The sequence below is a fragment of the Zingiber officinale genome, chromosome 6B (genome assembly GCF_018446385.1).
Source record: "Zingiber officinale cultivar Zhangliang chromosome 6B, Zo_v1.1, whole genome shotgun sequence".
NCBI lineage: Eukaryota > Viridiplantae > Streptophyta > Magnoliopsida > Zingiberales > Zingiberaceae > Zingiber > Zingiber officinale.
Genome location: NC_055996.1, coordinates 89978916 through 90051004, shown reverse-complemented (window position 1 = coordinate 90051004; position 72089 = coordinate 89978916). Strand labels below are relative to the sequence as shown.

Below are 72089 nucleotides of genomic sequence, written 5' to 3'. Positions count from 1 at the left end.
TTCGGCACTGTGTCGTGCGGGTGAGAAGGAGGAGTTCTTAACGGGTTTGGATTTTGGATTTCGGGTTGAAATGTTTTAGTGAGATCCGGATCCAATAAGAATTGAAATTGGGTTTTGACACTGGGCTTCAAGTTTGGGCTTTAAAAGTGGGTTTTGAATTGGATTTGAATTGGAGGTTTTACTTCTTTGGATCTCCTTGATGCCTTGATCATGAATCTTGATCAACGGTCCATATTACTTCCCTACAAAACAAGATGCATATTTTAAATAAAATATCAGAAAGATATAGGAAAAATTAGATCAACGCTCCAAATAAATCTCAACTCATAAAACATGATATAAATACAGAATTAAGCATATGAGTGGATAAAAATATTAAGTTCAAGAGCCAAAATAACATATAAAAATGCTAGTTATCACTCCCCCACTCAGCTTCCCTAACCTCCAAAATTTGATTCCCAGTTGATTCAAGGTAGTTTTACCTAGCTTAATGGTTATCAAGCAGATAGCCTTAGATATAGTTTCAGCTACAAAGAGAAACAAAAGGTTTTATTTATACTTAACATAAAGAGAGAAGTGGGAGTTTCTTACCGAAGGAGCATTCCAATCCCATCGGGGTGGGGCTCAATCCAAAGATATATACCAAATCCTCTTGGAGTAATCCAAGAATGTCAAAGTTCAAGCTAGCTAGTTTTGTGGTAGTTGTGCTAAAGGTTTGATAATTGTTGAGATCACTTAGCTCAAGTGCAGAGGGAAGGGACAACTGGCACTCGGTCGGCCAGAACACGGGTGTGGGGAGTCTAATAAAGAAGTATTTGCCCCTCTACTCTGTGTTTTGAGAGGGGATTTTGTCAAAGAATTTAGTCTTTGGTCGGGTATGGAAACGAAAGAGATTGTTGGTTATTTGTTGAGGGTAAAAAAAATAATAAAACACTTGGAGAGTCAAAAGAACTCTGAACAATTGAAATATAATGGTCACTCAACACAAGAGGCGAATAGAGTTGGGGACCAATTATTGAAGAGGAAGTCAAAAATACTAGCTACTTCAATAAAAAAAGGTGGAATGAGGAATCGTAGGCCGGCTAAGACTTGTTCCTTAAAAATAGTTACATAACCAGCAAGGGAAAGATTGAGACAATCATGTTCCGTAGGTATGATTATATGCATAGAGTTGGAGACCTCGTAAGTAAATTGAAAGTCATCCAAATCTACCCCACTGAAGCTCGAAGTGAGAAAAGTGCACCACACACTGGGGGTGTCCAAGGTGAGGCTCGAAAGGCATGGTTAAAGGAAAACAAAGAAGAAAAAAATTCACTAGAACCTATAAAAATAGTGAATTGGTTAGCCTCGGGGGGAGAAAGAAGATGAAGAGACAAAGTTGCTAAGGTTTTTTAAGAAGTCTAGCAAACCCCTTCTCAATGGTAGTCATTGGATCAAATGTTGAAAAAAGTGGGCTAATTATAGTAATCGTTAGATTGGAAGAAAGGTAAACCATCTTACGTTTGAGAAATTGTGCACTATCAAAGTTGTTAAACACGTGTCAGAGGTGGAGGAGGCACATTTATCACAGACACAATGGGAAAATCATTATTCCAAAATGTCATCACTTATACCAATAAGAATCTATCCCCTCATTTTTAGCAATCGGTACTTATTTAAAAGTCGATCAGCTTTAACTTCATTTGGATCTTGGGGGCTTCACCCCCATTTAATCACGGTCCTTACCATGTGTCCGATCGACTCAAAGTCGGTCGGACCTTCATGATTTTGTTACTTGGTTAAGTACCCAGAATTGAGGTCCTTATTAGATATCTGATAGACCCAAAGCTGATTTAACCTTAGATGATTGTTGCTTAAATACTTAAGAATGTGCACGGTCTTCTAAGTTACCTAATATATAAAGTAAGACTAAGATACCATTTGAATGCATGGAATACTTTAAATTACCAAGAAAAATTAGCAACAAGAAGTGACTAAATATGGAACAAGGTCAAGCAAACAATAATAAAAGTCTGATTACGAAAATTTTCTTGACCCATGAAAGGGGATAATATAGCAGATAGGTTATACAAGCTTGGGGAAGACACTGGGCCAAAGATCCTTCAAACTCCTCTGGCGGTCTAGAAATCGGGCGAGAGGTTTGGATGTAAGGTAGCCCCCCTCACAAAGTTGTGTAATCGCCCCTTCCGCTCCAATGAGAAACACTTTGTTAATAGAAGTGACGATGGGAATGTTAAAATCTCGTGATTGAAGGAAGGTTATTTTCTTCGTCTCAAAGTACTCGTTCTCCTCTGCCTGATAGCTTGTCAACTCCGCCTACGAGACTAATCAGCTCAGAGGTAAGTTTCGCTAGCTCGGACTTAGAGGCAATTAGTGTAGACTTGGTTGCTCGGAAGCTAGATGAGTTTCAGCCATCAGCTCAGCATCTTTGACCTCCATCTTTGAGGCGTGAGCAACTGTCAATTCCTCTAACCGGACAAAGGGGTTATGACTTCAATAATCTTCCCATTTAAATCAACCACCACTTTGATTTGCCTGACTGTCTTAGATTGGAACTTATCTTCAATTATTTTAAGAGTAACCTCTGATGTATTTGCCCTCTCTGCCTCAGCATTCGTTGATACTTGAGATTCTTAGAGCTGTCATTTTAACTTGATCAGTTGATTGAGAGGAGCCTAGTTTCCTTGTGGGGATTGGGTGGGGGCATACATAGAGTATGCCTCTGATAGACACTTCTTTATTGTTGGGACCGAAAAGTAGCTAGAGGGGGGGTGAATAGCTCGTCGCGTGCTTCGTGGTTGGCGTTGCTTGTTTCTTCAAAGATGTGCAGCGGAAATGTACAAGAAACAAAATACAACGCTAACAAATAGATTTTACTTGGTATCCACCTCACAAGAGGTGACTAATCCAAGGATCCACACACTTACGCACCCTCCACTATGAAACACACTCCTCTACGGTAACTATCGAAGGCGGAGAAGCCTTTACAAACTCTCAATACAAGAAGAAAGGAAAGGATATGAAATACAAGCAAAAGCTTACAATAAACCCTAACCCTAACTTCTCTTCTTGCTTTTGATCCGCCTCTTGACTTGGAAGAACCTCCAAGAATCTTCAAGAACTGGCGATCTGAACTTGAAAGAGAGCTGTGGAGTCGCTGGTGAAGATCGGAGATGAATCGTGTGTATGTATGCTGAAGGAAATGCTCGCCTGCAGCTAAATACGACGCCAACGGTCGGATCCCGATCGATTGGATTGCTCCCAATCGATCGGGGAGGCTTTGGATCGATCAACCGATCGATCCAGAGTGCCTCTGTGCTCTCTGGAATAGCCTGGATCGATCCAGGGCTTATCGCGCACAAACAGCAGCTCCCAATCGATCCACTGATCGATTGGGGCCTCTGGATCGATCCACGGATCGATCCAAAGGGGTTCTGTTCGTGGGGACTCACCCGATCGATCAGCTGATCAATTGGTCATGATCCAATCGATCGGCTGATCGATCCAGATCTGCTGGATCAATCGGCTGATCAATCCAGATCTTGGTTTTTGCCCAAAAGCAAGTCCAAAGCCCCCTAAACCAACATCCAATCAACCATGACTTGTTAGTACATAAAACCTAGCATCCCGTCACCCTTGACCAGCTAGGACTCTCTCATCAAGTGTCTGGTCAATCCCTTTGACCCACTTGGACTTTCCTCCTAGTGCCAAGTATCCGATCAATTCCTTTGACCTACTTGGACTTTCACCAGATGTCTGGTCAACCTTGACCCATATGAATTTCCCCGTGTCTGGCTTCACTCACCAGGACTTCCCTTCTGCCTAGCTTCACTCACTAGGACTTTCCTTCTGCCTAGCTTCACTCACTAGGACTTCTCTTATGCCTGGCTTCACTCACCAGGTCTTTCACTTAGCTTCACTCACTAGGATTTCTCTTCTACCTAGCTTCACTCACTAAGTCTTTCACCTGGCTTCACTCACTAGGATTTCCTTCTGCCTAACTTCACTCACCAGGACTTTCCAATCTGCCTAATCTCCAAGTTAGGACTTTCACCTGACTTCACTCACCAGGATTTCCCAGTCAAGTATCCGGTCAACCTTGACCTGCTTGACTCTCCATCACAATCTCCACACATGAACAATTGCACCTGCAATCTCCATGTGTTGTCTACATGTATCGTCAACATGTATTGTCAACATGTATTGTCAAACCATCAAAACATAAACACTAAGACTCGAGCTTGACCCAATTCAAGCTCATTCAAACTAGGTCAACCTTGACCTGGGGAATATTGCACCAACAATCTCTGAACAATCTCCCCTTTTTGATGTTTGACAATACCTTCTTTAAGTTAGGCTAATCTCATAGCCTCAACCTTCTTCATGTCACTAGGTAATGAAGACATAAGTTAAACCCTACATTCTCCCCCTGAGAGGGCAAACTCCCTCTTAGATAATGAATGTCTAACTTAAAACTCTTCATTCTCCCCCTATTGGCACACATCACAAACTTACCCCATCTTTGGGCACACATAAAAAAAAACACTCTCCCCCTGAAGAGTTGCTCATCGTTGTTCACAACTTCACTCGTTGTGATCAACCCGATAATGAAAGTCTCATACCTTTCATTTATCCTTAACCCTACATTCTCCCCCAATGTAGACAAATGTCCAACCTTGAGCATTTACAATTTAAATCGAATGCTCAACCTTGAGCATACACAACTTGAATAACCCAAATGAAGGTCCCATACTCTTCATTTGTATCGAATGCTCATCCATGAGCAAACACAACTTGAACCACTTGAACAATGAGGATATCCACTCCCCATTAAACGCTCAACCTTGAGCATGATCTTAAAAGAAGGTTAACCACCTTCCAAGGTTCATGAACAATAGTTTTCATGTCTTTAAAGAGTACCTACCCCTAAAGACATGGTGGTAACTTCTATCATTGCACCAACAATGACTTGAAATCCCTAAACCTTTAGGAAATCCAAATTTAGAAATTTTGAGGTTCAAATATTCAAAATTTGAAGCAAACCTCACCCTAAACTTCAATTTAGTCTTCCTCAACCAATCCATTCTTGTTTTCAACATGAAAATACCTTTTTTGTGTATACAAATATATTTTGAGGGTTTAGGAGTGGTTTCCTAGACTAAAATAGGTTCAAAATGCTGAAAATAAGCTTTCCCAGCTAAAATCAACATCTTCGATCGATTGGAGTTGGGTTCCAATCGATTGAACCTTCTTGAATCGATCCACTGATCGATTCAGAAGGGATGGATCGATCGGTGGATCGATCCAAACGGCTTCTGTTCACGAGAAGCCTGCCCTCAATCGATCACCCGATCGATTGAGACCCTTCAATCGATCGGGTGATCGATTGAAGTCTGATAGTTGCTGAAATTTCATTTCAGTCAACTTCAGAAATCCCTAGAAAATTCTACAAAATTCCAAAAATCGTGAAAATTTGTGTAGGAATTATTTAGGGCATATATTATCATGGAAAAATAGTTTTCTAAGAAAATAAATCATATTTTCAAAGATGAACATAAACTTGAAAACTTACAAAAATTTTAATGTTTTCTTCAAGTTTGTGTCTAACTATTCAATGGTGATTACTATCAAAGGATAACCTTCACCAAGGTTTTCCAAAAGCATTTTAAAATGATTTTCAAAACCAATATCCCACCATGTTCCTTGGGCTTAATGCACATGACTTGTACATTAGCTTTCCCAATGATGGGAAAACACATAACTATGTGTTTTGATGAACTTAAAACTCAAAAGAATGCACTATCTCAACATCTTGAGTTTTGTTCATCATCCTAACATCTCACTTGTATCTAATGTGCACTAAAACACATACAAGTCACCTTATGGGTCTTTGTGAGATGTAAGGTTTGGTTTTGCCCTAATCTAGGGATCATGCATATCTATCTAGGCATTTTTGAATTATAGACATCCACCAAGGATGTTACTGTTGGGATCCTTCGTACTCGGCTAGAGAGGGGGGTGTGAATAGCCGCCCCAAATTCTCGCGTTCTTCCTACAGTTAGGGTTAGTCGCAGCGGAAATACAAGGAAGAAACTAAGGAGAAGAAAAACAAACCGATGTAACGAGGTTCGGAGATGAACTCCTACTCCTCGGCGTGTCCGTAAGGTGGACGAAGCCTACCAATCCGTCGGTGGATGAGTCCCCGGAGAACCGGCTAAATATGAGCTCCTTATGGGTGGAGAAACCTCGCCACAACTACTTCTTGCAACAGCAAGATAAGGAGTACAAATACAAGAGAAACAAGAAGTAAATACACAGCAAATGTAAACAACCCTTGCCTTCTTGTCGACAGTTGAAGAAGCAACAACTCAGTCGGAGTCCCAGCCGAAGGAAGAAGCTCACGCGAAGCTTTCGAAGAAGAGCTCAACAAAGCTCAAGCACCAGCATCAGTAGCATAAGAGAAGAGGAAGAAGAAGAAGAACCCGCACGGAAGATGCCCTCGATCCTTTATACCTGCAAAAAAAGCGAAGAAACTAGCCGCTGCGTCGCAACGCTAGAACTCCGATCGGACCGATCGGCCCCAGCGCAAGAGCCCTCTGTTGACACCGATCGGTCCCGCATCGAGTGTCGCGATCAATCCACGATCGGTGCGGACCGATCGAGCTCATCTGATCGGTCCCGATCGATCCAGCCTCCCACGCATGAGAATCGATTCGTCTCCGATCGGTCGGGGACCGATCGATACACCGATCGGTCCTGGACCGATCAGAGCTTTTTCTCCGCTTCGATCGTTGCTCGATCGGCGTGGACCGATCAAGTAACTCCACAGATGGTGGAATCGATCGGTCACCGACCGATCAGAAACATCGAGATCCGATCGGTCTCGAGACCGATCCGAGCTTGGTTTTGCCCAAACCAAGTCCAAACCAATATCCGTCAACCTTGACCTATTGGTTCATCATGCTTAGCATCGGTCACTTCCACCTGCTAAGACTCCCACCAAGTGTCCGGTCAATCCCTTTGACCTACTTGGACTTTTCAACACCAGAAGTCCGATCATCCCCGATCCATCTGGATTTTCCAACACCAGAAGTCCGATCATCCCTGATCCATCTGGATTTTCCCACACCAGAAGTCCGATCATCCCTGATCCATCTGGATTTTCCCTTGCCTCGTTTCATTCACCGGGACTTTCACCTGCCTTCACTCACCAGGACTTTCCCACTGCCTCACTCCCAGGGACTTTCCCACTGCCTAACATTCCAGTTAGGACTTTCCCATTGCCTAACATCCCAGTTAGGACTTTCCCACTGCCTGGCTTCACTCACCAGGACTTTCCACACTGCCTAACATCCCAGTTAGGACTTTTCCTCGTGCCAAGCTCCCTGCTTGGACTTCTCCGTGCCAAGTCTCCATACTTGGACTTTTCCAGTGCCAAGTCTCCATACTTGGACTTTTCCCGTGCCAAGTCTCCATACTTGGACTTTTCGCGTGCCAAGCTCCCTGCTTGGACTTTTCCAGTGCCAAGTCTCCATACTTGGACTTTTTCCCGAATCAGGTCAACCAGGTCAACCTTGACCTACGGTTGCACCAATAATCTCCCAAACATCTATTCTTGTCCCATATCAAGAATAGAATTCTCTCACTAGTGTCAAACATCAACATGCAACTTAACTAGGTCAACCTTGACCTAAGGTTGCACCGACAATCTTCCCAAGTCAAACATCAAAATACAACTCGAGTCAAGTCACCTCGAGTCGGGTCAACCAGGTCAACCTTGACCTAAGGTTGCACCAACAGTTACTTGTTGATAAATGTCATTAGTCCTTAATAAACAAGGAATTAAACTGATGCATGATGATGTTATGGCATACATAAAAAAGAAATCATTTTCAAAAGAAAATTTCCTATAACTATATGATGTATGTATGACATGACATGGTGTTTTTACATTTTTCATAATAAGTCATGAATGCAAAATACAAAACTAAATATGATGTCATGGCATATAGTGAGCAAACAAAGCATGACAAGTTAGCATAGATAAAATATCTAGATTACCTACCTAAGTATTCTTAACCCCATAGCTAATTTTAAATCTAACCTAGATTGCCCAAAGTGCTTCAAGACAATGCCAAAGTCTAAATTGGCATTTCTAATTCTCTTGATCAATTTATGCCAATTAAAATTAATCATATTCCTCGAGTGTTGGCATATTTCATTTTTCCACAAGAGTAGCACTTTAAATTAAGGTCTGGATTGCCATTAATCTCTTAAGAACATACCAAACTCCCAACTTGGTAGTTCTTATGATTTTCCTAAATTGTGCCAATTAAGATTAAAATCACTATTTCCAAAATTTGGCACATTTTACTCTTCCAAGGAGTAAATGATATATCTATTTCATTTTCAAAGGTTAATAATAACCTTGAAAATGCTCCTTGAGTGTCAACTTCAACATGATTAGGTTAACTACCCTTTCACTTAGAGTTGACACTCTCTAACCCATCTATGGGGTAGAGAAGATGCTCCTAGGAACCCAAAACCTATTGGTGCTCCTTGGATGCTCTAGGTACTCACTAGGGATAACCTCCCTAGATACCTTCCTAGTGATCGTGTTTGGCTTCTTAGAAGCCTTTGTCACATTTTCTAGGTCAACCCTAGGAATTACTTCCCTTGTGACCTTCTTTATGACTTTTTTGGACTTCTTAGAAGTCTTAGTCACATTTGTTGTAAAAATACTCTTAGGGATGACCTCCCTAGTATTCTTTACTTGACCACTAGACCTAGGGTTTGTTCCATAACTATATGGAACTCTATGATAAGTAGGTACATCCTTTTTTGTTTTAGGTTTGTATCCCAAACCTCTATGACCCTTGGATGACCCTTGTTGTCCTAAACCTAGATTTTGACTCTTGGACCCTTGTGTCATATTTGTTATTTTTCGAAGAGTCTTCTCTAATTTGTCAAGTCTTGACCTCAAGACTTGATTTTTCTTCCATATTTCTTCACCCTTAGGTTTTTCACTAAAACCTTGATTTTTCTTCTTCTTAGGCAAATACCTAGAATCCTTAGGGTTCTTGCCTAAATTCCTATCTACCTTTCTAGGCCTAGGTTGAAAGGTTTTAGCATGATAAGCTACATGATTTTCCTTAATCTTATCATGTCTTCTATTTTCATGGTAAATAGCATTAAAATGATATAGATTAGAACTATCATGCTTTTTACCATTATTAAAGGGGGTAGGTTCAATGAACGATACCTTCCTTTTTACCTTGGAGGCTCCCCCTTGAATTGTGCTTCCTCCTTGAGCCTTGACCACCTTCTTCCCCTTAGGGCATTGACTTCGGTAATGCCCCTTTTGATTGCAAGAGAAGCACACAATGTGCTCCTTGCTCTTCTTTGTTTTGGGAGTGGTCTCCTTAGGCTTCTCTTTGCCCTTTTGTGCCACTTGACCCTTCTTCTTGACCAATTTAGGGCATTTTCTCTTGTAATACCCATGTTCCCTACATTTAAAGCATATGATATGATTTTTATTATTAAATGAACTATTTGTACCTTCTTGTGTAGGGGTGACTTCTTCTCCTTTGGATCCGGATGCGGAGGCTTCCTCTTGATCCGATGATGATTCTCCTCCAATAGATATGTCTTGATTTGTGGAGGTGGAAGCTTCTTCATCCTCTTCTCTTCTTGACCCGGATGTGGAGTCTTCTCCTTCTACTTGATCCGGTGTCACCAAAAGTTGCTCCCCCTCAATCCTAGAGGTGGAGATTTCTTCATCTTCATCTTGTACATGGAACAAGGAGTATGCTCCCTCCTTGCCCTCTTCATTGCATCCCTTTGAAGATGAAGCTTCTTCTTGGACTTCTTCTTCGGAAGTTGAGCATCTCTCAACTTCGGAGTCCTCCTCTTGGTCTTGATCCAATGAGTCGCCCTCTTTGGATTCCTCTTGATTCAGTACAGTGGAGGGGATCTCATGGATTGATGCCAATTTGCTCCAAAGCTTCTTGGCATCCTTGAACTCTCCAATTTTTCCAAGAATGTGGCTAGGCAATAGATTGACCAAAAGCTTGGTCACTTTATCATTGGCCTCACATCTTTGGATTTGCTCTTGGCTCCAATTGCTTTTCTTGAGGACTTTGCCCTTTGAATTTCTTGGAGCCTCGAAACCTTCCATTAGAGCAAACCATTGCTCTATCTCCACCATTAAGAAGTTTCAATCCTTGATTTCCAAAGATCGAAGCTAGTAGATGTGTACGGTGGAGCCACCCTTGTGTCAAATCCAAGTCCATCTTGGAATTGCATCTTGAAGTTGAGCTTCTTGAATTCTTTGACTTTGATGAATTTGCTCCAACTTCTTCACCCTCTAGCTTTGCTTGTTTTGTTTGCCCCTTCCGACGATGATTTCGGTGAAGAGCAACCTTGCTCTAATACCACTTGTTGGGACCGAAAAGTAGCTAGAGGGGGGGGGGGTGAATAGCTCGTCGCGTGCTTCGTGGTTGGCGTTGCTTGTTTCTTCAAAGATGTGCAGCGGAAATGTACAAGAAACAAAATACAACGCTAACAAATAGATTTTACTTGGTATCCACCTCACAAGAGGTGATTAATCCAAGGATCCACACACTCACGCACCCTCCACTATGAAACACACTCTTCTACGGTAACTATCGAAGGCGGAGAAGCCTTTACAAACTCTCAATACAAGAAGAAAGGAAAGGATATGAAATACAAGCAAAAACTTACAATAAACCCTAACCCTAACTTCTCTTCTTGCTTTTGATCCGTCTCTTGACTTGGAAGAACCTCCAAGAATCTTCAAGAACTGGCGATCTGAACTTGAAAGAGAGCTGTGGAGTCGCTGGTGAAGATCGGAGATGAATCGTGTGTATGTATGCTGAAGGAAATACTCGCCTGCAGCTAAATACGACGCCAACGGTCGGATCCCGATCGATTGGATTGCTCCCAATCGATCGGGGAGGCTTTGGATCGATCAACCAATCGATCCAGAGTGCCTATGTGCTCTCTGGAATAGCTTGGATCGATCGGCTGATCGATCCAGGGCTTATCGCGCACAAACAGCAGCTTCCAATCGATCCACTAATCGATTGGGACCTCTGGATCGATCCACGGATCGATCCAAAGGGGTTCTGTTCGTGGGGACTCACCCGATCGATCAGCTGATCAATTGGTCATGATCCAATCGATCGGCTGATCGATCCAGATCTGCTGGATCAATCGGCTGATCAATCCAAATCTTGATTTTTGCCCAAAAGCAAGTCCAAAGCCCCCTAAACCAACATCCAGTCAACCATGACTTGTTGGTACATAAAACCTAGCATCCGGTCACCCTTGACCAGCTAGGACTCTCTCACCAAGTGTCTGGTCAATCCCTTTGACTCACTTGGAGTTTCCTCCTAGTGCCAAGTATCCGGTCAATTTCTTTGACCTACTTGGACTTTCACCAGATGTCTGGTCAACCTTGACCCATCTGAATTTCCCCGTGCCTGGCTTCACTCACTAGGACTTCCCTTCTGCCTAGCTTCACTCACTAGGACTTCTCTTATGCCTGGCTTCACTCACCAGGTCTTTCACCTAGCTTCACTCACTAGGATTTCTCTTCGCCTAGCTTCACTCACTAGGTCTTTCACCTGGCTTCACTCACCAGGATTTCCTTCTGCCTAGCTTCACTCACCAGGACTTTCCAATCTGCCTAACCTCCAAGTTAGGACTTTCACCTGGTTTAACTCACCAAGATTTCCCAGTCAAGTATCCGGTCAACCTTGACCTGCTTGACTCTCCATCACAATCTCCACACATGAACAATTGCACCCGCAATCTCCATGTGTTGTTTACATGTATCGTCAACATGTATTGTCAAACCATCAAAACATAAACACTAAGACTCGAGCTTGACCCAATTCAAGCTCAGTCAAACTAGGTCAACCTTGACCTGGGAAATATTGCACCAACAATTTTCCAATATTTATGACCTCATTCTCCTGGGCTAATTCTACTACAAATTGAGATAAGTGTATCTCGACTCCCTAAAGCTACAGAAAAGCATCATTAGCAATATTCTAAGTAAAAGATGGTAAGTGAGAGAAGGTGAGGAAAATAAGATTTGAAGGCTAAAATCGACCGTGGTCAAGTCGTAAGAATACCATTTGCCATCTCCGCTAGTGTGTGTTCATCCGTTTGACTCATGGCTAGTTGTCAGGCCTTGGTTAAGGGGCCCTTCAATAATATTCTATCCCAGACAGATGGGGGAGTCGATGAAGAAGATATTGCCTAGGTGGACAGTATGTCATAAACAATTGAAAATTGGTAGAGTTGTTTCAGCTCTCTCGGACAGGTCTCAGTCTGAACAAATATAGTAGGCTTTCATGCAACAATTTTGGACCTTGAACTTTAAGCCAACTAGCTTCCTCGAAGCAGAAACAAGGCCAAATCATGTTTATAGTTTCCTACGTTGGGAATGGGAGGGAGTTCGGACTGTCATTCTGTCGGCCAAGAAATTGATGCAGGCATCTGAATAAAAAAGAAATGAGATTTTTATCCCTTATTGGAGGAGAGCAGGTCCTTAAAGAACATTGCCTTGGGGCACGATTAAAATAAGAAGACCTCCGATTCTGATTTCTTAGAATAAAAGAAGTAATGGAAACCTTGTGGGGTCAAGAGGAAGTCATATAAGCGAAACAAGATGACCATGCCGCACTTTGAGTGGAAGGTAATCAGTGCAAGTTGGTGTAGTAGAATGCTAAAATAATAGCTTATTTCAGTTAAGAAGGGAGGGGGGATAGGAAAGTGTAAACCAACAGAAAGTTAATCTTTGAAAAAGTCAAAGAAACCATAAGGAGGACGACGAGGATCATCTTAGGCAGTCAGAATACTAATACGAAAGCTTTTAGAGATTTCTAAGGACAGACGAATCATTTCTAAGTTGCAATTGCCAAAATTCGAGCGAGTGGAAGTATACCAGGGAGTAAATGATTCTTGGGCCATAGATGAATGAAGGAAAAACACAAGAAGGTTGAAGGGAGAACTTACTACCATAGGTCACAAGAAGGAAGGACTCGTTGACAAAAATTGTCGGAAGAAGGGGTTGAATGAGACGAAACACAAATAATGTTCTTCTGTGACCCTTAGGGTTTATAAATAAAAGTAATAAGTAATTCTTCAATCTCAACCGTTCGACCAAAATGACTTAATCATTAATAATCATTGGATTAGAAAGGATAGAGCATTGTTGGTCCATATGAAAGTACATGTGTTAGCTGTCGTTTTAAAGAATACATTAATGAGATACGTGATGTTTACCCATAAATGGACATTTATGATGGAAGAGATAACCCAAATCATTTATCTAAAAAACATATCACCAACACCTTACTTAACGTAATAAGCATTTGACACACATCTTTTCAATAAAAATAAAGTTGGCTACTGCATTAATAGGCAAGCTTAAGCATAGCCATCCAGTCGGGCCCGTAAGAAGGGCAGATGGATGGAAATTAGAGTGGTATTTAGTTAGTCGACAATGGACCTCCTTCGATTAGACTTGAAAGGGAGGTTAGTGCTACAGGATGTTACAAGTGTATTGGACCCAGAGATGACATGGCAGTCAAAGTCATGGTGAGGTGGCGGCCAAAGTCAAGGTGAGATGGCGGCTAAAGCGTCACTCTCATAAGGTCTTAGCTCCTCACTCAGCGCCAATGCCTTCGGTATAAGGACGACAAACCTAAAAGATGGTCGGACTTGAATGATCTAGTGCTCCACTTGTAAACAACCGACCGACACAAAGACTAGTTAAAATTATAACTCGCGCTATAGAACTTTGTTGTTTAGCCGACTGACTCAAAGACCGGCTAGGCGTATCTAAGCTTAGTATTCACTCTCTCAATATTTGGTTGAACGACCCTAGAGCTGGGCTGGCTTAATGGACCTATCTTTTCGTTTAGTGCCAAGATATACAGACTATCTGAACGGCCCCAGAGTCACTCGAGCATATGAGATACAACTCCTTATTACTGCAACGTATTCCCTTAGTATATAGTAGGATGAGTCTATGAGATTCAGTGTACTCCTCATATGCCAATCCTCATTCATACGACCAATCAGTAAAAAACTGGTTAACATCCCTATCTCCTACACAAGCTGGTCAGTTATAACGTCAGTCAGAATAAACTCATTTGGTCTTAATGCACTAGTTGAGCATATGAGGTTCAACTCTCCACTTCTGCAATATTAATTTCAGCTTACAAACTCAGTCTTATTAGTCTTATAATACAACTCTCAGTATAAAGATGACTGACCTAATGGACGATCGGACTTATAACACAACGCTCCCCGGTCTACAAGGGTATAGATCCCTTATCAGATAGCTAGCCGGAAGCAGGGCCGATCGAGTTTCTTTCAAGAGATAGCAGTGTCAAAGACTTACAACAACCCGTAAGAGAATAATGACTATTTACCCGAGAATATTCTTTTGTTATAATATATTCATTCAGTGAGCAGGGCAGATCAGGTTTCTTTCAAGGAGATAACAGTGCCAATGACTCACAACAACTTGTAAGAGAATAACGATTATTTACCAAGAATATTTTTCTATTACAATATATCCAAACCTTCCTCGAAGGTGACTCTACACCTTTCATTAGCTAACATGTTATGATAGCATATTCTTTCACCCACCTCATTATGACATAAGTTATAAAAGATGATTTAGACACTGTTAATGGAAGATTTATTGGATGATGATTGTACATCTTCCAAACTATATATCTTCCATTACTTGATAGTTTTTAATAGTAAATATTTTTTGTCACCTCATTATTACGGAGGTCATGATAGGTGAAATAAAAAGAAGAAGTATTCTCCGTTGGTCAAGTACACTCTCAGATGCACACATACACATTTGTTATAGAACCACTATTCATCTTCTTCACTTTGGCTAGTCTATTTAAGTTATGAACATCGCAGGACTTGTACCAAGAACTTTTTCCTTGGTTCTCGTCTTAACGTTATGTGGGATCTCTCTTTCGTGCGTGCAGAGAGGAAGAAGACACTCGGAGCCCCTTTTCGCTCTAGTTCGCAAGTCGCAACTTTTTCTCAAACTTTTCTCCAGGTTTACAGTAGTGCCACCTGTCTAATCTACCGTTTTCCGACCGGATATATTATATTATATTATATTATATTAAATCTTAGATATTGAATTAATACCTATATTTTAATCTTAAATTCAGAGAGAGAATTATAAAATGACATGGTTATCTCTGCAGCGCTACCAGACGTTGTCTTCATGACGTCTATTTAAGCTCTTGTAGGCCACACAAAGGCAATTATTATTTCAACTGATTGCCAACACTGCACAGCCCCAAAATCCCCCACTTCGTCCCGCGTCCAAGGTCCAGGGCGTCGCCCATCGGCCGCTCCGTCGCCGTCGCTTCCTCCTCTCGCACCCTCTCCGCTTCAATCCCTTCCTCTCCTCTCATTCCCTTATACGCGTCCCTGTTCCTCTTCCATCTTGCTTTCTCGCTCTATTCCTTCCCGAAGCCCTCTGGAAGACCGGACTGGAGCCACCGAGATCTCTGAGCTAGGGTTTTGCTTCTTTGTTTTTTGGTTCCGTGGGATTCGAAGATTGAATTGGCGGCAGGGTTTGCCGTTTAGAACCCTAGATCTGAGTGGTTGATTCCCATTAACTATCAAGATGTTCTGGCGCATGAGCTCGTTCTCTCAAGGGTCGCCTGTAAGTGTGGCGTCATTGCTATACGTGTTTTCTTGTTCCCGTTGCTTTTTTCCTAAGGTCTTTTCTGCGTGTTGTGTTTTGTTTCATGTAATCGTAATCGGTGCTAGCAGTGATAGCTATCTGGTCATTTTTCTTAATCAGATTTTAGTTTTACAAACTCTATCTTCAATTTGCTTATTCCCTTGTATTTGAAACGGAAAAAACAGAGCTACTTGGTGGCCAGGGCATTATGTTCCACTATTTTGGTTCTTTATTTCTTAGTTATCTTAAAATTCTTTAAGTTGGATATAATGCCTATATGCACAGATACACTCACAAGATTTCCTACAGGGATGAAGCATGGTATGTTCATTAATTTCCTTTTGTCAATAAAGATGATGAATAGTTATATAGTCATGCCTAAATTAATTGATAATTGAGTATTACCTCTTCGCCTAAAACTTTATTATGTGGCTGTGGGGATGGTATGGTCTCATCAACATTTTTCTGATTTAGCTATGTAAAGACTCTAGAGGAGTACTGAATTGTGTAGCAATAGACCTTGGCAGGCTTTGATTTCAAATAACCAGAGGGCATGTTGATCGGATTATGTTAAATGAATACGCTGCAGCTTTCCATTGCTTTTTGACCTAAAAAATGTTTTTTTATTGTAATAGGTTTCCGCGATTTTCTTATTCTTCTTTCACGGTGATGGATTTTTCAGGTGGATTGCATTGGGTGCACTTTGCTTTTGGATTGGCTTTCTTTTTTAATTCTTAGTTTTGTGTCTGGCGAAAAGCTTGGTCTTTGACTTTAGACTTTGATATAAGTATTGCCATCAATTTAGTTCTTCAATACCTCATAAGACCTCTGATTAATTCCTGATTCTATTTGTAATTTTTCTTCCAGAGAACTGGGAACCATGTTTGTTCCTTTTTTTTTTGCAATATTTTCCTTATTTGTTTGTGCCTCCTTGAAAATGCTCTTTTGATTTCACAGGCTCTATTTCCTGCATTAACCAGTGAAAATTTTATTATTCTGGTTTCTGTGTTGTTTCAGGTGGAATCTATTTTAGACAAGGAAAATTTTACTTTGGAAGATCTTCTGGACGAGGATGAAGTTATTCAAGAATGCAAAGCACAAAATAGTCGTCTTATAGATTTGTAATGATTTGTTTACTCTTTCTTTGCTTGTTTATTCTATATCCAGAACATGCATATTTAAATCTGATCCTTCTTTTTGCATATATTCATTCATGAAGAAATAATTTCCTTTATCAGTGTTTTTTCTATCCTGTCTACTACTTTTTTGGCAGTGTAAGTATGCTCTTTTTTTTGTGTTCCTATATCAGTAACCATTTATCGAGTATCTCATCTTGAAGTAGCAACACCTACTTGACACGAGAATGCAGAAAAATAATCTGGAATACATGTGACTGTGTGAATGACTAACCTAATTAAAGTGATGACATGCCTTCTCTTCTTCTTAGTAATTCATTAATATCTATCCTGTCTACTACTTTTTTGGCAGTGTAAGCATGCTCTTTTTTTTTGTGTTCCTATATCAGTAACCATTTATCGAGTATCTCATCTTGAAGTAGCAACACCTACTTGACACGAGAATGCAGAAAAATAATCTGGAATACATGTGACTGTGTGAATGACTAACCTAATTAAAGTGATGGCATGCCTTCTCTTCTTCTTAGTAATTCATTAATATAAGAAACTACGTAGATTGAGATTCTAAGGCTACAATTCCTTTTTCTTTTATTTTTAATAAAATAAAATTGCAGAGGAAAATGTTTATCAGATAGCTAGCCTAGGTAAATAGGTTATTTTCCTGTATTTCGTTCTGCATTTAAATTTATGCTGAAAACTATTTCTGTTGTTTGGTTACTGATTTGTAAATAAAATGACCTATGGACCAATAATGACACAGTATGCGAGTTAACTTTAAGCCCAACCCATCGTGATGGTAAATTATGACATGTTTGGTAGTCGTCAACCAAATCAGTATTTTATGTGGACCCATGATGATGTTATCTCAGGGATAAAGTTTTCAAACTAGTCATACTGACTAAAAAAATATTAAATAGCAAAATAGACTAATTTTTAATTCAATAAAGAATGGTGCCTGTTGGTTTAAGAAACTAATTTCAAGGGAGAAGTCATCTTCCCAAATTTTATGTATTTTTTTCATTCATTTCAGTAAAAGAAAGCATTTTTTCTATTTGGAAGCAATTTGCCATGAAATAAACATAGACTAAAAGAATGAAAAATATTGACAGTGACAAGTTGAAGTCATGGAAATGGTAGAACCAAACTAATGGATAAGACAGAATGTATTGAATATGGATATATATATCCTCACTTGAAAATTCTTATTCTACTAATTTGTTGAGTAAAGAAGTAAAATGTGACATGGCATCATCATCGAGCCATGTTTGTGCTAACTGGTGAGGATCAAATAAGTGGATCTTACCTGATTGCTGAGCTCTATTGCAAGATTAATAGTATTATTAATTTTTAAAAAAATCAATCAAATCAAATCAAACTGAAATTTGCTTTGGTCTTTCTCCTTCTTTTACACCTTTTACTCTAGTGGATTTTACTATAAGATACATTTGAACATCTCCATATATTACTCAAATTTATTCTCTCAAATTATCATATTTCCAAGCTAATAACTCTCAGATGTTGACATTTTTGTACATAACTTAATGAAATAAAAATTTGTTTTTGGTTTTCATCAAAATATGGGTTAAATTGTATCTCCAATGTAGGCATAAGATTCCACTGTCTCTCATATGATAAACTCCATTTTAGATGCTTACTGGGAATTTTTGGAATGTCATATAACACAATGCTCAAAGTATAGTTCTACCATTAGTGATTGAAAGTAGTTCATAAGGTGCTGTTCTCCATTGCCGATAGTCAGGAGTTGAATACCAATCTAGTGATGCATTTGTGGGCTGAAGGATATGTATTGTGCGAGAACTGGCTGACGAGATCATGTGTTAGCATGTATTGATGGTAGTTGTCACTGAAGAAGTAAAGCATATTAGAAAAAGGATCACTGGTGGCAGTCTATTTCTCCTGCCACCTCCATCTGTGTCTACTGTGAATGGATTACTGCAATTAAATGAGGATGCATTGGTGGGAGAAGATGAAAAGAGATGGGTATAGGAATCTTAAAAAAAGACATGATGCGTGTATTTCACTGCTCTGACATCGGTCCAAGAATTTTAATCGTTGCTTATAGTCTTATACTATTATTTTATGATCTTTAAACCCCCAACCGATCTTTTTTTTTACATGAAATGAACTCTTATCTATAACTTTCAAAAGAGAAGCAGTCTTGGTAATTCTCTATTCATTTTATATTTTTTTATTAGTCTTTGTGATTCATTGATGTATTTGATGTGAATGTCCTTTCTTTTGGTATATGACCCATGTATTTTAACTCTTTTTTCTAGTTATACAGTTTACTGAGTGTTTTAGATGTTTATAGTGTTGTTTTCCATTCTTATGCAGTTTGAAGGAAAAGTCTCAAGTGGAGAAATTGCTTCGTTACATTGTGGAGGAACCGTTAGAAGATGCTGATAAGAGACATGTATTCAAGTTAGTTTTTAGTTGTTTTCCCTTGGTTATTTCTTGAACACTGGACACATTTTATCATCTTCTGAATTTGGGGACTAAATGCAGGTTTCCATTTATTGCATGCGAGTTATTTACTTGTGAGGTTGATATCTTATTGAGGACCTTAGTTGAGGACGAAGAGGTTAATATCACTAACACGTTCTTAATAGATTGAGTTATTTCAAACACTACCAACCTTTAACTTTTTCTTCGATAATCCGAACCCTGTTTTTCCTTGTAGTTGATGGATACGTTGTTCTCATTTGTCAAGCCGGATCGTCCCCATAGTACATTGTTGGCTGGATATTTTAGTAAGGTAATGGATATTTTCCTATGTGTATGGGCTATTGGTTCATTCACAAAGTTATGGGAGCACCTTCAACAACTTCATCCTTTTCTTTCTTGCTTACATTTGTGAATGAATACTGCTTGTTGTTTTTGAGTAGGTTGTAATCTGTCTGATGATGCGGAAGGCAGGCCAATTTTTCATTTATATGCAGGTATGCTATGTTTCACATACTACAATAAGCATAATCCACACTTTGTTTGTTCTATTTGGATTGCTTTATCATTTAATCTTCTATATTTGTAAGAACTTACCTAGGTGAGAGAATTGATCAAATAACTATATTAGGCTCAACTATTATTTCAAAATGCATAATCTTAGGCGGCGTTTGGTTTAGGGGTTTGGGAATGAAGGAATGAATTCATTCTCAAATCTTGTGTTTGGTTGATGGGAATGAAATTGAAATTTAGGAATGAAACCTAAAAATTTAGGTATTGATGAAACCCACCACCTCCATTGGGTTTTGATGGGAATGGGAATGAGAATTAAGGTGGCGTTTGGTTTAAGGGTTTGGGAATGAGGGAATGGATTCATTCCCAAACCTTGTGTTTGGTTGATAGGAATAGAATCAAGATTTTGGAATGAAATTCAAAAACTTGGGTATGGATGAAACCCACCCCCTCCCTTAGGTTTTGATGGAATAGGAATGTGAATTAAGTTTTGGACGAAAATACCCTTAATATATTTGTTCAATTTTTCTTTCATTTCACTCTCTCCTTATTCTCTCTCATCATACTTTCTCTCTCCTCCTATCATCACATTTTCTCATTCAATATACTTTCTCTCTCCTCATTCTCTCTCATCACACATTCTCTATCATTTTATCTCTGTATTCTTTCTCATCACACACTCTCTCTTATCATTTTTTCTCTCTTCATTCTCTCCTCATTTTTTTCATCATACTTTCTCTCTCATTCTATCATTACATTTTCTCTCTCAATATATTTTTTCTCTCCTCATTCTCTCTCATCACACATTCTCTACCATTTTTTCTCTGTATTCTCTCTCATCACACACACTCTCTCATCATTTTCCCTCTCTTCATTCACTCCTCATTTTTTTCATCATACTTTCTCTCTCCTCATTCTATCATCACATTTTCTCTCTCAATATACTTTCTCTCTCCTCATTCTCTCTCATCACACATTCTCTATCATTTTCTCTCTGTATTCTCTCTCATCACACATTCTCTCTCATTATTTTCTCTCTCGTCATGCTCTCCTCATTTTTTCATACTTTCTCTCATCATACTTTCTTTCTCCTCAATCTCTCTTACCATACACTCTCTACATTTTCTCTCTCTTCATTTTCTTCCATCACACTCTCTCTCCTCATTTTCTCTCATCACACTTTCTCTCTCTTTATTTTTTCCCATCACACTTTCTTTCTCATCACATTTTCTCATCATACTTTCTCTCCTCAATCTCTCATTTTCTCTCATCACACTTTCTCTCTCTTCATTTCTTTCCCATCACTCTTTCTCTCTCACCACACTTTCTCTCTCATCATACTTTTTCTCTTTTCAATCTCTCCTATCACGTTCTCTTTCCTCATTTTCTCTTATCACACTTTCCCTCTCTTCATTTTTTCTCATCACACTTTCTCTCTCATCGTATGTTTCTCTCACATTCAACTTTCTCTTTCATCTAATTTTTTCTCTTATTTTCCTCTAAGGGTAAAAAAGAAAATTTAGGTTCATTCCGATTGAAAATATTCAACTAATCAAATATTATTTTTTAAGAATGATACCCAAGCTCATACCCATCTTCATTCCATAATACTATGATACCCATTCCGATTCCTAGGAAAGAACCAAACGCCACCTTAGTTAATAATAGTTTACTTGTCTTAGGATGTAAACTTCCTTCATCAGCCCACAATTGTCATGTAAGACTAAATTAGGATGTTACATTCTCCTTTAATTAACTCTTGATGTTTCCTTCAAGACCCGAAGGTCATCCATACAATCCATAACAATCGCTGCTAATATGTAGCATTAGAGGTTCAATGGTAGCTCTGCTTCGCCATATACAAAAGCAATCCTTTCCAAATGCCTCACCATGTTCAAGATTAGATAGATTCACTCTAAGACAAATTTAACAATTGACTAAATGAGAGAATTGACTCATTACTTTTGTTGGATTCAACCACTAACCCAATATATCTAAATGCTAATTAATATTAGATTTTGTTCGTCTAAGCTTACAGCCCTCATTGACTTACAACTTTCCATGTGGGATAAAGTAGGGTGTCATCATAAAAAGTATTGTGAAGGTGACACCCTTGTTTAGTTCCACATGGAGAGGGGAGTTGTGGGCTGATGAAGAAGTCTAGATGAGTGAAACATTATTAACTCGAGTTTAACAATTTTGCATCAGTGGTTATACCTCATAAAATAAATAGGTCAATTTTCTCACCTAGGCGAGTTGTTAACATTTGGATTGGATTTACCAATTCCTCGAAAGCATTCACAGAGTTGTTCTTCTGTTGAAAAGTAAATCCTGTTTGGAAGATATACCACGGGTAGTAGGCATCATTGTTTGCATTTTTGGTTGGTTTTGGCACTATCTTTTTATCTGCATGTTGTGGTGTCTCTGCTTAGCAAACTACATAATGCTGTTCAGGGATAGTAACTCATATTTGTATTTGCAAGGTATTAAAGAACGTTCATCCATATACCATTCTTATTTTATTTATCTTTACTTTTACTTTGGTAATGATTTTGTGATTATAATCTTTATTGTTATTGTCAAGGGCCATCTGGAGATAATTCATCAACTGGTTGATCTCATAGGGATAACATCTATCATGGAGGTTAGTGGATGGTGTTTGCGTAATCTAAAGACATAGTGTTCTTGTGTTTTCTATTTCTTTCTACATGTTCTGATTTGGGTATCTGAAACAGATTATCATCCGACTAATTGGCGCTGATGAAAATTTGCACCACAACTATGAGGAGACAATACAATGGTTGGAAGATATAGAAGTTCTTGAGATGATTGTGGATAAGTTTAGCTCATCAGTATGTGTATAATCGGAATTGTATTATCTTTTCATCCCAGAGATATGATACTGCTATTATTTAGAATATTTTTAGTATTTAAATCTGTAGTCATAGAAGCTGATTCAGTAGCCAAGCACATAAGTTGGCCAGTAGTTCACAAAATCATTGGATTGGATGAGAGATTCTACAAATTGCCTGATGAATTGTTGTAGCGATCTCATCTGCTAATTCTTATTGGTCTCTTTTTTTATGTAGCAAACCCTCACTTCAAATATATTGTATTAACAGGACAACATTGGATATCATATTATTTTAAATTGTTGATAGTTGGAGTCATGGCACTGACATGGTAGGATATACACTTTTATACTTGCAAAATAAGTTTGTTCTTGAAATTGAGCTGCAATTCCACTGTTTAGGTCACTGAGCTTCTGCAAAATGTTAGTGTAATTAATTTTTAAGTTTGATTAGTTGAAAAATACTTAAGCTTTCAGCCAAAGCCCTCTATACTTTCATACTCCTCACCTTACGCGTGTCCTTAAAGAATGTATCTACCTGCCTTTTTGTCCATTCTCTGGATTTGCTTGCGCTATTTTTATTAGCACTGCTAGGATTCAGACATTGAAACTTTGCTGTACTGCCATGTTGCATTTGATACACTCAACTTATTTGTAAAGGTCTCTATCTAAATATGCTACTTAGTATCTATTCTTTGCATCTTTAGGCATAAGGATCATATTGTTGCAGGTTCTTCAACTTTCTTGACCTTATAATAATATGTGATTACATTTTTTTAGTTTTTATTGACTTTCTATCTGTCACAAGGAGCAGCTGTGACCAACTTAAGCTTAATCACTCTGTATGCCATTCTTTAGCACAAAGGTCTTTAGCACTGAATATCTTGTCTAGAGCTGAATGTCTGAGAAAATCATGAAGCATTTGCCAACTAGTTCTCACTTCAGAGTTTTTCACCTTTTTGCTGTCACTGAGTGATTAGGCTTAGCGTCACCTTTATTTTGTTTCCCTTTTCTTTTGAGCTCAAATTTATTATTGTTTTTCTTTCTCCTTAATGCTCACAGTGAAAATTCAAATATTGTGTCCTATTAGGCGATATATCAATTATTTGTTCGCTGCACAAGTGATACTTGACATTTTGCCCATGCTACCTTAGATGGTGCAATGTGAACAATGTGTGCAACATGAAGCTCCATGTTATGGATTCTGAATTGGATATGAGTGATACAGAGTCTCATACAAACAATTAATATAATGCAAAATTCATCACAACATTCTGCCTAATGTGCATGCATGATAGAAGTAGAATACAAATGTAAGATTGGGAAGAAACAAAATTTACACATAAGCCCCATGCTATCAAATTAGTGAAATTATGACTTGAGGATATAGTGTGGTCTCACATTTCCAAGCTTCAATTTATATCCCTTCGAAGTTGTAAATTCATAATAAGAAATTTTCTAAAGATTTTTGGTAACAATTACTAATTGAATAAGTTAGTATTACCTTCCATTTGTGACTGTAGCAACTTCAGTAGCATCAATTTTGAAATGTTTGAGGTTTCAGACTTTTTATGGAAAAGGTAAGGAGACATCATATCTTACTGAAACATCATGACAATTTGCTAGGATAAACAAGAATATAAATCATGAAAATTTAATGAAGCAAAATATAGGGGAATGTATCTTTGTTTCTTGGTAGAGTCACACTCGTGCCGACTTGTATTGTGTTGATTTCAGTCGGCACTAAAACAATACTGATCCAGGTTGGGTCTGCGACTATTTCCTAAATTAAGATTTTAAACATTGTTTTAATATATAACTCAGAGGTTATTTCTTCTACTTGCATTCAGAAAATTTTAGAATTATTTTTCTTTTGGTATTGAAAATTTGGACCTTTATTAGTCATGTTGATTAGCAATATTATGGCTTTTAAGGCTTATAAAAATTTCCTCAGATTTTCTCTATATGGTGTTTGATGATTGTATGAAAGGGAGGCACACATAGCTATTCAGAGGGGACATTTCTTTTCATTTATTGTCTACATTTAAGCTCTTCTCATCATCATTTAAAGGACCTATTACATGCCACCTAGGCTGAGGTTTTAGATGCATATTATCCGCCCACATCATTGCAAACAGGCCTACCCTTCAATTTCTTTAATTTGTCATGAAACATATTTGAATTTTAGGTTATACACATGTGAATAGGATGTAAAGGTGAATCTTTCTCAACCATTATGTTTGAAGCTAGCCTTCAAGGATATTATCATTAGAAGTTTAGAACTCAAAGGAAATCATGCTTTTCTAGTTTGGGGCAATGTTATATCCAAGATTGAGGACATCTGTGGTTCCTTGTGTTGTTGGACTGATTTAAGTTTATATTCCTTGTGTTGTTGGACTGATTTAATTTTATTTTCATTTTGCAATATTCTTAGGACTCTTTTGAGGTCCATGCCAATGCAACAGAAATTCTTTGTTCGATTATTCGATGTGCTCCTCCTGTGCTTGCAGCCAAAATCTGCAGCCCAAGGTATGATTCCCTTAGATATACTGACAGTGAGTTTTAATAGTAGAAGTATTAGTTTTTGGTGATCGATCAACTCTTCTAATGTAAATATTTCTGTCAAAATGCAGTTATGTGCGGAGATTGTTTCAGCATGCTATGGAAGATTCCAGACCTAAATCTGTGCTGTTTCATGTCTTATCTTTCTGCGTATGTTTGTTAGATCCAAAGCGATTGGTACTATCTTCCTATCAAGCATTTAGAAGCCAGCTTAATCATGGATCGTTTATTACTCCTAGTGATGATGCTGTTGTGGGATTGCTGGAGAGACTAGGTATTTTGCCACTTTTGCTGGTGGATCTGGCAATATTACTATATTAAGATATAGTCATTTTTCTTCAAATGCTAGGTTTTTAACAAAGCTGGTATTCTACTTGATATCGTACCAATCACTTTTAAATCGTATCATCTCTCATTTTTACTTGAAATTTTTCTCATAGAAATGTATTTTGAATTTTCTAGTGTTCGGTGTGATAGGAAATCATGGTTATGCGTGGTTTAAATCTCAAGCGGTGTTAGAATTTCAACTTTTGATTAGAATAATATTAATACCATATCATGTTGTGCCAGTAGGGTTCCAATTCTTCTTTAATTGAATTATTAATTATGACATAATTAATTTTACATGGTTTAAGTTGTAAGCTTTAACTCACTATCTTATTGTAATTAATTATTCACAATAATTTTAATTTACTTATATTATAAGTATTTACTAAAAATTATAATTAATAATATTTGTTTTGTAATGATAATCAATAATTATAAATAAATATTTACTATAAGATACAAGAAAATAATTGCACTATTAATTATTATTTATTAGTAAATTAAGCTAGCTCTAATTATTATTTAGCTGATTCTTTCTACATATTTACTAACACTAATTAATTAAACTGCTATATAATTTGTAACAAATAAATTAATCTAATCCTAATTTATTTGTTATAAATTACACTGACCTAATTTATAATGAATAAATTAATCCAATCCTAATTTATAAATTATAAATTATATAACAAGTTTATTAACTAATCTATTACTTTCATATGTATCGATTTATTACCTCCATATTACTAATTTATATAACAAGATTGTTAGGGCCCATCACAAACAAGTTATTTTTCAACAAAACAATCAGAGGCTTTAGAGTTTGCATGACCAGTATATATATATATATATATATATATTCCATTATGACTGTCATCTGGTTGTATTTCCCTCCTGTTCCTATGTTTTTTTTTGCTGTTAAGATATTTGGTATTCCAAATATAATTGTTTAATGCATAGCTTGAATCTGTTGAGTAATTTCTAGAAGTACACAAGTAAAGAATGAACATGTAATGCAGCACTTTTGTTTTCAAGTTTAGAAATGATATTATAGTTTATCTTTAGCTATCTATGTTTACAGGGTTTCAAAGTACTTCAAAATTCACCGATCGTCTTAAACTTCATATTTTTATCAGGCTTGTTACTGAATAAATTTCTGCCATATGGCCAAACCAGTATGGCACACTGCAATGCATACTGTCTAGTACTGTTATAACAAAAATCATATGAATCATAAAACCGAAGAAAATATGAAGAGCTGCACCAAGCTGAAGGACCACTAGTTATTCTTTGTTTTACTAGCACAGTTAGTTTGCAATTTATGTTCATTTGGTATTTGCTAATCAAAACAAGACCTGTTCAAGGTTTAGACCCTTTCCTGACCAATTCAAGGTTTAGACTTCTTCTTTCCTTTTTTTATTACTAGTACCGACAAATCAAGCCGACCCCATCTAATGGGATAATATTTGGTTGTTGTTGCATTACCGACAAATCAAAACTTCTGCAGTTTTAAGCTCATTTTCCCTTTTTGCCTTATGTGGATTCTTATGGATCTCTTCAGGTTGACAAGGCTCAGTTTTCTTGTTCTTAGGGCGAATGGTAATTAATAATCATCGAGGTCTAAAAAAAGCCAACATCACAGTGTGCTGGAGATGTTTGAACGTACACAAATGGCATCATTACAAGTTTCTTAACTTAGAACACGTGACTAAGTTGAGCTAGAATGCTTGCATACTTGGTCCTGGAAAATCGGTAGAAAATGCACTAGGCCATCAGACTGAAGTGATTGGTCATGCATTGCATACTTGGTTGTTTCTAGAATGCTGTCATCTTCAAATACCACATAATTGTTAAAGCAATCTATATTCTATAGTTGCACTTGTGACTAGTCATTATTATTGTTTTTAGGCTCCTTGTTTTAATTGTTACAAATAATTTGTATGCCTTCACTAACCTTCTTCTCATTCAAACATGAAATAGGTGATTTATTGATATTGTTGGATGTTTCTTCTTTGGATAGTGCCTTGCCAACCACATATGGCAAACTGCAGCCTCCCCTTGGGAAACACCGTTTGAAGGTAGGACAGTGTCTCCTTGAGTTTTGTTTGTTCCTTTATCCTGTCAAGGTGAAGTATGCACCCCCTCTTTTTATTTAAAATGAATCATTGTATTTTCACGATAGACCTTGATTAATGTGTTCTATCACCTATTCTTCTGAAAAACCTATCCTACTGATTAATCATTTGTTAATGTCTTGAAGGTTTTTTTTTTTTTTTTTTTGCATAGAAGTTAAAACTTAGTCTCTGCAGAATCAATTCATTTCTACCACGTGAGATTGCTTCATATTCGAGCTACATGTACCAAGTACAGGGTTTTTTTTAATTTTAATATACTTTGACTGAGACATAAGCATTTGTGTTTAGTATTCTGTAATACAGTCTAGGCAATGTGTTGATGAAAGAAAGAAGGTAATGTGTCTTGTTTTTTTCCTTTCCAGATTGTGGAATTCATCTCTGTGTTATTGACCATTGGTAGTGAAGCTGTGGAGAAAGAACTGATCCAGCAGGGAGCGATAAAACTCGTTATAAACTTATTCTTTGAGTGAGTAATATGTTTCAGTGATTTTTGATAAGGTTGCTAACTTTGTATCTTGTCGTTAAAGGTGGATCCATATTGCAGGTACCCTTTCAACAATTTTTTGCATCATCATGTGGAGAATATCATTGGATCTTGCTTGGAGAGCAAGACAACTTTGCTACTGGAACACATTTTGCAGGAGTGTGACATTGTCAGGAAAATTCTTGCGGCTGAAAAAAATCCTTTGCTGTCAACAGATTCTACTAAGGTAAAACTTATAGCAGTCCTTAGGTATAATTTTGATGCATAGAATTCGTACATGAATGCTCATCTTTTTGCTTCCTCATGTGTTTAGGTACCTCCCAAATTTGGTCATGCTAACTTTTCTTTTTGTCCCGAAATTCATATTTTCAGGCTACAGTATCTGCAGAGGAGCGATCACCCCCAAGGATAGGTAGTATAGGTCACATAACACGGATTGCTAACAAGCTTACTCAGTTGGGTGATAGCAACATCACAATCCAGACACACTTACAGGTCAATCATCTCTTGTTGAAAAAGAATATAATTTGTTAAAATATTTAGCTCATTTGGTTTATGTTTTATAGGAAAGTAATGTTATACAGTTTGGAATTGTTTGGATGAAAACTGTAGACTTTATCCTTCATTTGTAAATACTTGGTCTAACTTTCTTACTTTTTGATGTATATTTGCGTCCATAGTATATTATGAAGCAAAAAAATTTAAAGCATATCATTTTTGGTCAAAAAGACAAACAATAAACATCCTTTTATTGGTTTTGTGTTAAATTGCTTCTCCTTGATGATTGCTTGTTTTTACTACCATGTGTTTCATAGAGTTGCTACTTCTGCTCATTTTCATATTATTGGTTATGGCTTTACTGCACCCTTGTTTGTTTTTTTTACTATTCAGATTATATTAGGTGTTGTCTGAAATATTATTCAATCTGCTGATTTTATTTTTTCACTTGCAGGAAAATAGTGATTGGGTCGATTGGCTTAACAATGTGTTGTTCAAGAGGAATGCTACTGAAAATGTTTTACAATGGTCTTGCGGGTATGGTTCTTAGTCGCTGTTGGATTCTTAATCATGATTATCATTACTAATTTTTCCAATGGCTCGCTCTCTTTAGTTTATTCAATCATTCACAACCTAATGGTGCGCAAGGTTTTATTGAAAATTAGTAAGGGTGAAATTAAACAAATATTTTGTTTGGGTGCGTGTTAGCCACAATAATCCTTCAACAACAACACCAAGCCTTATCCGACTAGGTGGGGTTAACTATGTGGATCCTTCTACGCCATTGAACTCTATCCTTTACTATATTCATCTATATTTAAATATTTTTTTTTCGTGTTTCATTGTTGTTAAGTCTTTTTTAACCTTTCTTGTTTGATGTCCATATTTGTCAGAGTTTCACATCGCCTAACTAGAGTATTTATTGGTTGTCAAAGTACAATAATCCTTCATTTGGTTAAATTATCATATACTGGATTTTCTTAGCAGGTTGTTGCTCATGAGTCCAACAACATGTGACTTGTAACCATATGTACATGTTGCAGGCCTAAATCACTGTGACTGTAAATGTATTTAATAGAAATTAGAATCCTCATGTCTCTAATCTGTATATTCCTTTTTGAATCAATTGGGTCAAAACAAATATATATTTTTTCATCTCTTTCAGGCGCCCGACTACATTACAAGACCATGTTAGAGATAGTGATGATGATGACTTCCGAGATAAGGATTTTGATGTGGCAGCATTGGCTAGTAGCTTGAGCCAGGCATTTCGGTTGGATATCTATGCTAATGATGACATTGAAGAGGTCTGCATCATGCTTTGTAACTGAGTTTTGTTTTTAAGCACTCTCTTTTGCATGTTTACTTTCTGGCAAGCTACTGGCATTTGCGATACATTTGGTTTGATGTGGATATGTCTTTGAACATACATTGTCCTTGATGTCTGTTGTGTTGTTCTGTTTGGCTATGAGGCTTGTTTCCTGACCTCTGGTAATTCCCCATGTTCTGGCAGTCGCTCACCTCTGACTTGCTATGTGCATATGTGGTGAGCTTGAATGACATATACTATGCAAACTGTTGTTATAATTGAATTGATGGGAAGAGTTCTTGCTTCATTGCCTTGATACAGCTTGAGTATAGCATAGACTAGTGGCAAGTTTTATGAGTTCCTTAGTATGTACGCCTATCTTTGCATATCAATCCCTGCTTGTCAATTCTTTTAAGTTAACATGTTAGAACTTAGAACATTGCATGGTTAATGTTTCCAGTGTTCTAGCATGATAAGGAACATCTACAACTTCAGTTTTTTTAAACATCATTCTTTAGATCAGAAAATATATCACTAGGGATTACTTTCATTCTTGTTTTCTTGGATTAATAATTTTAAATAATCTGTCTGCCTTTGTAAGCCACAATCAACCTTGGAAATATCTTAAATGTTTAAAATTGTTTCTTACCATTTTCAGAAGTCTAGTGAAGTAGGTTTACTTCCATCCATACTTTTTTTTTATTAGAGTATGTTATAAAAAATTCACTGCAAGGAACTAGCTAAGCTAAAGATCAGCCACTGCTGCAATATAAGACAGTGTAACAATCTGTTGTAGCATGGTATCTGGTCTAAGTGCTTTAATTCTTGATAGATAGATGGTGGGACAGCATGTGATCATTGGTTTGGGCCAGAAAAAAAACATTGAAGTCATTCAGTATATGTGTGATAAAGCAATTTAACTAGTAAAAAAAAAATCTAAAATGGCAAATTAAAATGTACTACTATATTATAAAAGCATGGTTGATTACAACTGTGAATAAAGTATGAGTTCAAAGTTTTATTTTAATAATTTCATTCTATTGTATCATTTCAATTTTTCGGTCACTCTACTCCCATTTTCATGACTCCCTTCTGATTAATGTAAAAAGTATGTATACTTATTTCAAAAATTGGTTTCATATTATTTCCTAGATAGGTTTTTTCTTGTGAGCGGAACTTAACATTGTGTAGCCCTGTAATGGACCAGTTTAAATGCAGAAAACTAAGATGATGCTGACGTTATAGAAGATAGAATAGCAAGGAAGAAATAATCATCCAAGGACACAAATTTCAATCAAAGATAGTTCTCCAAATAGATTGATAGTGAATTAAATTAAAATTTAGAAAAGTGCACTCTCTTCATGAGAAAGAAAATGGAAGAATTTAGAAGAATCACATTAAATTAACCAGCAGTAAAAGGTTTCTTTTTGTATTTCCACTATCCACAAGCTCTTAATATATGTGAGTTCCTTTCTATCCTGTAATCAATCCCAAGGTACTCGCAGGAAACCACATTAATCATTGTATATCAACAAGAAGGATAATAAATTTCATTTCACTATTTATATTATTGGTTTTTACATTCTAGACTGTCACTTATTTTATTTGTTTTGTTTTGCTGCTGAATGCAGGCTCAAGGATCTTTTGAGCGTGATGAGGTATGATACTCTGTCAAATATTTTCTTTAACCTGTTCCTGATTTCTTCTTTACTAATTTGGTACAGGTTAGTAAAATTATTTTATTGTTATTGTGTTATTGTTTTTTTATTAGGCACAGGTTAGGAAAGGTATTTTGTTGCTTAATTTTTGCTTGATAACTGATTGCATTTAGCTTTCATCTAATTTCCATGTTCCATTATCTTATTCTGGAATAGCTAGGTAGCTTATCAAGGTTCTTCATCAGCTAGTTGAATTCGTTTGATTGTTTTGGTGAATGATCACATGCCTGATAAGTGATTTTTGCAGGATGTTTACTTTGATGATGAATCTGCAGAAGTTGTTATTTCATCTTTACACCTGGGGGATGACCGTGGCAGGTAACTAACATAAACACATACTTTGTTCATAGTAATCAATGGGAGTTAGTATTATCTAGGCTAATGGATATCCCTTCTTGTGCAGTTCTTTCTTTACAAATTCAAACTGGTTTGCTTTTGATAATGATAGAGGGGTTAACAGATGTTTAACTGATTCCGTTGCTTCACCTTCACCAAATTCAGATGGAACGCTACCTGATGTGGATGAGGTGGATACTGTGGTACTTGATGATACGAATGATACAAGATCTATACACACAGCTGATCAAGGAGATACTATATTAGAAAATAAGGCTATGTTTGTAGGAAATGGTCCTGTTGATGGGTTCAAAGAAGACAGTGATGACTCTAACAAAGATGTCGATGAAAAGCCATTGGGGTGGGTTGAATGGAGGGAGACACCAGGACCTGAAGTGCCTGGTAAAATCACAAACGAAGATATTCCAAATGGTGATATTGTAAGGGGCAATGACAAGTGTATCTTGAAAGAAGTTATTGCTGATTCCACTAAGTGTGGATCTTCTGGTGATGAAGTGACAGATGATTGGGATACTGGAGGTCCAAGAACCACTAGTGAAGAAAGTCTATATGATTCTCAAGATTCTTGCAAGGTCATTTCGCATGGAAGTTTACCTGGATCTGAAATCATAGATACCAATTCAAGTTCTCAACAACTTGCAAATGAAGTTGCAGCCGAGGATTCAAAACACGAGAAAGATCACTGAGAATGTAGGGTTCTGAAATTACGTTAGATGGCACTAGTACAGAAGAAGTGGTCTAACTATGGTTGTTCGTCAAAGGATGGTAACCTGAGTCACACTTATTGTAATTCTCAGAACCTTGTATATATTGGAATGAAGTTTATTGATGAATGCTGATGTATTGTTTTGTTGCCATCCAATATTATCTAATCAGCCAGTTATTGTAAAAACAAGAAACTCTCCGACATAAGAAATCATTACCATTTGCTTTTGATCATATATTTTGCGTTTGTTTATTTATTGCAAATATCCTGGTCAAATTAGTGCCCTGCTCTGTTGTTATTCAGCTTGGATCTCATGTTGAAACATTATAAGCTCATTAGTTTATCGTTAGCTAAATGGTTGATTTTATTCTTGTAGATAAGTTTGAACCTCAGCTTATCCCTGTGATGCTCTGTTGAAAGTTGGTGCAAGGGAAACATAGAGGAAGAACATAAATTGGAAAGACTCCTTTATTTGTTCCACCGGGAAGAGTCAAGGTTTGCTTGCTAAAAAATATTTATTTACAGAAATGATTTTTTAGAAAAAATTTAGGATAAAAATGTGATTCTAAAATTTATTGGAAAATATTTTATGTGTTTTGGTGCACATAAAAATACGTATATCCTTTTCCAAGCTGGGTTAAGTGATCCAAGTGAGCAGATTGTGCTTCACTCAATTGGTTGACCTGACAAAAGATTAGATCAATTGATGCAGTCGACCTTAGTAGTCCATCTAGTTCAAAAGCCGAGAAACACTGCCAGTAGGTTAGTTGTCTCAGCATTTTGATCCATGCTATCAATACATTATTCATAGATCTCTACTCTGTTACTTGATTCTTAATCTGATAAGGTATAGAAAGAAGCATGACTGCTAACACTGGACTTCATCTTTGGAAACCATATTATCCACTGCTTTCTTGAAGTCTGTAGTCTTTCCTTGCTACCTCACTTCATGACCATATCGCATGACTGGTTCTCTCCCCATTGATCAGTTCTTATTCCGTGAGGGATGAAGTCAATCTCAGACTATTCTCCCAGACAAATTAAATCGATATAACTTCCTCTAAAGAAACATGCGATAACAAAAATAAAATAAAGAACGCAGACTTGCCCACCAAAATAGAAAATAAAATATTTTTGTTATTATTATTATTATTATTTTTGTCTTTGAGAAAGAAAAAAAAAAAGAAAACACCCATCCATATCCATAAATAAGGTGCTTCCTGCGACCGTGGAGGCAGTCGGGCAGTGTCATATTCTTCCCCAGCCCCACGCATTTTTATAAATTTTTTCGCTCCCCAAAGCCGTCGCCCCCCGTCTCGCGATCGAGGCTTCGACCATTCGCTTAACCTACCGCTAGTCTCGACTTCCGTTCCCTCCTTACCTTCCATTCCGCTTCTCTTCCTCTCAGGCCGCTCCCTTTTACTTTTCTTCGATTGCTTCCGTCTTCAATTCGATCTTGAAAGGCCTCGGGCATATCCGACTGGCGTCGCCGAGATCGGGGAACTAGGGCTGTCTTCTTGTCGCTCGGGGCTTTTCCGTGATCCCGGGAGCGAATTGGTAAGCGGGGTTAGGCGTTTCTAACCCTAGATCTGGAGGCCCGCAGTGTTTGATTGATATTGGGATCTTCCCATAGGGAACCGTCAAGATGTTCTGGCGCATGACCGGATTCACTCATGCGTCGCCGGTAGGTCTTTCGGTCTCCTTGTGTGCGTAGTGTTTTTTTCCCCCCGTTTTCTTGTATCTATTCTGCTAGCTAGTTCGAGAGAATGAATTTGGGTTTTTTTTCGTAGTGATGGAACCGGCGGCTTATTAGTTTTGAGGGTTTTCGATGATGACAAGATTACTAGTAATGCAATGGCAAGAAATCTGTGTTAATTTGGCTTAGGAGATGAAACATTTCTACTTCTAGCTTTGTCGATTATACTCGTATTTTTTTTTTACTGTTTTATCTGGTAAGGTCTGTCAACCTAGGTATTTACATATCCACCGTTTTACAAATTGATCACATAATTAGTTGATCAATTATGAGAAGTTTATTTATTATTAAAGTTATTTATGGGATCATAGAGTTGTTCTTGTAAATTTGTGCTTGCAAACGCCGGAGACATAAAAAACACTAAAGAAGGTGAGCTGGGTGATGGGAAGGAAGATGATTATGCTGATATCTGAAATAAAGTCGGTTGTCCTTTATACTGCTAGAAATTTGACATTGCTACTCGGTGATTGAATCTGGTAATAAGCAACAGTAGTTATTTTTCTGAACCCTTATAGGATTTGAAGTCATTGTCATGTGCCCCATAGGTTAAAAAATTATATAAGGCCATGGCACAACCAGTCCAACTGTACAGATCAGCTGATGTTGTAGTCAGGAAATAACACACGAAAAGCTAAATGTAGCACTGTAGCAGAGATGTTAATGTTAAGATTGGCGTGTGAAATCGCTAGAGAAAAAAAAAATATTACTATCTAGGAGAAAGTTAGGTGTAGCTTCAATTGACAAATAAAAGAGGGAAAATTCAGGTGCAGCTCTGATAGACAAATAAATGAGAAGAAATTTAGGTGTTGCTCTGATGGACGAATAAATTAAACTAATTAAATATTCTAAGACTGTGAAGGGGAGCCTTGGCGCAACGGTAAAGTTGTTGCCATATGACCAAAAGGTCACGGGTTCGAATCCTGGAAGCAGCCTCTTTCAAAAAGCAGGGTAAGGCTGTGTACAATGGATCCATTTCCGGGACCCCGCATGGCGGGAGCTTCGTGCACCGAGCTGCCTTTTTTTTTTAAAAATATTCTAAGACGGTAAAGAAAGAAGACTAAAGAAAACTCTAGTTGACTTAGTTAAAAAAATTAGAATAATTAATCATTACTAGCACTATAGCTTTGCAATGAGTTCAATGGAGGGATATGAGTCGTCTCCAAATGGTTCGGATAGGCTTGCTTCAACTAGTCGAGACTAACATGGTTTGATGATGAAGAAGAGTAGTTTTTGTTTGACAATAACAAATCCTTCTGTAGGATTCAATTCTCATCATCTTAGACAATGCAGGGCACTTTTTGGGATTTGTGTTAGTGGAAACTATAATAAAAAGAAAAATGCATTTCTGCCTTGCATGAACAATTGCATCTGGCAGAAAAGACAAGGGATAAGACTTGGTTTGTTTATGTACTGGTTAAGGGCCACTGTTGTCATTATATGCAAGTTTGAAAATGTATATAGTTCATGCACATCTATCTAGTGCAGTCGGGTTATCTTGTACAGCAATCTATTCTCAGTCAGTACATCTTGTATGGCAGTCTGTTCTAGATCTTTTTATTTTGATATGCTTGCTTTCTGCTTAGCTAGATCTATGTTGTAGATATGGATGTATTGAAAATAACTTAGCCATTCTCTTTTTCACTATACTTGCTTTGATATGCCTGCTTCTGAACCACACTTGTGAATAGTTCATGAGCATTGATGTAGAAGACTTATTTGGCTATTTTTTTGTTCATAGGCGTGAAAAATTTTTCAATCTAAATTGATATTTAGCTCATCAGGATTGATAGTGGTCAGGCTTCAAAATATCGAAGTTTGGCTTTTAGAACCTTATTAACAAATTTGGTTTATGTTTTCTTTTTACTTCTTTTCCCATATCTTCAACCTTTTTCTCTATGCTCACCAATCAACTGATGTACAGATTCAAGTTGTTGCTGCTTCTAGCTTTATGATAAAACATACTGTTCCATCCCAGAATTCATACATATTATTCATGGAGAAACATCACATTTTTGTTATGAAATTCGTACATTATTGCAGGTGGATTCCATGTTGGAGAAGGAAAGGTTTACACTTGAAGATCTTCTTGATGAGGATGAAATAATCCAAGAGTGCAAAGCTCTCAATACACGCCTTATAAATTTGTAATGATTACACTATTTTACTTGATTCCACGCTGTATGCCAGTGGAAAATTTACTACTTGTCTTATATTTTTTTTGCCAATATTTATCATAATTACATACAGATGCACTTCAAATTTTACACTAATTTTTCTCCACAGTTAAATTATATTCATAGCTTGTGAGAAGTGAACATTCACAAAGTTGAACAAATAATTTTGTGCATACTTATGATTTCAATTGCTGTCTCTTAGGCAGCTGTAAACTATAATTGCGTACTTGTAAAAATCAATATGCACTGACTTCAGGTTAGTTATTTTGAATATTTTTCATATTTAATTTGTCCTCTACTTCTCCAGGAACATGATCTACCAACTATTCTGGATATATATGTAAATTGTGTATCTACTAACTATACTTTTCATATATATGTAACTCATTGCAATTTTAGTTAATAATTTCAATGAGCATAGCATGGAGTAAACCTTCCTGATGTAAGATTTTCTATGGTTCATGTGGAAAAAGTAATTCTCCATGGACATATTTGGGGCTGCAAAAATTGGGTTTCTGCAAGTATATAGTACCACATACATCAACTAAAAGAACCTAAGTTAGCTACTTGTTTGGATTTGATTAAAGTAATGAAGTCGGTCAATTTTCATTAAACCCATTTTAGTAGAAATTAACCTTCACAACATTGAATTTTTCAGTTTTAGGTAGAACTTCCTGTTAGTTTAATGATGTTAGCTTCATGTATTATGTGAATATAGTTATTTCTGAGATCTATCCAATCTAATTGCTCAATTTGACATTACTTTGGTAAAGTCAATAAATTGTATGTTTTTTTAATTATTATTTATTTATATATTCATGTCAGCTGTTTATTTGTTGTTTTTTTTTTCAGTTTGAGAGAAAAGGCCCAAGTGGAGAAATTGCTTCATTATATTGTGGAGGAGCCTCCTACAGATGCTGATCAGAAACATATTTTCAAGTGGGCCATTAATTGTCTTTTTCATCACTGTTAGATTTCTTCTACTACTTGCACTATTTGTTGAATCTTGTTTCAATGCAGGTTTCCGTTTATTGCAAGTGAAATATTCACTTGTGAGGTTGATATAATATTGAGAACTTTAGTTGAGGACGTTGAGGTAGTTACTTCCATCAACTCCTTTTCTTGTTTTTGTTTTATCAGCATGTCCATCCTTATTTTTTTAGCAATTGAACTAACTGAGCTTGTTATTGTTTTCTTTTTCCTGCAGCTGATGGATTTGTTATTCTCCTTCATTAAGCCAGATCGGCCGCACAGTACATTGCTCGCTGGTTACTTCAGTAAGGTGAAATTTAACCTCCTTTTTGTTTGAGTCAACTGCCATGTTCCAATAATCTATTACATTTGTATGTATTTTATTTTTGACTTCCATCTATTAATAGCTATGTTGTTCTGGTAGGTTGTGATATGCCTGATGATCAGGAAGACAGGTTTGTTCATCAATTATATTCAGGTATGTGATGTAAGAGTATAGGTCATGCACTTGCAGAAATATTTTATTTTAGAAAAGTGTATTTTTAATTTCTCTATTGAAAGCATAACTAGAAACAATTTTTAATGAAAATGACCATTTGATTAGTGAAGCCTCGTAGTGCATTGGTGTTTTGACTGAAAATTTGTTGTCTTTGGTGATTGCATATTCTCCGCTGTTTTAAATTTAGTTTGTTTTTAAAATATTATGACTACCTTTTTCATGATAACTTTTCCTTATGGACCCCAGAATTGTCACTGTACCAACACATTGCTTCTTTTTAGCTTAGTGTTTTTTTGATCCATAGGCAAATTGTCACTGTACCAACACATTGCTCCTTTTTTGCTGAATGTTCTTTTGATCCATAGGCCATTGCAAATTGCACATCTTTTTTGTTGTCCCTATCTTTTAACCATTGAAGCCTCTCTCACATGGTTCCTGATACTGAATTGGATTGCTCAATCCAATTTAGGAATGATAGTAGCTCATTTGTGATTTAGTAATAAATTTAACTTTTGCTGCTTATGGGGTTTCAACAATGGCCTTGCAATAACATAGCGACCAAAGGATTAATATGACTTCTTTATGGTGGCTGAGTTCAGCTATCAATGCACGATAGAGGTCGTGAAGGTAGATTGCTAGGAGTTGAAGATAAATAAATATATGGTTAAATTTTGTTTTATGTTATTAGGTCTGGTTTAGGCATTTATTAAATAAAAGGGCAATTTGGTGCTCGAAACTCCCGGGTCCCGGGTCCTGGGTCCTGGGTCCTGGGTCCCGGGTCCCAGGAGGTTAGATCATATTGAGTCTATTATATGTAGCCTTGCCTTACCTTGCTAGAGGTTGTTTCTGTGTTTAGGCATTTTATTAAATACATAATGAAAAATAAATATTAATTTGCAAATCAGTTACCTTGATCCCATGGCTGTATATTTTGTAAAAGAGTTAGATCTCTGTATTTGCAAATTTGCTCTCTTTTTACCTTGATCCTATAGCTGGACCCTTTGTTTTTTAAAAAAAATTGTATGCTATATCATTTGTACATAAAATTTTGTTTATTATATCTTCTTGCAAAATGCATCCCACTGATGTTCATTCTTATTTCTGTTAAAAGTTGCATAGATATAGATTCATAATGGTGAACATTTTTTTTTATTTACTAGGGCCATGTAGAGATCATTGGTCAACTTGTTGACCTCATTGGTATCACATCGATAATGGAGGTCAGTGGTTTTTTGTTTTATTGTTTTCCTAAAAACTCAGCCTTTCCATATTCCTCCAACTAGCTTGTGTGGCTGTGTGAATCAGGTATTAGTTCGTTTGATTGGAGCAGATGAAAACATGCATTCCAACTACGTGGAAGCAATGCAATGGCTGGAACATGTTGATGTTCTTGATATGATTGTGGATAAATTTAGCTCATCGGTATGCCATTGATTTCTTTAGAAAAAACTAATCTTGACTTTCTACTATCATTTTTCCTTAGGGATAGGGAATGGAATGTTTCTCCATGAATGCCTTGTGTTAGTTAAATTTAGTCGGCGATAGTTCTAGGAGAGTGATATATAACAACAACCAGTGGTGAGGTCGGCTTCTAGGAGAGTGATATATATGGTATTTAAAATCGTTTCCCGTGTTTTCAGCTTTTTGGCTTATTGAAGAACTTTTTTTTCTTTTCCTGTTCAATATCATAGTTTGTCTGTTGAAATACCATCATTTATTTATATTTGCAGCTCAAAATAATATTTTGTTTGAATTAATTTGCTGGCTTCTGGTGCTATTTCAGAAAAATGTGCTGTCATTCATTCACAGTCTAGTTGCAGAGTCCCAATTGATAATCTGCCAAAAATTGGAGTTTGGATCATATCATTTAGAGGTTGTAAGAAAATTAGAGCGAGTCGCACAAATGGCCACATATAATAGCACATTATGCTATAGTTCAGATGGATGAAATATTATAATATTGCTCTGAGATAAATATTATACCATATATACGATCCGAACATAACATCCTATAACTAAACATCTAATGGGAGACTAAAGCAACACAACTTAACTAACTATATTAACCTAATAACTCTTATAACACTCCTCTCTTCCTTTTCAAGTTGGAGCATGGATTTTGTCTATGTTCAATTTGCTGCATAAGTTAGCAAAGATTTCTCACTAACAAATATAAAACTGATTATGCCATTTAGTGATAATGAAGATGAAGGCATAATATTAGTGCAAAAGTTGAGTGGCTTTTGGTGGCACAATACTCAAGATTTAAGTTTGGACCAAAGTTGATGGCATCTTCATGAGACCCAAAGGCCAAGTTAGTCATCATCTCCAAAGGAATTGATATAATCTTCTTCCTTGACTCTCTCATAAAGTGAAGACATCATAGGATTTGAAGCTTGTAGACTTGATGACCTCTTCATGAGATCCAAAGGCGAACTTAGTGATTATCTTCAATGTAATTGATATGATCTTCTTTGAATCTCCCATAAATTGAAGATATCGTAGGATTTGAAGCTTGTGAGAGGTTGTAGAGTGAAATAGATACAATTAGGTTCCAGAATTTAATCTTGAGATAAAGATTTAAAGTAGGAGAGAGACTAAGCAAGCACTGATTAGTTTAGAGAGAAGGATGTTAGAGAAGAGTCTGTAAAATCTGAAATCTAGTTTAGAGAAAGCGGATAGATTCTGTTGGCCATGCTTATAGCCCCACCCATGATAGTTTTGACTTGCATTTGTTCTACCTCTAGCATATGGATACAAAATAACTTTTCCCTGCATGAGGCATACTCATAAAGCAATCGTGAAGACTTCATGTTCACTAATATCTGAGTTAACCTAAATCTTATCTTGCAATGTGCTATATAGGACTCTCCAGAAGTCCATGCCAATGCAACAGAAATTCTGTGTGCCATTATTCGATGTGCCCCTCCTGCTCTTGCAACTAAAATTTGCAGCCCCAGGTAATCATGGACTGCAAGTTCTATACACATCAGCTTGTCATGGTTATCTGACTGTTATTTGGAGTTGTACTTTTGCTGATGTACATATACTGTTAAAATGCAGTTATGTGGGGAGATTGTTTTGTTATGCATTGGAAGATTCTCGACCAGATTCGGTGCTATATAATGCCCTGTCTTTCTGTATATGTTTGTTAGATCCTAATCGGCTGGTAGCATCTTCCTACCAGGCATTTAGAAGCCAGTTAAGTCATGGAACAGTTGTTACTGCTAGCCAAGACACAGTGGAGGGAATGTTGGATAGACTAGGTATGTTGATACTTCAGTTGCTAATCTAGTAATGTTTATATTGAGGCTTTAGTAGGATATTTAGTTATGATAAGAACTGCAGTTTACTTGTTTCTAACTTTTAATTGGTTCCTTCTGCATGACTGCGTTGGCAAATTTGATCTTTTTCAGTTTATTAAGCCAAATCCATTTGCTGCAAGATACCATATTAAAGTATGTTTGAAGTATTAAATTCGAATCTATACTCTGATTCATTTTAAAACTTCTTAAATGTATTCCAACCTATGTATGATCATTGGTTCCAAATCTCAGCAATAATTATTGACAGGTTTTGATTTTTTTACCTAGTATTCGCCTAATTGGCCTCCATTTATTCAACATGATATGTCTATATTCTTTGTACCTTAAAATATTTTCAGTCCATAAAATGTTACATGTGAGAAATCTTTCAACTTTACTAATGTTCACTTCATCTCAATCTTAAATAATAGATTATGAGATGAAAACTTTCATACCATCAACTCCAATGATACCAAGAAATTTGGTTTCCAAGTTGTATGCAAGATGCCAAATGCAATTTCCACAGTTAGATGCCACTCTTAAATTTTTTTTCCCGTTTTTGTAGGATAGTATTCTTCACGAATTTGTATAAGCAACAATAATTCACTGATTTTTGTTTCCAATCAAATCCCTTTTTTGTTCATTCACTTATTGAAACCTGAAACAGGTGATTTACTGAGGTTATTGAATTTTGATTCATCTGTTGGAATCTTGCCTACCACATATGGGAAACTCCAACCTCCTCTTGGAAAACAAAGATTAAAGGTATCACAATGATCAAGTTATGACTTATTTTCTCTCTCTTATAATTGAATGTATTCCTCCTTGTTTGGTTGTCACCTATTGGTTCCTAGATATCCATCTTTCAGTAAGACACATGATATTTCTTTAGACCCAAATTTCTTTAGTTTTCTGTTAGTTTTTAGTGTCTGTTATTAGCTGTTACCACCTTAAGTTATAAAAATCTTAATGGTGAAAAAATCATTAGATGGTATATTCACATCACATCTTTTTTATTAGTTTATGCTTCTGAACCAGACGGATATTTCACTTTCATCCTTTGGGCGCAACCAAGAAATTTTCATATCACAATCAATGAATTTTGCTGGATATTACTTCAAAAGATGTCAGTCTACTTAATTATATCCTTTTGCTATTATCATAAACCACAATAAACTATTTGATCTGTGCACTCTGATATTGATGGTCTATGTGGTAGAAACATTTTCTTTAAGTTTTTGATCCTTGTACCCGTCGTCTTGCATTGAAAGGCTAGAATTTTCCAAGGTAAGTTGAGTGATCAATGCCGTTTCCACAGTACTGATTGCCTAAATGACTACATTTTTTTTTCCAGATCGTGGAATTCATTTCTGTGTTGTTGACAATTGGGAGTGAAGCGGTCGAAAAAGAACTGGTCCAATTGGGAGCAATAAAGCGTGTGATAGATTTGTTTTTTGAGTGAGTAATATATCAAATTATTTTTTATGGCTTTAATCAGCTTTTGATCTCATCAGTGGAAGTTTATGGAATTAGGTATCCGTTCAATAACTTTCTGCATCATCACGTCGAGAATGTTATTGGATCATGTTTAGCTGGTAGGAGGGCTCTGATAATTGAACATATTTTGCATGACTGTGACATTGTCGGCAAAATTCTTGCTGCTGAAAAGCAGTCTTCCTTGTCAACTGATTCTGTGAAGGTATGTACATAAGGACTTAGATTTTCTATATATGTGTAGCAATTTCTTGCTGAATTTCTAGATTAATTTGCTTCTCATGTTCTTTATGTGCCTAAATCCTGAAACTATTTTTCCTATACTTTGTTGTCAAAAGCAAGCGTAAAACTGGTCAACCTAAGCTAATTGTTTCTTGAGCACCTTAAACCTGTTCTAACTAGATAACTCATTTGCAAGATCAAATCTTTTTTTTTTTTTTTTTGTTAAAAGTCACCTCTATGATTGGCTGCCACTGTTTAACCAATGTTGTGTTTGCTTTTCTTTCCTCTCACCTTTCCAGGCATATAAGATATCATATTATTCTATCTCTCATTTGATTTCTATAATGCACTTATCATATCCTACAAAAATATTTAAAAAACAAAAATGCAAAGATTCATAGTGTGAACAAATATCATAATTCTACCATGAAGCAAAAGGTGCAGCTTCTATAACATTGTTGAAAATTTTATTTTCTTGTGCTGAAATTAACTTAAAATGCAGGTGTATTCCATGTTTATGTATGACAATACAAATGATCTCCCATCAAGAACCTTCTTGTGGTGAAAATAAAGTTTTATCTTTAATATGATGATCTTTGTTTAATATGGAATTCTCTGCCAGAGCTGCAGAACTGATTATATTAGAAAGTAGAATGATCAACTTTGACACTCATTTATATTATAGATTGGTTGAGGTCAGAACTTAGCAACTTAGATGATATGTTGCCTTGGAGATTTGCAAGCAATTTATGCTTTTGACAATACTCGTGTTAATCACGCATTCTTTTCTTAAAGTGATCTATCAAGATTAATTGTAGCAAAATACATGGTAAGCTTGAAACTTTATGCAGGCTACAGTTTGTGCACAGGGACGATTGCCCCCAAGAATAGGGAATATAGGTCATATTACACGTATTGGAAATAAGCTTAGTCAATTGGCAAATAGCAACAGCATAATCAAGGAACACTTGCAGGTTAGTAATCTTGTATAGTTTCTTTAAAAGAAATATTACTTTTAGACATGCATTCAGTATAATTATTCAATTGATAAGCAAACAACATGTTGTCAAATGTGACACCTTTGTCTGATCTGGATTTTGAAATCAAAGTTCAGATTTATAACTTTTCTAGTAAGATGTTTGGTCTTTAGAATGTCATGTTTTGGTTGCATTATCCATTTAAGTGTCAGCATTCTATGGTTCTACATGTTAATATTTTTTTTATGAATTGTCTGTGGAATATCTTTAATGTCTCTACTTGTCAAAATCACTCTATTGAGATGCTTTTGTTATCCCATGTTATTTTTAAATTTGCCTCTGCTGAATCCTGCTGCTCTATCCTTGGTTTAATGATGTTTTGTTATTTGAATGTACAAAGCATTTGCCTTCTATATCTTGCTAACTTTGCTCACTTATAAATGCAAAGCTATATGTTAGTTGGATTGTGTTACTACATCGGCAATTTAATTCTTAAACTAGTGATTCACTTGCAGGAAAACAGTGATTGGATTGATTGGCATAACTTTGTCTTACACAAGAGGAATTGTGTGGAAAATGTTTATCAATGGGCTTGTGGGTGAGTTTCCTCAGAATTTTTTTCACTGTCTGGGTGCGTCAAGTAAATTATACTTCTCATTGAATTTCATTTTTTGACCAATTTGTATCTATTCCTGCAAAATAAATAAATGTACTACTTGTGGAGGTTAACATTGAATCACTGGAAAAGGATTGGTTCATTGAGTAAATTGATGCATAACTTAGGTTCCTATGTTTATTTTCTACGAATGTTACAAATAATAGATAAGGAATCGTTTTTACAATGATAAATATCCTATATGAAATATTTTGTTTGGCTCATTCCACCCGCATGACCTACACTGCTATGCCTGATCAAGCTACCTAGTCCGATAGGTCCATCTGGATCGATTGGTTTGTCTAGCACCTCTAGCTTGCTCAACCCCACTGATCCACTTGATTGACCTGCTCTGTCCTGCCTACTTACCCATTTGGCTAGCCTAATTGACTCAGCTAACTTGCTTGGGTCAACAATCTGAATTGTCAACCCAAATTCATTCATCCCACCTATTTGCTCAACCTGTCGGACCAACTCAGATCTCTCAGTCCACTTGACTCATTGGCCCATTCGTTTTGCTTGGACATCTCTCAGTCCACTTTGGAGGATAGAATAAAATAAGAATAAGTATTCCTTGAAAATTAGGATAGAGGATGAACTGCTATTTCTGGAATAGAATGACTTATTATTCTTTATTAATAGGGATCGTAATTCCATGTGTATTACTACTGACTTCAATTTTATAGCAAAATAGAGGAATATTTATTCCATAGAATTTGTATAAAACAAATTCTATTCCTATGTACCGAATACTTTACTTCCATGGAAAGGAATCAAATTGTAGTAAGGAATTAAGAAAAAGTACTCATTCCATTGTTTACTTGTGTAAGGACAAGTGAATCCTGCACATGTTCCATGGATCCTTTTTTTTTTCCACTAAACCAGTTCAGTCTAAAAATGAATGAAAGAGGACAGAGAAGGTGATACAGCTTCTCCTTTTGGATGTAAAATTTTTTAGTTAGATCTATGTATGGGCATTATTGTTAGCATTTTTTTTTTAAAATATATTTAGTCTAAAACCATTATTTACTTCTATTGTCTACTCAGTAATGTGTTCTGAGTCTTTTATCATCAATAAATATATTTTTAACAAAAAAAATTGCTAACAAGAAAGTCCACACTTTTAAAAATGTATTTCTTCTTTTATACATCTGGTAAAAGCTATTAGACAGGAATAGGGATGTAATCGAGCCGAGCCGAGCCGAGCCGAGCCGAACTCTTGAATGTTTGAGCTTGGCTCGTTTATAATCGAGCCGAGCTCGAGCTTTATTTAACGAATATATTCATGGCTCACGAGCTTATTCGAACTTTTATCGAGCCTAAACGAGCTTAATAAATATAAATCATAAATTTAAATATTCATTAAAAACTAAATTATATATTTAGAGAAAATTATAATATTATTATTAAAATTTATAATTTTATTCTAATAAATAAATTTAATATATTTGTCTATATTTTTCATAAGTAGAGTATAAAATCTATAAATTCAATATCAAAACTATTATTATTTTTATTTAAAAGTTGCTTAATGAGTTTAATGAACGTGTTCACGAGCTAACGAGCCGAATATTGCGAAGCTTGAGTTTGGTTTGTTTATCTTAACAAGCCTCATTAAACGAGCTCAAACGAGCTTTTATCGAATCGAGCTTCGAATAGCTCGCGAGCGGCTTGGTTCATTTACACCCCTAGACAGGAAGGAGAAATTTGTAGAAATCCAGTGATAACCAATCTTTTAGTACTCTTCATATGGCAAATGTCACTGAATTACATTCACTAGCATCAACCAGACAACTACTTTCTTATATGGTAGGAATTCTATTTTCTCCTTTGTTCTATTAGATGTTGGCTTACTTGTAACATGTATGTTATCTTTAATCCATGCTTTTCAGGACCCAGGACCTTTCCACTGAACTAGTTTGTTAGTCAGTTATCTGTGTTTGAGCTAGACATAATAAATACATCCCTCTCCATTGAAATTCTATTGGCTGTTTGAAAATCTCATCACATCATTTTCAGGCGTCCCACGACACTACATGATAGAGTTAGGGATAGCGACGATGATGATTTCCGAGATAGGGATATTGATGTGGCAGCATTGGCTAGTAATTTGAGCCAAGCTTTTCGATATGGGATTTATGGCAATGATGATACCAAAGAGGTACACGTTGAAATACATTATAGAATTTATTGTTAGTTTATTTTCCCCATCCTTGCTTTGAGAATCATGTATTTAAACATTTTCACAGTTGTATTGTACGATTGATTTTTAAAATGGTGTTGAAGTTCTAGATTCTTTAATCTGACATAGACTATTTGTGGAAAAGATTATGTATAAGCGTAGAGAATTTACACAAGTGTTTCCAAAAAGAACAAAATAAAGCCATGGGTTATGCTTTCAGCATGACCGTGACAACACAACCTAGTCTACTAGGATTTATCAGATGCTATCATACCTTTATTAATCTGGGGAAGTCATGATAAACTCGATTGCAAAAATCCATTCCATCAGTAGTCCACATAGGATTTTTTTTTTGTTTATTACCCAAAATTTGGACATTGAAGAATGAGCCTGTTCAAGGGATTGGACATGTCTATAGCAGTTACTCCAAGTTCTAGTAGCTGAGACAATGGGAAGTTTCAATTTTGATTGCCATAGATATCATCGATCATCAGGGATAATATTTCAAGCATGGAGTCTTCCTAGAGTGTCTTTCAAGTCTCAAGAGTCAACATGCCATCTAATCTGGTTTCTTTAAGTTACATATTGTGTTTTGGATGTTTAAGTTGTTTCACGGCATTTTGATGTTGTATAATAACAGTAGAGATGGTATTGGCTTGTCCAAGTCATATAATTTTTTTAGAATGTTTACGCTTTTATTGCTATTTTGAATCAGTGTAATTGCAGAGAAGCCTCATTTCAAAGTGATAATACCATATATTGTATCTAGATTCTAATTGTGATGTTTTTTTCCTGATCTTTGGCTGCTGAATGCAGGCGCAAGGGTCTTTTGAACGAGATGATGAGGTATGCCAACATGTCCCCTGCTATAAATGTCTATTTTTACTAATTTGTAGAGGTTAGTTAGCACTTAGCATTGGCATGAAATCATGTAGATCAATGCCTTTGTGTTTGTATGGACTATGAAGAGACTTGTACTATTGTATACTATTCTCCTCCACTTCTCTTTTGTTGAGTGCATTAATTTTCCACTGGATTTGTTATATTTCTTTTCTATTTGCTAATTTGCTTAGATAGGGATAGGACTTGTATTGTCAATTCTCTTCAATCATCTAGTAATTTTTTTTCCTGTTCCCAAGGCAGATCATGAACATAAATGAGAAATGACTTGCAGGATGTTTATTTTGACGATGAATCTGCAGAAGAAGTTATTTCGTCTTTGCGTTTGGGGGATGATCAGGAAAGGTAATAGCACATAGATGCACACCTTAATATGTTCACTTATTTCTTGTTTTACTAGAATGGTATTATAAAAACCTGATAGCCAAAATATATATTGTGCAGTTCACTCTTTACCAATTCCAATTGGTTTTCTTTCGAAAATGATAAAGAGGTCTGTGATCATATCACTGATTCCCTTCCTTCTTCATCGAATTTGGATGAGATGCCATGTGATGCAGATGAGATCAATGAGGTTGTGCTGGGTGAAAATAAAGATCCGAGCGAAACAGTGAGTTCATTGCAAATAACAGATGTAGTGACTACTCCAGGAGAAAAGGAAGCTACAATTCTTAGCAATGGTCCTGTGAGTGAATCCATAGCAGATACTAGTAACTTGGATTCAGGTCAGGATGAGAAGCCACATGAGCAGGTTGAGTGTAGAGAAACATTGGACTGTGAAGTATCTGATATAAAACCAACTGCCCATATTCCAAGTAGTGAGCTTGAAATGGATAAAAATGCATGCCTCATGGAAGGCGTTGCAGTAGATACAGACGAGTGCCAAAGTTCATCTGGAGAAGCAGAAACAGATGGGCAAGATGTGGATACAAAATCAACTAAAGCTGTTGCTGGACATGGAGGAGAGTCTACTGACGATAGTGGACATGGAGAATTATCTGGATCTCAGATTGTCCCAGAACTGTCCGAAAGTGAAGCTGCGGATGAAGTCTCAGAGCTCAAGCAGACAACTGGCAACTTGAGTAAGTGAAATGTGGTTGGACAGTGTTTTTCCTTCATTCATTACCGATGCATGGGCCTGTCGGAGGTTGTAAAACCAGAGTTTTACTCGCTATCTTAGAAGCTCATCGTTGAAGGCAGCTTATTCTACAAGCACTGGTAGATTGTTTCATCCACTTGTACTTCCTACTGACACAGGGGAGCCTTGCTAACATCTGAAAGAACCGGCAATATGCTCTTTTTGTCTCTTTTCATTGAATTTTTTTTTGGGTTAATTTATTGCCAATGGTATTTCTAGCTTATCTTGTTCGTTTTGGTTCTTAATCGTCAGCCATTTGCACGTGTCATGCGTCAAAAGAACTACTATGTCTATGGCGATTTCATAGCTGTAGACAGCGGTTGTTTGTGTGCAATTTCTTGCATGCTACTTCGTTGTCATACTTGGTGCGTCCTTTTTCTCCTGCTTCATTTGTAATTTGACGATTCTTCTATAGCCAATAGGTGATGGTGCAAATAGTTCGTAAATTCCTGTACTCGAGAACTGGAATTTGTCACTTTTGAATTTAGTTTCTTCTCTACAATTACAAAACTGAAATTTTAAATGCCATTTGTCCTGCAAGTGTTTTTCGTCTTCTTTTAGCTGTAATGGTTGTTAGTGATATATGGTAACAGAAGCATGTTGAAGTCTGAGTTTGTCATTCTGTTTTTTAACGAGCTCTGAAGTTTCTTCTTCTCCAAACTTCTATTTTCCTTCTCTATTAGCTTTTAGGCTTTGTTACTTGGGAAAGCGGATTTAAAAATTGAGAAAAGTTTTTTTTTTCTTTTTTTTTTTTTGTAGGGAAAGTGTCTTATTGTTGACTGTGTAAGGTAGGATGAATTGCTCGTCATTTCTACTGTTTAGTTTGTAAGAGGCATCGCGTGACTGCACCAAGTGGCGCCGAGTGACGACCGAAGCACCGTGCAACTGCGTGAGGCTGTCGTAGCTCTGCCTCCCTCGGTGATAGGTGCAAGTAGAACCCTCTCTCAGCGATATCACGCTCCTGCTTTGCTGATGTCCTCGCTGAGTCTAAAATCCACGAGGGCAGAAAGGGTCGATGACCAGCGGCGTGATGGGGCTCAGAAACAGGTTAGGAAAGTCCAGCGAAATCCGAGATGGTTTTCCCTTGTGGCAGCTGCGAGACGGTCGCTTTGTGCAAAGTCATTATGAGGTTCTTCATCTTGAGGTTCTTGAGGCTCTCTCGCCGTTCATATAATTTGAAAGATTTCTTTTTGGGGCCGGTACCTGGAACCTTACTCGGAGGCGGCGGCACTGGCGCATTGGTGGGAGGCGCGGCTACGGAGGAGGTATTGCCGGTGAGCGTCTGGACCACTTTCTTGAAGGAGGAACACTCGACCTGTACGAAGCAAGTCTCGCCGTCTCCCAAAATCCGAACCCTGAGAACCCTATCGTCGCCCCTCAGAGTGAAGGACGCTTCGTGCCTTTCCATGTGCTTGGTGCGTAGATTTTCGGGCTGGTCCAATCTTTGCTGTCGAGTTTGATGGCATCAGAGGATGTGGTGGGAAAGAGCGAGGGGGGTTCGGTGTTGACGACGATCGTGAATCTCGCCGAGGCGAAGCTCACGCAAGAGGGAGTCAAGGCTCCCAGTCACACGATCCTGAGCGTCTGCAAGTCCCTTTCCCTCTCTCTTCTCCTCTCTTCTCTTCTCTTCCCTTTTCCTTTCTCTTCTTCCGCTCAAAGGATTTATCCTTCGGCAGAGAATCCTTTCCCTCGTCAATCCGCACCTCGAGTTAAACATAGCATTAATATTTGTAGGTATTTTTTTTTTCTCTCAGAGCTGATGGATAATTCGACTGCTGCTTAGTTGACGCTAGTATATATTATCGCATATATTTTTTTGAACTTTCTTCTTTTATGGGAAATTTGCTCTAAAATCCCCATGCAAATTTAAATATTTGGATTCAATCCCGGGTCAGATTTTCTTTCTTTCCAATACCAACCAAACTAATTTGTTTGTTTTAACTCCCTTCTTATTAAATTAAAATAATCAAATATTACTTATTTTTCCTTTTTCTCCCAACTACCGATGCACTAGCTCCCTCCCCTTACTTTGAGCCTACGCGACTCCAAGCCATCGGCGACATAGTCCTCGACTTCCCCTCCAAACCATCGGCGACGACCTGACCTCCCCTTACTTCGACTCTAAACATCTCTATCGACATTGAAGACAAAAATCGGAGAATTGACAGAACCCTACTTTCACCTTCAAACCAAGAATCATCAGTAAGTTATAATTTTCTGCCCTAGATTTCGACTAATTTGTTTTTCTTGCGCGAAAAATTTAAGCTTTAGGTTATGGGTATTTTAGTTCATGGGTATTTTTTATTTTGTGAGGTTGAAGTTGAATAAAATTCGATTTCTATTTTGGAATTACAAATTTATGAATGAGTTTGTATTGCATCTTCTTCAATTCAAGTAAAGATATGTGGATATTTTGTAGATAAACAGAGTATTATACCCAATTTAAGCAGTATGATGCTCAAAATTTGTGAAGTTGAATAAAAATGGGTTTGTGAACAAGATAAGATTTGGGGTTTAATTTCTGTTTAAGTTTGTGTTATTTAGAGACGAATTGATAGCAAATTTTTTTATGTTTTGTTCTTGAATAGAAAAAAATCTTAAATAATTAGTAAATCTCTGGGAAAAAAAATTCTTGAATTGTATATGAATGAAAGTTTGATCTTCAATTTTTATGATTGAATTGAATATTATGTTTTTGTGGTTTAGGTTAAAATGGACTCTGAAGTGGGCTTTGCAACCTTGCATTTTTGGGTAGTTGTAAGTGCAAGAACCAGTTGTTTGTGGTTTCAATTTTCAGTGGTTGCAGTTTGATGGATATATATACGAGTCTTGGTAAAAAATGTGCGGAGATTACTCTCAAATGTATGATTTTACAATACTTAGCTCCGCAACATAAGATGTATGTAACTTTGAACGATGATGATGATGTGCTCAATATGATACATTTTCATATGTGTATGAAGCTGAGCATGATCGATTTGATGGTAGAGAGCAAAAATGAACATGTCGATGACAATCTAAATTTGGGGAGGTAACATATATTATATCCCTCTTCATATTATGGTTTTGATAATATTATATGTTATATCTAGCACAAGTGCATATGATATAACTAAATTGACACTATTAATCGTATCAAACTAGTAAGGGTTGAGGAGGAACAAACACAATCAAGGAGTGATGAGGAGATCGAACAAGTCCATTGTCGAATACTATAGATGCTTGGATTAACTGCATCCAGGGCAAAGGGTACAATTTCAAGGATGCTACTGATTTTAGAAGATGTGTTAAAAACTATGTTGTTGCTACAAGACGTTCATTTTTGTATAGAAAAAATGATCGCGAGAAGTTAATTGTTATTTGTAGTGAAAGGAGTTGTGGATGGAGAATTTATGCTTCAAAATATAAACTAGACAGTATATTTGGGATATGAAAATGCAACCTGTGGCATACTTGTGGTGAGAACAATCTGCGTAGTAGAGGGCATCCGAAAGCCGATACAACTTGGATTACTAATGTGGTGAAAGAAAAATTGAGAGGAGAGCCCTCTTATCACCCTTGTATAATTCAGAAAGATTTGTAAAGAGATTATGAGGTAGAGTTAGACTACCACAAGGTGTGGAAAGACAAGGAGTTAGCGATGCATGATATTCATAGCACAGAGAAGGGATGCTACGATCTAAGATGGTATTGTCATGCTATTCGAAAAATAAATTCTGGCAGTGTTGTTGAGTAGATTGATCCCGTAACATCTAAATTCAAAAGGTTATTTATTTGTTTCCATGCATGTGTCGTTGGTTTTCTTACTGGTTGTAGGCCGTTGATTTTTTTGGGCGAGACTCATATAAAGAATAAGTATAAAGGTTGTATCCTAGTTGCTATATAGAAGGATGCCAACGATGATCTTTTCACAATTGGTTATTCTGTAGTGATGCGGAGAATGACGCTAATTGGGAATGGTTTTGTTATCAATTGAGAAGTGCCCTAATTTCTTGTCAAAGTATTTCGTTCAACGAGTTCACTTTTTTCTTGGATAGATATCCTGGGATTATGAAGACAGTTGAGCAATTATTTGTGAGTAATCACCATTCCTATTGTTTGAGGCATTTAGTGGATAATTTTGTGAAGTAATTAATTAATTATTTACTTTTGTCCGGATACATGTTTTGAATCTGAAATGATTTTTTTGCCTAATTCTTGGTGTTGTGAAGTTATCCAAAACATAACAAAAAGCATTGGTCTTTGATATTCAAGAAAGTTGCGTATGCTTCATCTTTGCAAGAGCATGAACAACATATAAATAATATCATTGACTCCATGCCACTTGCCAAAGGGTTTATTGTCTAATCTCATCCTCAAAGTTGGACAAATGCTTTGTTTCTTAGTGATAGATGGGGTGTTATGAATAATAACATAGCCGAATGTTGGAATAATTGGGTTAAACCAGCTTGTTATCTCCCTATTGTGGCTATGGTGGACCACATACACATGCAGATCATGAACATAATGCACTGGCGACGTGAATCAATATTGGTAATAGTTAAGGAATTAAGTCCGAGAAAGAAGAAGTCTATTGCTAGAGTATATTTTGAATCCTAAAATTTGAGAGTGCATTGGTCATGTAATTGGAAGTTTGAAATAGTTGATGGTGAAAAATCCTTTGTTGTTGATTTAATGGATAAGAATTGTTCATGCAGAGCTTGGCAGATCAATAAGCTTCCATGCAAGTACGCTTGCGCAACTATTGAGTCGAGGTCGTTATCGTTGTATGATTTTTGCGGCAAGTATTTCAAGACTGGAATGTATCGTCAAGCATACAAATGAATTATTAATCCAATCCCAACTTTTGACATTAACGAGTCAAATATTGATAAAGGAAATGTAATAAACGCGCCTGATGTGCATAGTCAGCCAGGTCGTAGGAGGACTAAGAGGATACCATCTCAAGTTGAAACACTTGTGTCAAAGCATAGTTATTGTCATTAGAAAGGTCACAACAAACGCAGCTGCAAAGAAGCTACAAAATAGTTATTGTTTCATTAAAATGATGTCTAATTGTTTGATTTGTCATTTGTTAGTAAATATATAACACTTAGTTTATTTGTGGGTAGCCTGACTAATACTGTTTTTTACACTTATGTAGGAAAAAGAGATTGCTAGAAGGGGAATCAAGCATGGTCTTACATACTATAAGGCCTACACCGAGTAGTAGCATTAGTGATTTACGTATTGTATGATGGTTTTGTTTTTGAAAACCTTATGAGTTGTGTTTGTGCTTTATGTTGACTTTGTATCTTGTAATAATTACTGTTGTGTTTGTGGACGATGTTAGGAACATGAATAATATGTGTTTGTATTTTGATATTTGATATATGCTATTTTGTATACTTTGGTTCAATGCTGGGATTATAAATGACCATGTCCAATTTCGGCTGAAACTTGAGTACAAATGCTAATAAAATGGGCATATGATATGCAAGGACGAGTATAAATATTGAGAAATTAGGTATATGGTGATAATGACCAATTAACTGAAATATGGTACCATAGATGGTAAATTACTTTTAAATCCCCATGCACTACTGTAGGCATGTTTGGTATTAATAAATTGGATATATGATATGTAATGATGCCCCCTCAATAAATATCTAGGAACGTGTGATATACAATGCACAATCTCTCAATCAACTTAAATTTGCTTATATTATATATATCGAATCAAGTAGTGTTTTTAGTAGGGTGTCATAAGAGTGTCAAACTTTCATCCAAATGTACTTGATAGTTTGCAAATTATACTTATACTGTGTAAATATATATATACCTAAATTAGAGTCAATTGTACCTGATTTTTTTTATAATGAATTTTAAATGAGCTTATTAAGTATGACAAAATCTCCATAAGCAAATGAGATGGTCATATTCAGCTCCCACAAGCAAGAAAGGATCAAGGAACAAGTTCATGCAGAAAATAGTTACGGATACATTCAGCCAAGTGTTTTTTTATAAGAGATACATTCATCTAACTTAAACAAGTCTATTAATTAATCATTAACATGCAAAGAATCAATATGTTTATTAACTCTTCATACATGTCAGCGCTCTTAGATGCATTTTTACGATGCTCATCAGTTAACTCTAGCTGAATATTGATTAACTTAGATAGTTCTTCAGTTTGCTTCTTTATTTGACTAGAACTTGAAGAGGCAGTTGAAGTTGACGCTGAAGTTGAGCTTGAACATCTTTTAGAAGTAGAGGGTGAAGGAAGCACATTGTCTCTCCTTGTATGAATTAAAAGCTGTCAATGCTTCCTCTTTACTCAGATACGATTTGTACAATGCACCGCTATATTTGTTAACTTGAGCATGAGTTTCTTCCCAACTATCATAAACACCGGGGTTCCTTCCAACAAAAACAATATAGATTTTCCCCTATATTTACAATAAACGAATATTTTAACCATAAATCCCTTCTAAAACAGTATGTTGAAATAAAATCTTAGGGCTCACCATTTTAGCACTCAAATCTCTCTTGTCGTCACCGCCTATCTTGCTATCACCGCCTCTATTGCCGTCGTCACCATTTTTAGGATACAGATCAAAGTTTGCGAGAGGGAGTTGGGAGGGAGAGGATTGATTTTAGGGAGTTTGGTGGGAGATGAGAGATTAGGGTTTGGTAGGGTTTTATCACCTCTGCTTCGGCTTTTAGGATTTTTTACCCACCCACGTGAGGATCACGTACACAACAACTGTTAAGTATTTTATTTTAATAGCTTGGTAGGGACATATTTCAGATGATGGGGCTTTGTACCTGGATACTCAAATTTTGTATAATTATACTCAATTAAATTATATTTATACTCAATTAAACTACATTTATACTTTATTTAGGAAAATTTGTACCTAATTAACTGTACCTAATTTGTACGTATTGATGATTGATCAACCTATTGTAGATAGTGCTCAATTGGATAGAAAATATACTTGATTTAGTTTAAATTGTGCATAATTACTGTGGAATTATACCTCCTTTTGGACTTTTTTACCTAATTAAACTGCATTTATATGATCAATGACATAAATTTGGACATTTAATTATACCAAATTAACATACAATTATACATAATTTTAAAAAATTGTATCTAATAAAGTGGAGCAATAGTGTCATTAACCTCTTCTAAAATTTCGTTATGGGTGTATATCACATCATGTGAATATCCTATACATTTTCCTCTTCTATTTATCTTAATATGACTTTTGCCCTACTGATGGAAATAATCATCACTAACGATGCTATTGACCACACTAAATGTGAAGTAGTAGGTTCTACAACATCCTAATTAATGCCTATATTATTTCTAATTGTAACTGATGCTTTATAAATTGTACTAAAATTGTGTACATATATGATCAAGTGTATACACAAGGTGATATGATCAAAACAACTCACAAACATTAACCTCTTCTAAAATTTAGTTATGGGTGTATATCACCTCATATGAATATCCCATACATTATTATCTTTCAGTACTTATGGACTCTCATATCAATAGTCCTATTGTAGATAGTGCTCAATTTGATAGGAATTATACTAGATTTAGTAAACATTGGGTTGGATTTAGAAGGAAGTATACCTGATTTTGGACTTTTTGTACCTAAATTTTGTCACATGGCTCTAACAAGTTTTGATAGTTCTATTATAGATAATGCTCAATTTGATAGGAATTATACTAGATTTAGTAAACATTGGGCTGGATTTAGAAGGAAGTATACCTGATTTTGGACTTTTTGTGTCTAAATTTTGTCACATGGCTCTAACAAATTTTGATAGTCCTATTGTAGATAGTGCTCAATTTGATAGGAATTATACTAGATTTAGTAAATATTGGGCTGGATTTAGAAGGAAGTATACCTGATTTTGAACTTTTTGTACCTAAATTTTGTCACATTGCTCTAACAAGTTCTGATAGTCCTATTGTAGATAGTGCTCACTTTGATAGGAATTATACTAGATTTAGTAAACATTGTGCTGCATTTAGAGGGAAGTATACCTAATATTAGACTTTTTGTACCTAAATTTTGTCACATGGTTCTAACAAATTTAGATAGTCCTATTGTAGATAGTGCTCAATTTGATAGGAAATTATACTAGATTTAGTAAACATTGGGTTGGATTTAGAAGGAAGTATACCTGATTTTGGACTTTTTGTACCTAAATTTTGTCACATGGCTCTAACAAGTTTTGATAGTCCTATTGTAGATAGTGCTCACTTTGATAGGAATTATACTAGATTTAGTAAACATTGTACTATATTTAGAAGGAAATATACCTGATTTTGGACTTTTTGTAACTATATTTCATACCTAATTAATAGTTTCATCATTGACCATTATGTACAATTATGATCAATGATGTCTCTTAATAATATTATGAGCAATAGTTAAGGTTATTATCGACCTATTTTGATAGTGCTTAATTGGTTACAAAATATACTAGCTTTTAATATAAATTATCCTAAATTTTGGAGGTGGTATACCTAATTTTTGACCTTTTGTATTTATAAATTGTGTGCTCAGGTTGTCATCACTCAACATAAATTTTACAGAATAAAAACCATATGTTTGTCATCATTACAACACAAAAACCAACAGTATGAGAAGAATTAGCCATCACATCTGTTTTTCCATAGAAACTCAGAGGACGAGAAAAATTAGTCAAATGTTTTTTTCAATATCCTTTATCATCTGATAATATCGTTGATGCAACACGTGCTCGATAATTGTTCATCTTCACGTCATTGGCAAACCTCCAGAAATCATCAGTGTCACGGGATAGACACTCAACCCACATGCAGGCATAGATACCAGAATCAAGAGTAGCACCTTGATGACGACAATCTGCTCTGATCACCTCCTAACTGCCTATGGCGAAACCTGAAAGATGAGCCATGCAACCAACCAAAAATGGTGCCTACAAAATAGGAAATGCTTTAATACTCAGTCTTAAGACTTAATGTAGTAGAATATTGTCAAACTCACATATACTATGGTTGTCCCAGCTGAAAAGGAATCATGGTTTGAATTTCATAGTTTGAATTTTCCTTCAGATACTTCAAAAACCAATAGATACCAATGCCACCTGTTATTAATAGGGAAAATTATATATCTGCATCTTGTAAATATATCTTCATTTAAATCCTGTAATCTTCTCCTAGTGGTCGATGTCAACCTGGTAAGAAAAGGTTCGTATTCCATGTTCTGTAACTGCCTGTATTTGCCATATACCTCCAAATGTAGCAACACTTCTTGCTAGATATTTAAAATAAGAGTACAAATGTTATCTTAATCCATCTTAATCTAATAAGAAGTACAATCAAATATCAACTGTGTTACAAACCTGCACAGTAGTGTCCATACAGTATATCTCAAACCCAAAAGTCGGACTCTATTTTTTCATAATCCTCATGTAAACGTTTATGATTTGACAATCAACCGACTTAACAAATAAAAAAGGACAGAATACAGGTCCAATCAAGTTCAAGAAGTCATCTTGCCAAATGACAACACTAGATGGAGAGAAAAATTATTTCCATTACAAATATTGAGAAAGAAGTGTTAAGACAAAATTTAACATAATCAAATTAGACTTACTCCAATTCATCCCTAGATAAAAATTCTGTCAACACCTTTCTCTCTTCTTCTGATCCTTCTTCATGACCACAGAAATCACCTCTACCTTTATATACATCCATTTTATTCTTGGCAGGATTCTTGTCATCATTCTCAACATCTACGATGGATTTTATTTATGTGGCAACATATTTAGTAATATAAGTTAAAATCCATACATGTTTAGCAATAATATATAATAACACAAAAACTAGTAGACTTCAAAATTATCATTCTAGGTTATGCTCTATCTACTTATTTTTTTGCCTTCCTCCCACGTTTTGGTGTTGAGCTAAGGGGAGTTACAAACATTGATGCCTTTCTTTTCGCCACACAATCAACACTATTCCTCACAGTATCCACAATAGAAGATTGAAAAAAACTGATCTTCTCTGTTTTTGAAGTAGCAACGTCACTACCAGAAACATACTCTTCACTTGAACCACTATTCTTTTCTAGTTCCAAGCCATCATCATCAGATTCTACCAATCCAGTGTTTTCTTTATTCAATTGAGAAATAATATCTTTTACCATCAAACCAACATTATCATCCAAGTTAGGAGTTAGATCTTCATCTACTTCCACATTCAACTCAAATAACCCGGCAAGTTCAGTCTCACCATCAAATTGGACTTCAACATTTTTATTCTCTTCAAAATTAAAATTTTCTTTCTCACCACCTATTTTTTCACTAAATGGTTCTGCCTCCACATCATCATTACTCTTTTCTTCACTACTTGGTTCAGTCATTATCTTCTTATTAGCTAATCCATGACATCTCACACAATACTTTTACCATCAAAATAAGAGTAATGTAGTCAAAAAATATCTTATCATCATCATTTAACATAAATATTATCATTATTTCTATATTTACCAAAGAACTTCCTTGTTTGTCGCTTAACATAATCTCCTTATCTAGAAATAGTACTATATCCAACACATTTTCATAATTATAAACAACAAAACATAACTTCTACTGATCCGGTGATAAGGATGGGGGACCTTCGTCGGTGGAAGGTCAATGACACGCGGAGGTCAAAGGTTAAGAGATTCAATCCTGAGACCCGACCGATCGGCCGGGAATCCCCCGAGCAGAATAAAAGACAGTCCGACTAGGGGTCGGGTTTCCGAGGCTCAAGGTAAAAAGTTTTCACGGCCGAGCGGGATATCCATTCGGCCGGGGCACAAGGCAACGAAGACAAGCAGGAGCAATCTCATCCGAGCATACGACCGAGGCAGAAGTGGTATGCCCGCCGAGCGGCCGAACCGCTCGGCCCTGGAACAGACAGGAAGCACAAGAGGATAAAGGAGACAGGGGATAGCATCATCCTCGAGACGTCTGCCGCCGACAAGCGGCAGAGTTGGCAGCCAAGTCGTACACAGGATCATACGGTGGAAGCTTCCACCGTCACATCCGGGATATGCTCGGACGATTACGGAATGCCGCCAGAGGTACTTTTCTGATAGAGGCTCGTTAAGGTATGTTTGGGGAAGCGTGCACGCATAGGAAAGCGTGCCCGCGTCTCCCCGGGGTCCTATATAAGGACCCCCAGACGTCGACGAAGGTATGCGCAAATTTTTACTGTAGCCACAGTTACGCTGCCTCTCTCGTTGCCTGACTTGAGCGTCGGAGGGCCGTCGCCGGGAAACCCCTCCCGGCTCGGCTTTTTTGCAGGTTCGCCGGAGATCTACACCAACCGTCGGAGACAGCGGAGCATGCCACGTTCCCAGCATCCGTCGACTCAGCGCTCGGACAGGTCAAATTGGCGCCGTCTGTGGGAACGCACCTGAATCCGAGCCTAGAAGATGGAAGAAGCTAGACGTCAACTTCTGGTAACGCTCTCTCCTGAGGAGCTCGAAGCAATAATCCAAGCGCGAGCAGCAAAAATAGTGGAGCAGCAGCAGAAAGCTCAGGGCGAGCGGGCAGCGCAACAGGCGACATCAGCGTCGGGGGGCCGAGCGCCACCCGAAGAGCGACCGGAGCAACTCTCAATATAGGGGCAAAATAAGGGACCGACCGACACTCAGATGGGGGCGCCGCCCGCCCCGATATCTTTTCATCGGGCTCTGTTCCGGACACCCTTGGAGGTCGCGCAAGCTAATCAGGACAAAGGTTCTTCTTCAGATGAAGCACCCATCCGGGACGTCAGAAAAGGAAAAGCGCCCCAAACGGATGCGTCACCCGAGCGGATCAACCGGCAGTTCTCAGATGCCATCCTGCTGGATCCACTGCCAAAACATTATGTGCCCCCCGCGATCGGGGAATACAACGGGACAACCAACCCAGACGACCATCTGGGTAAGTTCGACAGCACTGCTACTCTACATCAGTACACAGATGGTGTGAAGTGTCGGGTGTTCCTCACCACCCTCTCGGGATCGGCGCATCGATGGTTTCGGAGGTTGTCGGATGGGTCTATCACGAGTTTCAAGGAATTCAGAACGGCGTTCCTCCATCATTTTGCGAGCAGCAGACGCCACCAAAAAACCAGCGTCAATCTGTTCGCCATCAAGCAAGGCACGAGGGAGTCGCTCCGAGCGTACATCCAGCGCTTCAACCAGGTGGTCATGGACATTCCAACGGTCACCTCGGAAACAATGATGAACGCGTTCACGCAAGGGCTCGTGGACGGTGATTTCTTCCGCTCGCTGATCCGGAAGCCGCCTCGGGATTACGACCACATGTTGCATAAGGCCAACGAGTACATCAATGTGGAAGAAGCCCAGGCGGCGAGAAGAAAGGAAGCCCTGAGTGACCAACCAGCTTCCACCGAACGAAAGCAGCCAGTCAGTCATCAGCCCCCCAAAGGACCGCGAGCCGAAGCCGCCCGTCCTCATCAGCACACTCGGCCGCACGCCGTCCAGCAAGTCACGGCTGATCGGCCCAAGCCCAAGGGGAAGGTATGGACCCCAATGTTTTGTTCACTCCATCAGTCAGCTACTCACAACACCCGCGACTGTCGGAGCCTCCCCCCCATCGCTCATCCTGCGCCAAGGAGCTACCGTCGCCGATCACCTTCACCAGACCGGCGGCATCGACAACGGAGCCCCGTTCAAAGGATAGAAAGGAGATCCCTCGAGCGGCAGCATCGCCAGCAGCCCGGGGCCCACCATCGGGCATCGTATGAACAACCCCGACCATCCGCTTGGGAGGAGGAGAACAGGGGCAACGCATCTCGAGGCGAGATCAACATCATTGCCGGAGGCCCGACCAGCGGAGACTCCAATAGAGCCAGAAAGGTACACGCAAAATAGCTGAGGATCCACGCGGTCGGCTGCAGGCAGGAGAGGGCAAGCGGGCCCGAGATCAGCTTCGGGCCTAGGGACCTCGAGGGAGTCGAAGTCCCGCACGATGACGCCCTGATCATTTGAGCGGTAATAGCCAACTATACTATTCACCGCATTTTTATTGACACATGCAGCTCGGTCAACATAATATTCAAGAAGGCCTTCGACCAACTACAAATCGATCGAGCTGAACTACTGCCGATGACAACCCCCCTCTACGGGTTCACCGGGAACGAAGTCTTGTCAGTCGGCCAGGTCTGGCTAGCTATCTCGTTGGGCGAGGAGCCGCTCAGAAGGGCAAGGACCACCACCTTCATCGTGGTTGATGCTCCTTCTGCATACAACGTTATCTTGGGACGACCGGCACTCAACGAGTTTCGGGCGGTCGTCTCTACCTTCTGCCAGAAGATCAAGTTCCTAGTGGAAGATCAAGTAGGGGAGGTGCAGGGAGACCAACTGGCGGCTCGAAGATGCTATGTGAAGATGGTCCGAGCCGAAGCCAAGTCCGCTCGGAAAGTGTCGCAAGTCGAGGTAAATGCTATTTTTGAAAAACCACCTTCTTTAGTTTACGAAGAAAAAGAGGAGGTACAGATTGACTTTGCCCGACCGGAGGCCACCACCTTCATAGCATCCGACCTGGAGGAGGAGCAGAAGGAAAGGTTGATCAAATGCTTACAACGAAACTGCGACGTCTTCGGTTGGTCGACCCATGAGCTGCCAGGGGTCTCGCCAAGCGTAGCGCAGCATAAGCTTCACGTCCGGTCGGACGCTCGGCCAGTGAAGCAAAGGAAGAGGGACTTCAGCGCTGAGCAGAATGAAATCATCAGGGCGGAGGTAGAAAAGCTTCTGGAGGCCGGCCACATAAGGGAAGTGCAATTCCGAAGTTGGCTCGCAAATGTGGTTCTGGTCTCCAAGTCGGGCAACAAGTGGAGGGTTTGCATCGACTTCCGGGACTTGAACAAGGCATGCCCGAAGGACTTCTACCCCCTGCCCCGGATCGATCAACTGGTGGACTCCACAGCCGGGTGCGAGCTGATATGCATGCTGGATGCATACCAAGACTACCATCAAGTGCCGCTCGCCCGAGAAGACAAGGAGAAGGTTAGCTTCGTCATGGCGGACGACACCTACTGCTACAATGTGATGTCGTTCGAGCTGAAGAATGCAGGAGCCACCTACCAGCGTCTGAGGAACAAGGTCTTCAGGGAGCAGATCGGACGCAATTTGGAAGTGTATGTGGATGACATACTTATCAAGTCCTTCCGAGCGGCCGATCTCTATGCGGATATGGAGGAGACCTTCCAAACATTAAGAAGATACAGAGTCAAGCTTAATCCTCAGAAGTGCCTGTTCGGAGCAAAAGGCGGGCGCTTCATGGGTTACATCGTGACCGAGCGGGGCATAGAGGCGAACCCCAGTAAGATAAAGGCATTGCAAGACATGCCGCCCCCCAAAAATCTTCGAGAGGTACAGCGTCTCACCGGTCGGATAACGACGCTGTCAAGGTTTATCTCTAAGACAGCCGACCGAAGCCTGCTGTTTTTCAAGATTCTACACAAAGCCACCAAGTTTCAATGGGACGAGGAGTGTGATCGGGCATTCGAGGAACTGAAGACTTACCTGAATTCCTTACCCATGTTGGCGAAGCCGGCCGTAGGTGAGCCACTCCGCATTTATTTATCTTCAACTGAGCATGCGATGGGCTCAGCATTAGTAAGGTCGAGCGGCGAAGAACAGCTGGTGTACTTTTTCAGCCATATCTTAAAAGATGCTGAGTCTCGCTACACCGGTCTCGAAAAGTTGGCCTTCGCCTTGGTCCTTGCCGCTTGGAGGTTGCGCCCTTACTTTTTGGCGCACACCATTATTGTGATGACGAATAGCCCGCTGGGAAGGGTACTCCTGAACCCTGAAGCATCCGGACGACTTATCAAGTGGACGACGGAGCTGAGCGAATTTGACATCCAATACCAACCCTGCTCGGCGATCAAAGCTTAGTCCTTGGCAAATTTCGTGACTGAGGTACCAAAGCCCGAGCCCGAAGCTACATGGAAAATATATGTGGACGGATCGTCCACTCGGCTCGGAAGCCGAATTGGGATCCTGCTACTTTCGCCTCAAGGAGAGCGGATGCATTTGTCCGTCCGGCTGGACTATCGGGCAACAAATAATGAGGCAGAGTACGAAGCCCTTATAGTCGGGCTGCAGGCCGCACGGCATGTTGGAGCCAGCCGGGTGGTGATCCACTCAGATTCCCAACTAGCCGCTCAACAACTCATGGGGGCCTTCGAGATAAACAATGCAAGACTCAGGCTATACGCAGAGGCCTTTGAAAAACTCAAGACCAGCTTCACCGAGGTGGTGGTCCAGAAGATACCCCGAACGAAAAACCAGGCGGCAGATGAATTGGCCAAGCTCGCAAGTTCGATATCGCCGGTCGTCATCCAGCAGCCAATCGAGCAAGTATCCTTGATGGCGCACGTGGATCGGATGGAGGGCCTCACCTTCCTGAGCGATTGAGAACATCCATCATGGAGTTTCTGCGCTCAGGGGCCACGCCATCCGATCGGGATGAGGCCCAGCTACTGAGGAGGAGAGTCGGCCGGTTCACGCTCATTAGGGATCAGCTTTACAAAAAAGCGTTCTCCCGACCTCTATTGAAGTGTGTCAGTTCGGAAGACACCGAGTACATTCTCCAGGAAGTACACCAAGGATCTTGCGGAGGTCATCCGGGCGGCCGGTCCTTGGCTAGGAAGATCCTGCTGGCCGGATACTTCTGGCCAACTCTACACGAGGACGCCGCTCGGACCGTCGCAACATGCCTCTCTTGTCAGAAGTACCACAATTTCTCTCATAAGCCGACGGAGGAAATGAAAGCGTCCACAGTGTCCTGCCCGTTCGACCAGTGGAGCATGGACATCGTAGGACCTTTCCCTATGGCGACTGGACAACGGAAGTTCCTATTGGTGGCAGTCGACTACTTTTCCAAGTGGGTGGAGGCTGAGCCATTAGCCAAGATAACCGAGCAGATGATCAAGAAATTCATCTGGCAACACATCATCTGCCGGTTCGGCATTCCGCGTCGGCTCGTGTCGGACAACGGACGACAGTTCGTCGGAAAACAGCTCGAGGAATGGTGCGAGGGATATGGCATTGAGCAGCACTTCACGTCTGTGGCGTATCCCTAAAGTAACGGTCAAGCCGAAGTAGCCAATCGGGAGATCCTCCGAATTCTTCGGGCTCGACTCGACCACATGGAAGGGAGCTGGGTGGACGAGCTACCGGGAGTCCTATGGGTCATCCGCACGACCCCCAAGGAGGGAACGGGAGTAACACCGTTCCACCTGGTATATGGAGGCGAGGCGATCGTCCCAGTAGAAGTCGGCGTAGAGTCCATCCAGATCTAGAACTATGATGAGGATAATTCCGAGCGGAGGCAGCTAGAATTGGACTTGATCGACGAGGAGCGAGTTAAAGCGTTCGTCCGGTTGATGGCTTACCGGCAAAGAATGAAGCAGAACTACAACCGCCGCGTGATTCCTCGAGCATTCCAGGTGGGTGACTTGGTCTGGAAGAAAGTGAAGCCGGTCGGGGACGTAGGCAAGCAGGAGGCTCCCTGGGCAGGGCCCTTCAAAGTCGTCGAGAAGCTCCGATCGGGAGCCTATTACTTGGAGGATGAGGATGGACGGCGGCTGGAGAGACCATGGAGCGCAAACCACCTCCAGTCCTATCGGGCCGGATGAAAGGTGCACCGATGTAATATATTTCATTAATATTCTGTTCTGCCGTATACTTTGGCTGCAGGAATAAAAATTATAAGAACAAAGCAAAAGGCATGAGCATTGTGTGCCAAGCGAGGGGCTGCATGAGCGTGAGGGAAGATCCCGTGTCGTTCGGCCGGATGTATATTATCCGAGCCACAGGCTCGATGGCGAAGACCCGTGCCGTTCGGCAGGGTGTATATTAGCCGAGCCACAGGCTCGATGGCGAAGACCCCGTGCCGTTCGGTCGGGTGTATATTGTTGGAACCCCAAGGTGTTTTGATGTGATCAAGCAAGCTAAGTTAGGTCCTGCGTTTGTTTAACCCTTGTGTCTATGTATGCAGGAGCTTAGGAACACAGGAAGTCGAGCGGAAGACGCGGCTAGCGAGAAGGACGGCACGGGAGAGAGCCGACGGGCTCGGTGCGTCCGAGGGACGAGGTGTCCGCGGAAGAGTACACCGGTGGACGAGAAGAACGTGCACGGCGTTCGAGGGACGAGAAATCGGGAAGGCAGGCTGCTCGAGGAGAAGGCCGGAACATAGGTTCGGGTGAGCCCTATTCCGGAAGGCCGAGATCACCCAAGCTAACGGAGCCGGAGCGAATAGACCCGGACCGAAATGAGCTAAACCGGAGCAGTGGAACCGGACCACAAAAAGTCAACAAAGTTGACTTAAGAGGTCCGGGCGCCCGGAATCATTCCGGGCGCCCTGGGCGCTATTGAGGGTCCGGGCGCCCAGAGCTGGATTTTGACCAGGATCGCGTCAAACACGATCTGATCGTTGGGGATAGAATTTTATCCCCTCCAGGGCGCCCGGAACTCCTTCCAGGCTCCCGGACCAGTACTATAAATATAGTACTGGTCTGCACATTCAGTACAACTCACTTGTAATCAATTCCTTCTGTGCTTTCAATTCTATTCTTTTCATTTGTGCTGTCAACGTTGTAAAGAGGCTACTCCGCCCAGAGGAGAATCAGATAGTGCGCTTACATTCCTTGGATTAGCAATCCCCTGATTGCAAACCAAGTAAAACTCTGGTGTCTGCTTTTCTTTACTTAGTCTCTTTTATTTATTTATTACAAGTGTTCATTATATAGTTGAAATCCGAGAAAGGTTTGAGTTTTATTTTGTAGGGCAATTCACCCCTCCCCTCTTGCCGGCCTCCAAAGGGACCAACAAGTGGTATCAGAGCAAGGCGCTTCAGGAGGACTAACCGCCGATCGAAGCAACAAAGATGGCCGGACCAAGCATTGTTCCACCAAAATTCGAGGGGAACTTTGCAGACTGGAAGCGTCGTATGGAGGTATTCCTAAAAACATATTTTGAAATTCGGTTTATCATGAAATATGGTTTTGTAGCTCCAATAGATAAAGATGGAAAAGAAAAAGAAGAGAGCGATTGGATAAAGAAGGAGCAGAATGAGTCGGTAGCAAACAGCCGTGCGGAACATCACCTGCTGAGCGTGTTACCGCCTCAAGAGGTCAACCGCATCGGAAACTATTTATCTGCTAAAGAACTTTGGGAGAAGTTCTTGGAACCCCACGAAGGCACGTCCGAAGCGAAGCTCGCTAGAAGGGACATCCTCCGCAACAAACTGATGAACATCCGTCTGGAGAAAGGTGAGAAAGTAGCCGGTCTACATGCGAAGGTAAAAGAACTAGTTATTGGTCTCGAAAACCTTGGTGAAACGGTAACAAACCGAGACACTATACGCTACGCGCTCAACGCGTTTCCAAGAACTCCAGAGTGGACATCAATCGTCGATGCTTACTACATCTCAAAAGACCTGGAGGTAAGTACTTTAGAAGAGTTGTTTTCTACCCTTGAATTACACGAAACTAGATAAGCAGAGATATAAAAGGACACAACCCAGATTATGGCACTGAACGCAACTAACAAGGATGAACCCGAGTCAGACTCCGAAGACGATCAAGAAGCGTACATGGTAAGAAACTTTAAAAAAAAATTTAGATCTAATAAATTTAAAATGCAGAATCAAAAGAATCAAAAAGGTAGAAGAAATGTACGGTGCTACCAGTGTTAGAAGGAGGGACACCTAAGGGAAGAGTGCCCAGAACTCAAGAAGGTCAAAATGAAGGCACCTAAGAAACACAACCTAAAAGCAACTTGGGACGACACTTCTTCATCCGAATCAGAAGCTCAAGAATATGCCGGGATAGTACTGATGGCAAGCTATGAAGGACAAAGTACATCAGAACCCAGCATTGATGAAGGGGGAGCGACCTCAGATGGAAGTAGCGAAGCAGGGGGAGATTCAGGCTTCAAGCCTGATATGGTAAGTGAGGTATGCCTCTTACCCCCTGATGAACTTTACTTTGGTATCAAAGCTATGACTAAATCCATGTATAAATTAGAAAATAAAAATGCCAAATTAGAAAATGAAATTTTAGAAACAAAGAGAATTTTGGCAAAATCATGTCTTATAGAGGATTTTGAAAAATTAAAAATTGAAAATGAAAAACTAAAAGAAGAAATAGAAAGATTGAAAAAAATCTAATGGTTCAAATATTCCTACTTTTAGAAATTATAGATTTTTAAATTGGTATTATAGATTTCATCAAAGTCAAATTAGAAATATATCAAAAATCTATATACCTAGGAAATACTTAGTTAATCCTGTAGGTAGGAACCTCTACTGGGTTCCAAAAACCTGTTTAACTTAAAATTAAAGTCAGACTTAGCATTTTCAACAAGGAAATTAAACAACTAATTTCTTTATGAGGCTTTATCTAAGGAAGTGGTTGTTGCTCCAATAACCAAGAAGACCTAGTGCCTCGCCACGACCTGGAAGCCAAGTATCGATATGAAAAGTTTAATTGACTAACTGAAAAAGTATTAATTTAATACTTTAAAAGAGTTATTCAATTTGTGTTAGAAAATATTTAAAAATTTTAACTACTTAGAAATTTTTTTTAGAAATTTTTATGAAAATTAACTTAGAATTTTTTTTAATGATAATATTGCCTTATCATTTTTCTTAAAATTGACTTAAAATTGTTTCTTATGAATATTAACTTAGAATTTTTTAATTACAAATTGACTTAGACATTTTTTACACTCAAAGTTTTTTTAAATTTACCTTAGACTTGTTTATAACCCCAATTTTTTATGTGATCAAAGGGGGAGAAGTATGTTAAGTCTAGGGGGAGGTAATATAATTTTTCATTTGAAAAATACTTGGACTTATTTGAATATAAATTATTTTTATTGCATATGTTTACCCTAACTTAACTTGGGTTGCTCACATCAAAAAGGGGGAGATTGTTGGAACCCCAAGGTGATTTGATGTGATCAAGCAAGCTAAGTTAGGTCCTGCGTTTGTTTAACCCTTGTGTCTAAGTGTGCAGGAGCTTAGGAACACAGGAAGTCGAGCGGAAGACGCGGCTAGCGAGAAGGACGGCACGGGAGAGAGCCGACGGGCTCGGTGCGTCCAAGGGACGAGGTGTCCGCGGAAGAGTACACCGGTGGACGAGAAGAACGTGCACGGCGTTCGAGGGACGAGAAACCGGGAAGGAAGGCTGCTCGAGGAGAAGGTCGGAACATGGGTTCGGGTGAGCCCTATTCCGGAAGGCCGAGATCACCCAAGCTAACGGAGCCGGAGCGAACAGACCCGAACCGAAACGAGCTAAACCGGAGCAGTGGAACCGGACCACAAAAAGTCAACAAAGTTGACTTAAGAGGTCCGGGCGCTCGGAATCATTCCGGGCGCCCTGGGCGCTATTGAGGGTCCGGTCGCCCGGAACCCCTCCGGGCACCCGGAGCTGGATTTTGACCAGGATCGCGTCAAACGCGATCTGATCGTTGGGGATAGAATTTTATCCCCTCCAGGGCGCCCGAAACTCCTTCCAGGCGCCCGGACCAGTACTATAAATATAGTACTGGTCTGCACATTCAGTACAACTCACTTATAATCAATTCCTTCTGTGCTTTCAATTCTGTTCTTTTCATTTGTGCTGTCAACGTTGTAAAGAGGCTACTCCGCCCAGAGGAGAATCAGATAGTGCGCTTACATTCCTTGGATTAGCAATCCCCTGATTGCAAACCAAGTAAAACTCTGGTGTCTGCTTTTCTTTACTTAGTCTCTTTTATTTATTTATTACAAGTGTTCATTATATAGTTGAAATCCGAGAAAGGTTCGAGTTTTATTTTGTAGGGCAATTCACCCCTCCCCTCTTGCCGGCCTCCAAAGGGACCAACATATATTATCCGAGCCACAGGCTCGATGGCGAAAATCCCGTGTCGTTCGGCCGGGCGTATATCCGAGCTGTAAGCTCATTGTAGCAGACCGTCGAGCAGCGACGTTAAACCCTAGAGTCGAACCGGCGACTATAAACCCCCCAGCCGGAAGACCGTCGAGCAGCGACGTTAAATCATAGAGTCGAACCGGCGACTATAAACCCCCCGGCCGGAAGATCGTCGAGCAGCGACGTTAAATCTTAGAGTCGAACCGGCGACTATAAACCCCCCGGCCGGAAGACCATCGAGCAGCGACGTCAAATCTTAGAGTCGAACCGGCGACTATAAACCCCCCGGCCGGAAGACCGTCGAGCAGCGACGTTAAATCTTAGAGTCGAACCGACGACTATAAACCCCCCGACCGGAAGACCGTCGAGCAGCGACGTTAAATCTTAAAGTTGAACCGGCGACTATAAACCCTCTGGCCTGAAGACCGTCGAGCTCCGACGTTAAACCCTAGAGTCGAACCGGCGACTATAAACCCCCCGGTCGAGACAGCGCCTCGCAAGAGCACTTCAACGAGTTGCTAGCGGAAATTCCATGTAAAATGGAAAGTCGTTCGACCGCGCGACGTAGTTGAGGAGGGAGACCAGGCATAGTAGGAGGTCGTTCGACTGACTGACCGAGTTAAGAAATTCCATACGGGAAAAAGGTTGACCGGATGACGCAGTTACAAGGAGCACCAAAAGAAAGGCTAACAGAGCAAAAGCTGGCATTCGTTACATTCAACAGTTCGCCGACCGGGAGCACACTAACGAATGTTGCCCGGAAAGTATGGGCTCAAACAGTAGCAACAAAAATAAGTTCTTGATATTGATTAATTGTCTAGAAGTACAAAAGACAGAGCAGATAACAGTAACACGCCGAACGATAGGCAGACAAAGGAGACCTTGAAACAGACAAAGAACAAAGGCGCTCCTCACTCCAGGGCCTCGAAGATGGACTTCGGAACAGCTTCCAGCAGGCCGGCCATGTCTCGAGGAGGAATAGAGGTATCCTCATGGAGATGGCCCATGGCCTTCAGGTAGACAGTTGTTGCCCGGATGGCCTCTTCGAAGGACAGAACTAGCCGATCTCTAAACTTGTCACCAAATGCGTCCGATCGGAGGTAGTTCCGTTTCATCACCTCGAAGCGGTCAGATTCTCCGTCCTGGTATTCCTTTAGCGCCGCTCGGGAGGCGTCGAGAGCTTCTTGGAGATTTTTCTTATCTGCCTGAAGTTTGGCTTCTGTGGCAGATCGGCCCTCTTGCTCAACAAATAGCAGGTCGGCCAATTCTGTAATGCGCTGCTCCAGCGCTCGGACCTGCACCTTCATCGCGTCCAGATCAGCAACGGCCCTATTTTTTTCTGTTGGTGGCCAGCGTGATCTGGTGTTCATGGGACTTGACTTGGGCTTCGAGTCCAGCTACCTTGGTTTCCAGGCCGGAGGACTTGTGCCGCTCGGAAGCTAGAAATTTTTCTGCCTTGGTCAGCTCGGACCTAAGCGTAGCATACGAGGGCCCCTCAGCCGGCGCCCCTCCAGAAATTTGGAGTTTCTTCAACTCCTCCTCCAGTGCGGCCAGACGATTATTGACCACAATGTTCTCCACCCATTGCTGAGTTCGGATGGGATAATATCAGAAACCTTGTGAAGTCATCATAATAGCATGTTAAGAAACATACCCCAGTGGCTTGCTGCATATGGTTGTCCGCTAGCTGACCGGGAGTCATCAGGGCAACTCGAGCCCTCGCATCCTCCCACACCTTGGCAAGCGGCCCTCGGATGGTAACTTGATGCTCGAGAACAGTGGGTCGATCCGCCGCCAAAAGGAACTCCTCGGTAAGAAGATAGAGGACGAACTTGATCACTCGACGACCGCTTGGATCGGATTGGGAAGAGACTGCTCGGCTGGATGACTCACCGAGCGGTGCAGAAATAATGCCCGAGCGTCTGAGCCGAACGTGAACCCGGGGCAAAGAACTAACGGGTTGCGCTCCAATTGAAGTTGCTGGCTGGTTGAGCTGGGAGGGAGCCCGATCAG

The 72089-nt window shown here is 38.8% G+C and overlaps 2 protein-coding genes across 3 annotated transcripts; both read left to right on the top strand.

Moving 5' to 3' along the window:
* The first annotated feature begins 15343 nt into the window (after positions 1–15343).
* LOC121993073 (serine/threonine-protein phosphatase 6 regulatory subunit 3-like) lies at positions 15344–33058 on the top strand. Of its 2 annotated transcripts, none has more exons than XM_042547747.1 (19): positions 15344–15745; positions 16784–16887; positions 19258–19344; positions 19429–19504; positions 19604–19678; positions 19809–19862; positions 22463–22522; positions 22614–22730; positions 25164–25258; positions 25363–25565; positions 27599–27696; positions 28116–28219; positions 28298–28463; positions 28610–28732; positions 29190–29272; positions 29901–30042; positions 31676–31702; positions 32010–32080; positions 32166–33058. In XM_042547747.1, exons 1-19 carry the CDS (start codon positions 15707–15709, stop codon positions 32803–32805), a joined length of 2364 nt encoding a protein of 787 aa, XP_042403681.1. In that variant the 5' UTR covers positions 15344–15706; the 3' UTR covers positions 32806–33058. The 2 variants fall into 2 exon arrangements, with proteins under 2 accessions (XP_042403681.1, XP_042403682.1); XM_042547748.1 differs by having other exon boundaries at positions 32264–32413.
* A 984-nt stretch (positions 33059–34042) lies between these two features.
* Positions 34043–49543, top strand: LOC121993072 (serine/threonine-protein phosphatase 6 regulatory subunit 3-like). The gene is made up of 20 exons (XM_042547746.1): positions 34043–34382; positions 34459–34509; positions 36622–36725; positions 37608–37694; positions 37776–37851; positions 37963–38037; positions 38152–38205; positions 39387–39446; positions 39532–39648; positions 41092–41186; positions 41290–41492; positions 42199–42296; positions 42886–42989; positions 43065–43230; positions 44099–44221; positions 44740–44822; positions 46899–47040; positions 47878–47907; positions 48236–48306; positions 48406–49543. Exons 2-20 carry the CDS (start codon positions 34471–34473, stop codon positions 49049–49051), a joined length of 2373 nt encoding a protein of 790 aa, XP_042403680.1. The 5' UTR covers positions 34043–34382; positions 34459–34470; the 3' UTR covers positions 49052–49543.
* The last annotated feature ends 22546 nt before the right edge of the window (positions 49544–72089 follow it).

Excerpts from the sequence above, each read along its gene's own strand:
- LOC121993073 (XM_042547747.1), top strand. The coding sequence starts at position 15,707 with ATGTTCTGGCGCATGAGCTCGTTCTCTCAAGGGTCGCCT. Across the intron at positions 22,731-25,163 it reads TGGATAAGTTTAGCTCATCA|GACTCTTTTGAGGTCCATGC; the intron begins GTATGTGTATAA and ends CAATATTCTTAG. Across the intron at positions 28,464-28,609 it reads TGTCAACAGATTCTACTAAG|GCTACAGTATCTGCAGAGGA; the intron begins GTAAAACTTATA and ends TCATATTTTCAG.
- LOC121993072 (XM_042547746.1), top strand. The coding sequence starts at position 34,471 with ATGTTCTGGCGCATGACCGGATTCACTCATGCGTCGCCG. Across the intron at positions 43,231-44,098 it reads TGTCAACTGATTCTGTGAAG|GCTACAGTTTGTGCACAGGG; the intron begins GTATGTACATAA and ends AACTTTATGCAG. Across the intron at positions 47,908-48,235 it reads CTTTTGAACGAGATGATGAG|GATGTTTATTTTGACGATGA; the intron begins GTATGCCAACAT and ends AATGACTTGCAG.